The sequence below is a fragment of the Danio aesculapii genome, chromosome 3, assembly GCF_903798145.1.
Source record: "Danio aesculapii chromosome 3, fDanAes4.1, whole genome shotgun sequence".
Lineage (NCBI taxonomy): Eukaryota > Metazoa > Chordata > Actinopteri > Cypriniformes > Danionidae > Danio > Danio aesculapii.
In genome coordinates this window covers 33,138,687-33,210,775 of record NC_079437.1, presented here as the reverse complement: position 1 = coordinate 33,210,775, position 72,089 = coordinate 33,138,687, and the positions used below count along the sequence as shown (strand labels likewise).

Below are 72,089 nucleotides of genomic sequence, written 5' to 3'. Positions count from 1 at the left end.
AAGTCTGTACAAATTACTGCTTGTTCTGGTTGAACTTCTTCAATCCATTGTAGTGCTATAAGAATAGGTAACAATTCAGAAGTAAACACTGACACGTGATCTGATAATCTCTTTGCATTTTTTAAGTTAAATTGTGGAATATATACAGCAGCAGCAGTTCTTCCACCCTTTGGCTTCTTAGACCCGTCTGTAAAAAACTGTAATATAGAAAAATAATGTTGTTGCATATATTCTTGAACTATTAAATTAGTTGGAATAATTATCTCCTTGTTTTGAATTATTTCGTGAATTTGCAGATCTACTAATGGCATAGGAAACAACCATGGGGGAATTGTTGGTATAACACCAGAGGGAGCAACTTCCAGATCTTTCCATTCTAAACTGTTTATTTCCTTTCTTATTACCCAACCAAAACTAGTCACTTCTTTGTATTCATACTCCCAGCAATCTTTTAAAAGACGTTTAACTGGATGGTTTTCCAGATGTCCTTTTATTCCTATCCAATATCTCATTCTCAGCTGTGACATTCGATGTTCTAATGGCATCTCTCCCATTTCAACTTGTAATGATGCAACTGGAGATGATCTAAAAGCACCACAACATATTTTCAGAGCTTGATTTTGTATGACCTCTATCTTTTTAAGCAATGTTTTATTAGTAGAACTATAAACCATACACCCATAATCAATATTTGACCTTATCACAGCATTATAAATTCTTTTTATTGCTATACTTCTGGCTCCCCACTCAACTCCATCACAATCTTAAATCCATATGCACAAAGTTGATTTGTTAATATTTAAATGCAGTTCTACCCACAATACTAAAGTTTTACACTAAACTAAAATAAGCATTTGAAGCTAAAGCAATGCCAATTGTAAAGTTACTTAAATATTCCTACGTACTTACCTTTGTGAAAATGTCGAGAGCATAAATGGAGATATGCCAGCAAAAGATATATTTTGCGCCTCAATGCTGCAGGCCAGGGCACCCCATGCACTGCTACAGTCTGTCAATATCCTTTCTTCTGAGTGGGAAATTTAATATATCTGTCGTCGTGATAATTTGTTTACCTTTTCGATCGCGTGATTTGCTATTAACTTACAGCCCTTAACACAACAAGAACGTAACACTGTATTTACTCTGCGAAAGACGCTAAACCCAGGCAACAGCTCACGTTAACTCGGATACAACACAAATGGCGGCTATGTCCCACAATGCAATTCGGTGTTTACGAGGGTGACGTCACCTGACAAAGACCGATTGGGTATATATTAAACTACATGTACATAAAACTGTAAATACAGTCAACTCTAATAGAATATAGACAGGTACAAATGCATACAGACGTATATTAATGTATTTTAAAACGTGTTGTGCATTTGTGCCGTTCAGTCGCGACCACTTTTGGCCGGTGAGAACGTTGCATTCAGACCATCAGTACACCATTGGTGCAGTCGCGGTGCGACCCCTTTTGGCCGGGGAGAGCACGTCGTCGTCCGACCAATGTTTGCTGGGCTCCTACATATTACATATAGCAAAAAAAATAAAAAAAAATAATCTGTAATAAATATGACTAGTGCATGTCGACGGGAGAGCAAAGACACATTTAAAATAGACCATTTGGCATATTCTTAATGAATGAAAATATTGATCCGATTTTAAATTACATAACAAACATTAGGCCTCTGTGTTGCTTTAATAAACAACATTAAAATTAGACAATATTGGACACAATTATAATTGGACAATTGATAAATAACAATGTTACTTTTTTAGTTAATTTAATATTATTTGTGAAATTTATTAATTTATTTATTGGTTATTCATGAATGAATGAATGAATGAATGAATGAATGAATGAATGAATGAATGAACGAATAAAGTGTAGATCAGTGGTCTCGAACTCAATTCCTGGAGGGCAGCTCTGCATAGTTTAGCTTCAACCACCTTCAACTAACACCTGCTTACTAGTCTCTCGTAGTCTTGAACACCTTGATTAGTTGGATCAGCTGTGTATGATTAGGGTTGGAACAAAATTGTGCAGAGGCCCCTAAGAATCGAGTTTGAGACTGAGTTTTGATGATGTTCCTGCTTAATTTTGAACTAATACTCGTGCGCCATCTACTGGTGACAATTGCATTAGACGGGTCAGAGATAAGATTTAAGTTCTTTAAGTGATGTTGTGAAAAAGACGTTTGAAAGGCTTAACTGCAGGACACACGCAATTCACATTTAGGCTACTCTATTTTCTTTGGCTTAGTTCCTGATTTATCATAGGTTGCCACAGCGGAATGAACTGCCAATTACTCTGGCATATGTTTTATGCAGTGGATAACCTTCCAGGTGCAATTCACATTTAATAAAATGTTATTTATTTGTTTATTTTTGCATTGAGCTGAGTTTTGGAGTATTTGAAACTCATTTAGTGTGCATTTCTTTATAAAAAAAAAAAAAAAAAAACTTGTCCCAGATTTGGCCAAATTAGCAAATATTTAATGGAAACAAAATTATATAGAGTGAATTAAGGGTGGTTGGGACATACGGTTAAATGGGATATAACTAAAACTATACAGAAATATTTTTTATTGCCTGATGATAATTTTATTTATTTATTTACGAGTCCTAGCTGTGAGACTATTTAATTAAATTTTTATTTTATTTTTTATTAATGCAAGAACGACACATACAAAACAATGCCAGAAAAATGAAAAGCATAATACAATTATATAGAGGTACAAAAACTCAAAAGGTAAAATAAAATAAAATAACAAATAAAGGAAAATTATATTATAAATATTGCTAGGCATTGCTTACTCACAATAATTTAAAAGTGGTAAACAAATACACGGTTTTAACAGCTTTTTTTTGTTTGTACTCTCCTTAATGGTATTTATATAAATATTTAGTTCTTCAATTACCACTAAAAAAACGTTGAAGGATACGAAACTTGGTAGGTACAATCAAAAGATTTATAACATAAGCTTCATTTTCCAACTTCTTATCATAGTTTAAAAAACCAAAAGTAACATTCATACAATAAAAGAAAATTTGACCGCACTTTATCATTTATAAATTTAGACACCTTCCACCATAACCGTTTTGTATACAGACAATGCCAGAAAATATGAGTTACAGTTTCTGGTATAATGAAGAGAATGAACAATTGACATCCATGTCTTCAATAAATCTGGTTATAAAAATGCTTAGCAGGGTAAGAGAGACTATTTCATTAAAGATGCATCCCCTCATTGGTGTGACATCACCTCAGAGGCGGGGCAAGCGTCTAACAGGAAGTTGACCCAGCAGCACATAAGGTCAGGAAATTACAGAAGCAGCTAGTTGTCATAACAAAGCCATAAAATTGTCTAAAACGTATAAAAAGCTAAAATATATATTTAAAAAAATGATGGTAACATGAAAATGATGCACTACTGCAACAAAAGCAGTAAAAGTTGTTTTAATATAATTTTCATTCATTCATTTTCTTTTCGGCTTAGTCCCTTTATTAATCTGGGGTCGCTACAGCGGAATGAACCACCAACTTATCCAGCATATGTTTTACGTAGTGGATACCCTTCCAGCTGCAACCCATCTCTGGGAAACATCCATACACACTCATATACAACGGACAATTTAGCTTACCCAATTCACCTATATCACATGTCTTTGGACTGTGATATACCCAGCAGCAAAAATGAAATTGTTTGGCTACAATGATGCAGACATTTGGTGTGAAAAAAGGAGAAGCCTTCAACCCCAAAAACAGCATCCTCACTGTCAAACATGGTGATGGGAATCTAATGTTTCATTTCACTTCATTTCTGTGTTGATTATCAGACAAACCATGCAGAAAAAGCTGCGATTAGAAAATACCCATGTGTGTGTGGACAGCGGGGCCTAGGCTGTTACTATAGTTTTGTTTTTCTTCAGTGATTCTGCTTGTAAACAGCAGGAGTTCATCATTAATGTTCAGTCAGCATTTTAACTCTGCTGTAGTGTTATTTTGATTCTCTTTGTGGGAGTGGGACCAGCGAGAGAAGTTAAATTTACTCAAATGATTTTGCAGTGTATGAAAAAAGTCTTTAAAGGAAAGATATCAGTTAAAGCGTTATGTTATTTTATGAAAGCAAGGCTGCACAATGGCTCAGTGGTCAGCAGCAATGTCGACTCACAGCTAGAAGGTTGCTGCTTTGAATCCCGGCTGGGCCAGGAGGCATTTTCTGTATAGAGTTTAGATATTCTCCCGGTTGGGCTTCCACCGGAATGTGTTCTGGTTTTCCCCACAATCCAAAGACAAGCGCTGTAGGAGAATTGGGTAAACTAAATTGACCATATGTTTATGAGAGTGTGTGTGTGTGTGTGTGTAAATGTGAGAGTGACAGTAATATGCTGCGGCTGGAAGGACATCCATAACTGCGTATAACATATGCTGGAATAGTTGGTGGTTCATTCCGATTGTGGCGACCCCTGTTAAATAAAGGACTAAGCTGAAGGAAAATTAATGAATTATTGCTTAGGCTATTTATTAGTTATTTTTAGTCTGCTCACTAGACCTATAACCAGACATCTTAATCATTGAATAGATATAAAGTATTGAAAAGGACTGTTGCCAAGGCAACAACTCAACCGAATGCTAAAAAGCCCAATACTGTGAAGCACCAATAGGTGGAGATAAAAGACAGGATAGCCAGGGTTACCCTCTTCCTAACAGTCTACATTTTCAATTCACCTTTATTTGTGTAGCGCTTTTACAATGTAGATTGTGTCAAAGCAGCTTCACATAAAAGGTCATAGTAAATAGGAACAGTTTAGTTCATTTTCCAGAGTTTAAGTTCAGTTCAGTTGAGCTCAGTTCAGTGTGGTTTAATAATCACTACTGAGAGTCCAAATACTGAAGAGAAAATCCAACGATGCGCAGCTCTACAGATCCTGAACCATGCAAGCCAGTAGCGACAGCGGCAAGGAAAAAACTTTTGGCGAAAGTGAAGCATTAAAAAACCTCAAGAGATACCATGCTCAGTTGGGCACGATCATTTCTCCACTGGCCAAAACTCTTAATAAATATTAAAGATTTAGCAAACACTGGTTAAAAGAATTGTTTAGGCACACATAGCTTATATTTCTGTATTTATACTTTCGTTGAGAATTTTAATGCATCATAATTAAAGGTTTATTTTTTTACTGTTTGGATCACTAAATTTTCTCAATAGCTTCTCTTTTGCTGTAGCAATGCAAAAGCTAGAACAGTTTTTGTCTGGCTTCACACCACTGTGATAACAACTACCACAATGATTTGCACCTTTACATAAACATAATTCTCGGAATAGAGAGGAAAGGAAAAGGAGGACGTAAAATTACTACTAATAAAATAATGTTTACGCCACAGAATACAATTTTTTAATGACAAAAAAACTGTGTTGTTAGCTGTTTTTTGTGTTGTGAATAATATTTTCCCACATAATTAACTTTTTGTGCAATGCAAAGTCCAATAAAACTCTTTTTGAAGAGTGATAAATACAAACAAACCAACCAACCAATAGGTCAATTTTAACAAAAGTCATTTAAAACAATTTAAAAACTGCATCGCCTAGGTTTGTCCAAATTTGACCTGAATTGGTCAAACCAACATATTTAGTTAATTACTTTTAATTTAATTAAATCTTATCAATCTTATTTTTTATTTTTTTGAGTGCATTCCACGAGCAAATCCCAAGCAATTTTTTTACATTAGTTTTGGAAAGTTTAAAAGGCATCACTTTTTTTTTAATCAAATATCTTTGACTGTATCAGCACTCCGATTTGACTTTCAGGTTATTAGCCAAATGTTAGTCCAGAAAAAAACAAGCTATAGTGAAGACCTATGAAACATGGGTCTAACATGACCTATTTGTTATGGTTCGGATCATTGTGCAGTATAACAGCCACAGTGAAAATAGCTATGACAAAAACCTCGACCCAAATCTAAATCGGTTAATTGGCTTAATTGTAAAGATCCACAGCATACAGGCTAGGATAAACTTCAAGCTGAAATAAATATGTGATATAAAATAAAAACTTGCGCTGTTATAAACAGGCTATGGCATCAGCAGGAAGGATGCTGTGTCTGACACGGCATGAGTATTTGAGGTGACATGAACCACTGTGCATGGAGTGGCCACAGTGAAATGGTTCATTTCAAAAACCACTTAAGCCTAAAAAACAGTCCAACTTTTATGTTTGCATTTTTTATATATGTAAAAGAAAAAGATATAGCACTTTCCTTTTGAAGTAATCATGCACTTTCAGGCATATTATTAAAAATCTAACAAAATTTAGCAATCACTTTAATTTTATTTAGTTTAATCAGCTCCTCCTGGATTAAACCCATATACAGTATATGGAAAATAAGTAAATTAAGATTACAGTCTAAAAATAGTATAACCAAGTTAATTTGTTAGGAAAAAATATTAAATATATTTAATAAATGAGAAAATCAAGAGAAACATGATATAATTGTTGGCATTTTTTAGTTTGTAAATGTAATATTTTTGCAATAATCATTTGAATTGAAATGTATTATTGTTTTATTCCTAAAGATGTTCAGTGAACAAACTCTTCTTTAATGAATATAACTGTTTAATAAAAATGTTTTGTTTAAATTACCAAAATATTGGCTATATTTACAGAGAAATTGCCAAAAAACATTCACTTTTAAAACAGGATGTACTCATTAATTATAAGCACTGTATATGTATTTTTTCTCTAATCATTCTTCTATTTTATCTCTCTAATCTATGTCTCTTCTATATATAAATCTGAAATGGCCAAATATGCAATTAAACAGTATTTTTAATTCTAGCAGTTATTGTTAATAATAATCTCGAACAGGTGACACGGTGGTGCAGTAGGTAGTGCTGTCACCTCACAGCAGTAAATGAGTGTGTGTGGGTGTTTCCCAGAGATGGGTTGCAGCTGGAAGGGCATTCGCTGCGTAAAACATGTGCTGGATAAGTTGGCGGTTCATTCCGCAGTGGCCACCCCGGATTAATAAAAGTACTAAGCTGAAAAGAAAATGAATAAATGAATGAATAATCAAGAACATATATAGAATGACTTTAAAACATTAATTCCTAGTCGCATTGACAACATAATTAGCAGATAAATCACTAGGATTAATTGGGAGCAGGCTGCAGATTAAATAAATAAATCTTAATTTGGCTTAATTTAGCCTGCTTTTATGCAACTGAATCAAGGCTAAATTCAGGATAGTTTGCAAGTCCCAGCTGAATATCTTATCTTGGTTTTGTGCATTACCTCTCAGTTTTCTAGTGAGAGGTTTGTTTTTGTTATGGACTGTCTCTCCGTGTATAGCGGGGGCACAGTATTTCAGTCCACTACAAAAACATCACAAGAAAAGAGACCGCACACAGTCTAAACAGATTAATGTCATTATTATTAATTTCGTTTAACTCAAGACTTCATTGTAGCCTCAGTAAAAATAATAAAAATAACATTTTAATTGTTTATTTCTTTTTCATCATGTGATTACATGGCCATGTAGTCTATGCTACTGCAATGGACATTCTAGCAGTTTAAAAGAATATAGACATAAATTGATTAAATGTATTCAACATTTTCTCACCCTCAAGTCTCTTTCTTCTGAACAGTATCTGATATCCATAGCAGAAACACATTGTCTCAAGTGAAATAAGAAAATAAGAAAGAGAAACAGTTTTGTTAGGAAGAGGAATTTGAGTAAATGACGAAAATTTATTTTTGGGTGTACTAAAATTGTTTATATTCTATTATATATATATATATATATATATATATATATATATATATATATATATATATATATATATATATATATATATATATATATATATTGAAACAAAAAAATAAATATTAAATAGATTTTTAATGACAAAAAATTAACAAATTAAGTTAAAGTAAAATTACACATGAATCCAGATCTTCTAATAGTGTAGAAGGGCAGATCTGAATATGATGTTTTATAGAGATGTGCAATTCTCTGCCACACATTTCAATTTACAGCAAATCATGACAACTATTGTATGCAGTTTATATAAGCATTATTGGCATCATCACTACCAAATTAACTTTTTCACTTCCATACAATGTTTAGTTGAAAACAACAAAACACTGTTGAAAATCTGAGATCTGGTGTATATATTTAGGTTATATGCTTTTTGTGGCATCAGAGATATAATCGAACTGAAACTTTAATGGCTAACTGTGACTGTTTACGTAACATCTTTGAACATTGGATAGATTCTTCTAACCAGTATGAAGGTGTTTGTAATGATGTAACATTTCTCCTGCACATTTATACATAAGTGAAAGGACGACGAATTTTTTTAACTAGATTGGCTACAATTAACAAATTCAATGAATAAGAGCTGCTGTTTAAAAATTATTAATTTTGGTTGAAAACAATATGCTATACACTACATATAGGTTACATGACGTATACGGAAATCTTCAAATATGCAGTTTTGAAAAGTTATTTATCTAAACATAGGCTAATTAAAACATAAGTAAAATTAACATAATTTTAATTATGTAGAATTCTCTCAAAGCTTTTAGCAAAATTAATTTAAATTAATTATATAATTATAGCAAAAGTTGGCTGGAAGCATTGTTAGTAGCGTATTTCTATTTTTATTTTATTTTTTGCTGATAATATTAATGCTTCCGAATTAAATGTTTATATGTTTGTTTACGTGTTGTGTTTACTTTTATTATTATTTTCTTATCACTTTTATAATTATTTCCTCAGTGGTTTGAACACTTTCTCTTATGCAGCAATTATGCAACAGCTAGAACAGTTTTTGACTGCCTTCAAGTCACTGTGATAACTACGACCACAGTAATTTACACCAGTACATAAACATAATTCTCAAAGCAAAGAGGATTCAAAAAATTATTTGACGTAAAATTACTAAATTTCATAACAGTACTAAAATTACTAAACAGAGGAACCTTTTTAATTTCCCAAAGAACTTCCGTGAAACATTTTTAAAAAGTGTTTTTTAATATTAGCGTGAATAATTAAATTCTCAATATAAAGAACCTTTTGTGCAATGTAAAGGAACTGTCGATGTCAATAAAATATTTGATGATCCATTTAAATGAGCGAACCAATCGTTCGATTTTAACAAAAAATTATTTTAAAATAATAAAAAAAAATTAAAATCTAGCTACCGTGTCTATGCTGTAACTATTTAAAATTACTGTAATTTGTTACAGATAAATGTTTTATTCTTTTCTCAAAGTATAATATGACTTCCTTTCAAACTATAAAATTTAATTTGATTTAAATCAAAAATATTTATTGTGGTCAAGAAAAAAATATATTCACACAAAGTAAAAATATTGTTTAATATAGACTAGAGACACTAAATATATATTTTTTCACGTTAGTTTTTCACGCTATGAAATTGCTATAATATTGCTAAAAAATTACTGTAATTTGTTACAGATAACTTTATAAATTACCCTCAAATAAACCTTGAGCCCTAATCTAAAACTGTTTTATGGTTTAATTTTTTAAGGTTGTAAAAAGATTTTAGATTTATCTTTTTGAATGGACCCTTAGATCAAAGAATAATTTTGCTTTGGACCAAACTTTGCTACATAAAATAGATATCCCGTTTTGACTTGAAGCTGAAACGTGTAATTTAATATTATTCAAAATATTTATTCTGAAACAAAAAAAAAAAATACTTGCCTATAACCAAAAATGTAAAAGTTTTGAACTAAACTATGTTGAATAAATGGAACGTTAGCCTATGATATTATGTTTTATTCAATAATGAGGTAAATCTGCTGGTGCTTCCAGTATGGCTATCATGAAAGTAATTAAATTCGCATGAGAAAAACATAAAAACTAAACAGCACATGAGCAGAACCCTTTTTCATGTGGTCATATGACATGAAGTCTGCTGGTTTGAAGTAAAAACATTACATTGAGAAAACTTATTCTTTTTTTTTTTTTTGCTTTCAGACTAATTTAATAAAACTTTATCAAAAAGAAAAATGTACGTTGAATGAAAGATGCAGTAGTTTCAATTTTTCTTCAGTGTACAATGAGAGGTTTGTTTTTGGACTGTTTCTCTGTGTGGTGGGAGCACAGTTTTTTAGTCTACTGCAATAACATCAGAAGTAAATTAATGATTACTAGAAACTGCAACCTAAACAAACTTTTCACTGATTTCATCAATGTTGAACTTAAGATTTTATATGTAAAATATTAGTAAAATAATAAAAAAATATTTTAGCTGTTTAAAAGACAAAGTACGAGCATAAATTAAAATGTATTCAACATTTACTCATCCTCAAGTTGTTCTAAACCTGTAAAGTCTGTAAACTGTCTCTCTTTCTGCTGAACACTTTAAGCTGCGGTCACACCAGAGTTTGTGTATGCGAAATTCTGTCGTACGGCGCTGCGAAAAGGGGCTGGATTAAACAAGATGATTAGACATTAAAAAGCGAGCGATTGGTCCATGTTTTAAATTTCTGTTCAGAGAGGTCCTGTTTTGATCCTCGATTGGTCTCACGCAGTCAAGTGATGCGATTTCGCAGGTCAGAGTTCATCAAGCTTGAACTTTGCACCACAGCGAACTGCGAAACTTAATGCGTGACCCTGCGTTTCCGGTCTGACGCATTCGTGTGCGTATGAATGAAAGTCTATGGGAGGAAAAGCCCAGTGTGACCGCAGCTTTAGCCTGCCTTATCGTCAGTGATTGTTCTCTGCCTGCCTTGAACTCTTCCTGCTCAACGACTTGATTCTTGGTTTGTCCCTCTGTTTGTTCTACTATTGTGATTGTGCTAATAAAGCTTGCAAATGGATCCAATGGCTTCTGACTCACAACAATTTCCATAAATGGAAAGAGCTGGACACAAGTTTGGCCACTCAAAACACAATTGATGCGCACAACCATCATAAAATATTAAGCGAGACATTACACTGGCAGCAGGTGCTGGAAGCGTTTGGTGAGCATTGTGAGGGTAATGGCAATGCAAAACATGGCTTTCCGTGGCAGCACAGATAAGCTATTTGAACAACGGAAATTTTCTTAAACAATCACAGACGATAAGGCAGGCTAAGAGATCAGTTCACAGCACTGTAAAGAAACTTTATGGTTAAGGAGCATTTCTTAGAATTTGCGCATATAACAGATTCCACTGCACTGGCATGACAAAGGTTCTGTTTGAAAAACTGGGCGAGCTAGGAATTGATATAATGGATATGAGAGGTCAAGGATAGGACAACGGGTCAAATATGCACGGAAAACACAGTGTCCAAGGGCAGTATGCCGTGCAGCGCACACACTCTCAACTTAGTCTTGAATGATGCTACATGCTGCCTGCAGGCAGTTGTATTCTTTACAGTTGTACAAGAAGTGTACAACTTTTTCTCTGCTTCCACTTCTCGCTGGGAGGTCCTAAAACAACACATTCCTAGTGGTCTGATAGTTAAGCCACTATCCAATACTAGATGGGAAAGCAGAATCGACGCTCTCAAACTCATCCGACACCATTTAGGAGATTTGCATGAAGCACTTCCATCAATAGCAGAAGACAACACCCTGACAGGTGTTTCGGGTGTCAAAACTAGATGTGAAGCCAAAGGCATTGCTACTAAAATGAAATCGTGCCCATTCATGTACAGTATCATAACATGGTACGACATTTTGTATGAAATAAATATTGCCAGCAAGATGCTGCAGACAATGGACTTTGACATCACAAACGCAATAGCTCAGCTCAACACAACAAAGCAATATTCCTTGTGGACAGATAACTTTGAAAGAGTGCCATCCAGTGCAAGAGAATTAGCGAGAGGGGTCTGGATGCAGACCTGGTGCAGTGCAATCTGAGCTGCATCCAATGCTTTTTAATGCACTCACCTAACCCCAGCCGTAGCCGTCACAGTGACGTCACTCACTCCATTGGGTGCATTGTGCCTGAAATTGCATCACTGAGTGATGTAATCTCAGCTTGCATCATAAAGGCTGCATCCAGATACTATTGGAATTAGCGGATGAATTGCGAACAGAGGCCGTTTTCCCTCCACAAAGTGCAGTGCGACAACGAAAAAAAAAGAAAATGTTTACTTATGAAGCAGATGATCTTACACCTGTCATTGACACAAAACAAAACTACAACATGGGCTTCTTTAACCAAGTTCCTCCATTCCGTTGAAGAGTGCTGTTCCCTGCTTCGAGATCACGGGCACGTATTTGGATTCTTATATGACATCGCATCTCTAAAAGAAAAGGAGATTACGGAAATTCTTTAGCATTAAGACTGGAAAAGGCCCTGGCTCATGGAGACTCGCATGATGTTAATGGGCATGATTTGTGTGAGGAACTTACTGCTTTGGACAGACGCCTAGGTAGCTGGATCTAAATATGGATGCACTTAAATTCTTTTGCAAAAAAGAGATTGAATCAATTTTTCCAAATGTTTTTGTCGCGCTGAGAGTGCTTCTCACACTCCCAGTAACTGAGCTCTGGAGAACGCAGTTTCTCCATGCTTAAACTGATTAAAAACTATTTCCAAAGTACTATGTCACAGGTCACTATGACAGGTTTAATAGACAAGCAACAATTGCGATTGAGCACAAACTTGCGAAGAAGATGAATATTGAAGAAGCAATCCGTATGCCGGTATGAAAGCCAGACGCGCACATTTATCGGTAGGCTTGCGTGTATGTGTGTGTGTGCTAATCAAGCAACGCTGAAATATAGTTAATTCGCTTCCAGAAATGGTTGGTTATATTATGAATTATTAAACACAATTAGTATTTTCAGGCTGTTGTATAGTCATATTAATTTTTGTTACAATAAAAGAAAAATGGTTGGGAAATAATTAAAAAGGAAATAAAATAATGCATGTTTATTTTTACACACACACACACACACACACACACACACACACACACACACACACACACACACACACACACACACACACACACACACACACACACACACACACATATACAGTATATATTTCCGAATTAGAAGAATCTATCCGATCTGTTCTAAGATGTTACATAAACAGTCAGGGCATGATTGTGGTTTGCCTAGAGTGGCAGTTGAGCTTGCTCCGGCCCTGACTGTTTATGAAACATCTTAGAACAGATCGGATAGATTCTTCTAACCAGTATGCAGGTGTTTCCTGCTGAAGCGGTCAGAATGATGTAACATTCCTCCTGCACATTGTAAGTGAAAGGACCACAAAGAAGGCTGTGATGCATTTTTGAGAACTTTGTTACATGAACTCATTTTACTAAATTTTTAGAAAGTTGTGCATTCTGAGAGATAAAATTTACAATGTGAGATTCACTTAAAGTTTTTCTTTGCTCATTCTTTGCTATCAACACTAATCTGCAACCAAAAATATAAACAAAGGAGGGATTTCTAAATGTTCTTAGATTTTCTTTTTTTTTACTTAAACACTTAAAAGACGTTTAGGAATTCTAGACACCAAGTGATGAAGAGATTCCGGTGTAATTTTGTCCCATTCTTCCTGCAAACAAACCTTAAGTGTGCCCTATAATGAAAATCTAGAATAATGAAAGATCAGTATATGGAAATGAGCATACTGTGAGCCTCAGACACCACTGTTTTCCTTGGGAATTTTAATTCGAAAACGCGTGCCCCAAATTGTTTACTATGCGTTACTGGGCAACAACAGCACGAGGCATGTTCAAAATCACTTCAGAACGCAACATGCAAGATTTACAGATTACACATGTATTCATCTCCACTCTGAAGAGTAATGAGGTATGTTTAGTTACATCTTTTGACAATTTATTGTGTTTATTGTGAAATTTGATGTGTATGTTTCAACAAACACATGTAGACTGTTGAATCGTGTCAAACCACTCAGCTCAACTGTCATATGTTCATGCAGAGGTTGATTCTAAATCCTGGCTGTTTTCTTTGACGATATAGCGTGAAAATACAACGTAATATATCTCTATCCCTCTCTTTTGTCAAGTGTAATTATAATTTATCTGATAACACTTTATAATAACAGTACATGAAAAATGATGTATTAAACTACAGCCCCGTAGTGGGGTTTGGGTGGTTTGAAAGACCCACCCCTCACTGACAACGGTCCAGAATTTGTCCCATACATGAGCTCATTTGTCATACTTTGATTGCTATGCCATCATAAATTGTGAAAATAATCCATCGAAAAAGGCTTTAAGACCTAGTCCTTGTGGAATCCTCTGTTGGCTGTTGTGACTTCAGCTAATCAGTTTTGACCAGTTTTTAAAAAAATTTCACAATCAAGACTTTGTAATGAGTGCAGAATGTGGTTTTGCGTTGTCTTGTTTGAATAATTATGGTCATCCCTCAAAAATATGTCTTTTTGAAGAGAAGACTCACCGATGAAAAGAGAGCTCGAGATCAATTATTGTCACTCACCCAGAGAAGGTGCATGGCCTCAGAGTATGCTCTCACATTCTGCTCTTTGGCAGCACAGACACACTAGGCAGAGGATACCCTGAAACTACTCTTTCGCCAAGGATTAGCCCATGAATTATAATCTGAACTAGACTCTCAAGAGGAGGGAGGGAATTTGAATGATTTTAAATAAGTTACTTACCAGAAGCCATCACATTTCTTGTTCCCTATTCTTATGACCATCTGCCACACCAATTCCTTCTCTGAGTGAACCTGTCTGTATTGTGGCAAGTCGGGCCATATCAAATCTAACTGCCCCCTATTCCCACCTACTGTGTCTCATTCAATGAGTTAAGTTACTTATTCTAATGTATACAATCTGATGATATACAGGCCCTTCTTGACTACAGGCTACAGGAAAATTTATGTCCTGTGAATTTGCCAAACATAACAAGCTCACTTAGCTTCCACGTTACTCATTCCTTTCAATATAGGCGCTAGATGGTTGCCTTTTAGGAGAGGGAAGGATTCAACATATAACATCAGTCATCAGGTTATGCATTGGAGTCTTACATACAGACAAAAAAGTACATTGTAATACTCTTCAGCCTGGTCAATAGTTCTTCTGTATCCCAAGCCTTTTTGAATGATGTCTTGCCTGAAAATAATAATTAATAAAAATAATTAGAATAATAATTCCTTAAGTTTATATAGCACTTTTCTTGACACTCAAAGTGCTTTACACATTTTTGGGGAAATCCCCTCAACCAGCATCCACCTGGATGACACGACGGCAGCCATATTGCACCAGACCACACACCACACACCAGCTGATTGGTGGAGAGGAGACAGAGTGATGAAGCCAATTGTGGTATGAGGATGGTTAGGAGGCCATGATAGACAGAGGCCAATGGGCAGATTTGGCCAGGATGCTGGGGTTAAACCCCTACTCTTTATCGAAGGACATCCTGGGATTTTTAACGACCACAGAGAGTCAGGACCTTGGTTTAACATCTCATCCGAAAGACGAAATCACTGAACAGTGTAGAGTCCCCGTTACTACACTGGGGCATTAGGACCCACACAGACCACAGGTTGGGCACCCCCAGCTGGTCTCACTAACACCACTTCCAGCAGCAACCTAGCTTTCCCATGTGGTCACCCATCCAGGTACTGACCGGGCACAGCCCTGCTTAGCTTTAGTGGGTGATCATGTGATAGTTGCAGAGAGCTAGCTGCCGGGAATCTATATCAAGGTCGAAAAATGGGAGTTTCATCAAACAGTTGTTTACTTTCAGGGGTATCAGTACTGAGGGGGTCACTATGGTTGAGGGAAAGTAAGAAAGGTACAGAAATGGGCACTTGCTCAAACTGTGAAACAATTACAGCACTTGATGTGTCTGACACAGGAGTGGAGGCTGTTCTTTCCCAATGACAGGGAAAGCCTGAAAGGATGTACCCATGTGCTTTCTACTCCAATAAACTAACCACACTGAGCACAACTATGATGTCAGAAATAGGGAACTTCTTGCAATAAAACTTGTTCTGAAGGAGTGTTGACATTGCTTGGAGGGAGCTATACATCCACTCACTGTGTTAACAGATAGCAAAAATCTAAAATACCTTTAGCTAAACATCTCAACCCATGCCAAGCACACTGGGTGCTGTTCTTTACTAGCTTCCACTGTACAGTGACTTATTGACCAGGCAGCAAGAACACAAAGACTGACACTCTTTCCAGGTGGGCAGAGCAGGATTGTTATAATGCCACTAAGAAACAATCAACTACAGAAACAATCATCACTATACCAACTTGTTGCTCACTCCAGTGCAAAGGGACATAATCCCAGAGATTACTCAAGCTGATCTCAATGCTTTACTGTCTGCTTAATGCCCCCCAGAATTAACATTTGTGCTGCCTTTTTTTCTGCCAGGCACTAAACAAAGCATGTACACTCAACCCCCAGTTCAAGACATCTCGGGACCACCGCTATACACCTCTCAAATTGCTTCTGGTGGTCAACTTTAGCTACTGACATTATTAAGTTAGTGAAAGGCTGCGCCATCTGTCAAACCTCTAAATCCCAACATCAAGTAAAATACCTGCTGGACTGCTACAGCCTCACCCAGTTTCACAACTACTGTGGTAACATTTCATTCTGATTTTTATATCTGATTTTCACTGTTTACATGAAAACAATCCCATCTTATGCTAATCAATCGATTTTCCACGTCCTGATGCCTTATTCCCCTGCACAAGTGACAAATGTATGGCCAAACCTTGAAATTGCCAAAGTACTGTGTAACTGGGTATTTCCCCTTCATGGCCTACACAGACAATATCATTTCTGATGGAGGACCCCGATTCACATCGAGGGTTTGGAGGGGCATTAATGTGAATTTGACTTCCAGTTATCATCTACAATCTAATGGGCAAACAGAACAATGTAAGTAAGAAGTGGCTTACTTTCTACAATCAGCAACACCCCTCAGATTGTAGTCAATACCCCATGTGGGCAGAAAACGCCCAAAATTCACTCATCAAACCCGATACAGCCCTAACCCATTTCAAATGTGTTTTTGGCTATCAACCCATATTTCTCTGGTCAGGGGTTCCTTCTATCCTGGACATTACAATGTCGACTGGACATTTACCTGGACAAGACCCCATTTTAATTGGACTAAAACTCAACGTGACTGAGACAGAGACAGAGACTTTAAAAATTGAGGTTTTCCACAATTGCTCAATCACTTATATCCTTTTCTGATTCATCACATTTCTCTCATATGAACATTGCACAAATGGTAAACAAGTACCGATGCAGGCAAAATATACACTTACCCATTGAGCGTGAATGGTTGTGTATCATGAATTTTATACTAGTGCGGATGGGGTGTGGATTTTTCTGAGATGCAGTAAAATCGCTAATATGAACAAGGAGTTTTAGAACACAAATATAGGAAACAGTCATGATTAGCTGGTAGCTTATTCATCAGTATTACAACATAACAAACATAAGCCCTGGATGGCAACAGAACAGTGTTTATATTACATTACCAAACCTACAATATGCAAAACAACTACATGATACAAAACAAAAGATTGCTGAAAAAGATGAATACGTTTCTATATTATTAGTTTATACACTCTGAAAATCCATAAAATATTAGTATTAATTGATAAGAGTCCTGGCCAAAGCGTTTGCTTTTTTATTTTTTTGATATTGTGTATCAACCTTGATTGGTTAATTTAAGTAAATATTGTGTAAAATAAGTTTAAGGTAGTTAATTTAAACTTGTTTCGCTTTGTAATATCCATGATATTTCTGATGTACACATATGCACAGTTGAGGTAAAGATGAGAGTTTATCACTGCCTCCATTTACATAAGGGTTGTGATCAAAAGTTTAAATAACTGGTTCACAGGAAAAGAGTTTCTTGAGTTGTGTGGGTTTTTGGTCAGTAACTCAAAAGGCACAAGTCACTGTGACTACTACTTTGACTACTGGGGGAAAGGAACCAAAGTGACAGTTTCCTCAGGTAAGACATTGTTGATGTTTTCTGTTATTTCATTTTTATTTATTTCTGAAGATCAAATTTGTGCATTATAAAAATCTATATATTTTTATAGACAGCATAAAGGTATGCTCAGTAAACATAAGCAATAGGTTAACACTCTTCGATTAAACAGTGCACACTTAAATATATCAGAGGAGTCGGTTTAATAGTAAAAAGCCGAGGTAGGCTATAGCTATTATTGTGGTTAGGGTATGGCTCTTATCTTAAACCTAACTACTGTGACGGTGCCTTTGACTACTGGGGAAAGGGAACAATGGTCACTGTCACATCAGGTAAGATGTTAGATTTTTTTGCTTGTATACGAACCAAAAATATATATATTTCGATTACTGGTTGTAGTAATTTTTTTAGCTAGATCGTTGACAGCAGAAAAAAAGTCCTTTTAAAAATAAATAAATTGAGTTGTTACTCCGTGTTTGCCAATATTAAGGCAACAAGGTTTGTGTTATTGTGCACTGAATTATAAAAAAGGTTTCACTGTGACAATGCTGCCTTTGACTACTGGGGGAAAGGCACGATGGTCACAGTGACATCTGGTAAGACGTTTCCTCTTATAAATGTTGGCACATTTTGATGTTTTAAAATATATTATCAGTTTGTTTAGTTTGAAATGTAATTGGAGACTAAAGATGAATTTACAAACATTGGTTCGCACAATTAAATCTTAGACAATAAATTAAAGGGTTACATATTCAGTTTGTCGTTTATGAGGCTTGTCGAGCGCACTGTATATTTTTGTATAATATCCTGGGGTAAATCTCTCAGTGTGACAATGCTTTTGACTACTGGGGGAAAGGAACTAAGGTCACCGTCTCGTCAGGTAAGAAATATACCCAATACCAAATAATCAGATTAAAGTAATGATAAATTTGTCAACATTTTGTTTAAAGTAACAAAACATTTGAATTCAGTAAATCAATCATGAACTTTACATGAATCAGCGAATTCAAGTAGGACATCAGTCAACAGGTCATTTTTATATTGCTCTGTAATGTTAAAGATTATTGTGTAACTGGGCGTTCGACTACTGGGGAAGCGGCACCAAAGTCTCCGTAACAAACAGTAAGACTTTTAAAAAATAATTAATTGCAATTATTGTAATCAATTGTAATTACAGAGACAGTTCTATCATAAAACTAAACAAAATGTTTACATGTATACTTTATCATTTGCTCATTTTATACAACATGTGCTTATTGATAGTTTTATCAGCTGCAAACCATCTTGTTGTAAATGCTGGAAAATTAAAAGGCAATAATTTTAACACTATTATATTATTTGACTGCTAAAAACATCCGTCGTGAACGACTAATTTCATTGTTCATTCGTCAACCATGTATTGTCTTTTACCTCCTAAATTATTGGATGTTAAAAGCTTACAGAATATAAATTCAAGACTAATCAAAATGTGTCTGCTATGTTTTAAGTGGTATATTTTAAATGATTACTTATTTATTTATTATACATTGATATCTAACTAACAGTTAAAACCTTGATTATAGGTCATTGACCTGACGAAGAGTTGTCCATATGTTTAAAAAGTGCACTTTAAAATTTAAAGATGCTACAGTCCTGCTATGTATTTTAACATAAAAATATGTTTGTTAGTTTGAATTAAGATAATAATAATATATTATATAATAAATAATAATATATTTGTATGTATTTGTACATACAGTGCTCAGCATATATAAGTACACCCCTCACAAATCTCTCTTTTATAGTCATATTTTAAATAGGAAGCTATACAATATTATATTTGTGCACTTACATTAGATTAGTCAGTACTGAAGCCAAATCTGGAGCTTATCTAACAAAATAAATTACGATAACGATCCAAAAACTAGTAAACCCAAATTTATGTTATAGAAAAATATTAAATACAAATTTAAAAAGAGGAAAAATCAAGAGAAGCAAAAAAAAATTAATAATAATAAATAAATAAATAAGTTGAAATTTTGTAGGTTGTAATTTAGTTTTTGCAATATTTTGCTTGAATTTAATTGTATTATCTTTCAATTTCTAAATCTGTTTGGGGACTAAAATATTATTTTAATAAATACATTTTGCTTAATCTGTTTTGTTTGCAACAAAGTACATTGCCTATATTCACTGAGAAATGGATAAAAATATTAATTTTTTAAATGAGCTGTACTCAATTATGCTGAGCACTGTATACAATACATAGTCTGAACCAAAGTCAAAACTGAAGATAATCTAATTAAAAAAAATTTTTTGATTAAAATCCAAAAATTATTACACCCAAATTTATATTTTGGGGAAAAATATTAAATAAAATGTTAATAAACAGGAAAAAGACAAACACAAATATATATATATATAATTTAGCAAAATTTTGTAATTTGTTTTTTTTTTTTTTTGCAATAAATGTATTACACTGTAAAAATGTCCGTAACCTAGCAGTTTTCAACATTTTGTGATTCATGTTTTTCCCCCATCTATCTATCTATCTATCTATCTATCTATCTATCTATCTATCTATCTATCTATCTATCTATCTATCTATCTATCTATCTATCTATCTATCTATCTATCTATCTATCTATCTATCTATCTATCTATCTATCTATCTATCTATCTATCTATTTATCTACCCATTTGTTTGCGCTGAATTGAAACAAACAAATGAAGTTGAACTTTACTAAATTTAATTTGTTTGTTTTAATTCAACCCATATAAATAGTTTACAATAGCTTTGCAGAAATCTTTTTTTTCCAGTGTACAGCATTTATTACTTCAACATTTACTAATTTATTATAAAAATCGAACATTTGCTCTAATTTTGACATTTGCATTAATGAGTTAACAAAAACAAACAATTAACAACTTTATTCATTAACTAATGCTAAAAATATATTTTTAAAAACTGTAATAAATGTACTATTTGTTATGTGTTTAAAATACATTAACTACTGGACTAATATTTTGAAGCATTATTAGAGGTTTTTCTGCCAATGACACAAAATAGCTATTTTTGTTTTAACAATTATTAAAAGTTAGAATTTTTTTGTGTGAGAAAAAAAGTGTTTGATGATCTCTTTTGTTAAATGTAGCTAAATGTTCTGTGCGTGTTAAAGGTTCTTCGTGGATCAATCAATGCCAGAAAAGAACCTTAATTTTTAAGAGTTTGTTCTGCCTTTCCACAAGCAAGCTATTTCATTTCCATGTATACTGTATGATCTTTGTCAAAATAATGTACAGAGATAGTCATTACTGCAAAGCTGATAGAGATGGATGATCAGGCCTTTCTTGCAATGTAAAGTGCAGACTTTCTTCCTGTGTAAAGTGATCTAAATCAGAAGCATTTTATCAGTATTATATTATATTATATTATATTATATTAAATTATATTATATTATTATATTATACTATTATAATATATTATTATATTATATTATATTATATTATTAATTTGTTGTGTAGTGTTGCATTTGTTGTTGCATTTGTACTTTATTGTGGATACTGTCTGAGAAATGCGTATTGTCTCCACAGCTCAACCATCTGCGCCCCAGTCAGTCTTCGGTTTATCTCAGTGCAGTTCTGGTTCTGATGGGTTAATCACCATCGGCTGCTTGGCTAAAGGTTTCTCACCTGCAGACTCGCTTAATTTCAAATGGAAGGATCCTGCTGGTAATGAATTAAGCGATTTTGTGCAGTACCCAGCATTTGGGACGGATGGAGATTATACTAAAATCAGCCATATGCGAGTGAGAAAAAGCGATTGGGATACTAAAAAACCTTACACATGTGAAGCCTCCAATTCTGCTGGAGCACCAAAAACAGCTTCTCTAGCTCCACCGGGTAAGTCACATTTCTCAAGATTTACTCTAATGTTTCACACTACTTGTCTGTTGTATGTTACTGTTGGGTCATATTTGATTTTTTTTGTATGTGTGTGGAGACATATGGTTGACTAGAAATGGCAGTTTAATTATTTAACCAGTAAATTTTCTGTTACAGTATATCTTTGTGAATGTCAAACAAAATCAGACGTCAGTGAACATTTACCCTATATCAAGTCTAAAATGTTAAAACCAAGAAAAAACATAAAAGACTAAAATATTAAAACTTCTTTCATCAAACACAATCACAATAATCCCAAAAATGTGTTCAAACTCAACTACTAGAGCATCTAATCTGCTTGCTTAATAAAGTATGTTGCACTATTTTTTCTTGCTTTTCATGTCCCCTCTGCTTTCTCCTGTATGTTGCCAGCCCCACCGCCAGATCTGCGTGCAACTGTGTTCTTAACAGCACCTACAAAAATGGAATTAGAAAGTGGATCAGCAACCTTCATGTGTTTAGCCAAACGGTTTTCGCCTAAACAATACAAGTTTAAGTGGTATCAGAATGATAAGGAGGTAACAAATGCGATAGACAATTTTTTCAAAGATGAGAAGAACGGCTCAGTAACCGAATACAGTGCCACAAGCATTTTGAAAATCAACGCAGAAGTATGGAAGCAGCCAGAGAGAAAAGTTAAATGCGTGTTTGAGCACAATCAGCGAAATGATAGCAGGGAGATCCAATACAAAGGTATGTTGTCCCTTGGGCATTCAAATTGTTTTGAAAAGTCTACCTGTCTCTAAATGTGTTCTCATGCTTCTTTTTGTGCATAGATACAATGCAAGACTGCATTGACGACAATGTTCATATTGACATCATCCCCCCCACCCCTGAAGACATGCTGAAAAATAGAAAGGGAATTTTAAAGTGCAAAGCTTCAGGAAATCCAAAATTCCATTTCACCAAAATAGAGATAACAGCAAATAATTTAGTCATCGCAGAAAAAGAGGGAACTTTGAAAAACCAAGAGGAACTTGATGCTCCAATTAACTATAAAGAATGGAGCAATGGCACTGTGTTTAAATGCACAGCTGAAAACACAGGAAAAACATTGCCAGAGGAAAAAACTTTTGCCAGAGAAAATGGTATGTATTTTTTTCTTTTTACAAAACATCACACAGACCTTGTTTCCCAAATGTCTCTTGATTTATGTGTATCTTATTGCAAAAATGACATTGTTTGACAGTGTATAATAAGCAGATAATGCCTTTTCCATTGTTCTGATCCTATCTGTGATCTTGTATTTCAAGGTAAAACGAGACCGTCAGTTTACGTGTTCGCACCACCAGAGAAAAAAAATGAAATGATGACCCTGACATGTTTTGTGAAGAATTTCTCACCCAAGGAGGTGTTTGTGACTTGGCTTGTTGACGATGAACCTGCCATTGGGTACCAAAACAGCACTAGTGTGCCAGTTAAGAATGATGATTCCTTCTCCATGTATAGTCAGATCACAGTTGAAAATCCAGAGTGGAGGGGTGGTAAAGTGTACACGTGTGTCGTGTACCACGAAAGCATTGATGAAAAATTGCTTGTGCTGACAAGATCTATTACTGATAATATGGATAAGTCAAGTATAATTAATCTAAGTATGACCACCCCAGCACCCTGCAAGGCATAGGTCGTTGAGTATTTGGCGTCTTCCTGTCATGCCTGTTAAATGTTCGTTTTGTTTTTGAGTTGCATGTCCATTTTTGTAAGTGTGTTGTTCTTTAATGTTTGTGGCTTCTTGCTTTTTGAAGTTGTTTTCATGCACATCGCACTAGGAAAAGATTAATAAAAAAAGAAACAAAGCATATTTCCTGTGCAGTTAATTTATGTTATCATTATTCTTTTATTTACATATTTCTGTCACTCTTTCTAAGCATAATATGTAACAAAGGTATCATATCATAACATCATTCAACATACATTGTAATTGAACTATGTATATATATAGATAATATAATTTAGATAATATATAGATAATATGATTTATAATAATAAACCAAATCAACATATTTTCATGTTTCAACCATACATTTAAAATGCATATAGTAATATATATATATATATATATATATATATATATATATATGAAAATCTAATAAACATGAAATCAAGAATATATACATGTATATCAGTAAATGTATCTGTGTGTTTGTGTGTATTTGTGCATGCATATTGTATGTGTTCGTATTTGTTCTGTCTGATATTACAATTACCTAAAAACATACTCCTCGTGGTTCACACTGGTTCATCTACAGCAAGCCAAGACACATTCAAGCCATATATTTGAGACTGTCAGGGTCATCTTTCTTCACTCTAATTATTTAATGAGCATGTTAAGATTAAAACAGGGCAGATAATAATGATTACATCCAAATAAGTTTCTTTATCCTTCAATGTATTTATAATGGGTCTCATATCAATGCAAATCTTTGCCTTTCGTGCAAATGTAAATGGAAAAACAGGTCAATTGATTAAAACCATAACATATATAAAGGAACATGCTGTTTCTTTTGAAGAATGTCAGCATTGTCCTTTTAGGTCATGCAATTGTGCTCTTGTCTTTTTCCACAGCCTGGATTGTGTGGATAGAGCATCCTCTGTTTGAACCCATCGATGCAGATGACAGTGGCATTGCAAACACTGCTGTAACCTTCATTTTCCTGTTCCTCATCACCTTGTTTTACAGCATAGGTGCTACTTTTGTTAAGGTATGCTTTTTGGCTACTTCTAAATTGAGACTAGATTTTATAGGAGCATTTGTTGTTGGATCCACAACACTTAGAGTTGAATTATGCAAAAAATACAAATAAATAAATAAATAAATAAATAAACAAACGCTATTTTCACAATCTATTGAAAAAATATTTTCTAGTCTGATTGTTGTGAAATTATGCTTTCAGGTGAAATGAAAAAAGTATATATATTAAGGACATGGAATGCCTCTCAGATGAACAGCTTCAAGACTTTGTTATTCTTTTTACTTTTTTGTAAATATGTGATTGTGGTATTTGTTTTTTAGATTTTCAATAAAAGCAAAAAACTATTTGATGAATCTTGTTTTATCTTTCTTACCCTAAGTTCCCGACAATATTTGTGTTTCCATTTTAAGGAATTGTTTTGCATTCGAGACTAAAACTGCTCTAATTATTTGTTTCATAAAACAACATAAAGATTAAAAAAATATTTTAAAAACCTAAATTTCTGAACGTAATAAATAACACAGTTTTTTAAGTTCAAGCCCTAATTTTATCCATATCTGCAAAGCTTTGTATATTGTGCTACTGAACACAGCATTATCTAGCTCTGAATATTTGTGATGAACAAATATTTAATGATGCAAATTATATTAAATCATACATTGCACAACAGGATAGTTATTATGTAAATTATAAGGTGTTTTTCCTGTGCAGATGTGCTCAGCCTTGCTTCAGAAATGCAGGTGCTTTTCAGTTCTGCTTTTGGTGGCTATTTCTGCTTGACTGTTACTTAACACTTCCATCTGTTATTTGTTTTGCTCTCTGAAGCATGCTTCTGATTTCCTTTTCTACCCATCTTTGTTTCATTCCAGTATTCATTAATAATAATAATAATAATGATAAAAAAACACTTCCACTGAAAAATTAACAAAATTTTTGTGCAGCAATGCTTCTTTCATTTGCTTTAAAAATGCTATATTTCCCAATTTGTTTCCCAAATCATAATTTACAAGTTAGTCATGTTCAAGTGCAATGTTATTATAATGGTCATTTGTTGTCAAATATTTAACCAAGAGACAGAAAGGGGGAACTGGGAAAGGTGTCTAAAAGTTGAATACATTGAACGGGATTTTAAAAACTTGAGTAATTTAAGTATTTATGCAGTTTTTAAGCTTGAGCAATGTAAGTATTTAGGCACCTATTACTTCTCACAGTTTTATTTACACTCAACAGGTACTCGTCCCATTTTTATATTTTAATGTCCTCTGTGTTTTGCACATTATATCTGTTGATGCGCAAGAACCAATAAATTTAAATTTCACAAATAATGCATACGTTTCAGCTTTTTGACTTTCATCAGTCAAAACTGGCTTTAATAGGTCACTATAAAATGAACACCACATTTTTCTATTCTGTCTGGAATACTTAAAAATAAAGATTCTCTATTGACAGTTCTTTACAGTGGAAATATGTTCTTTTGATTACTAAAATGGTCTTATCTGTACTGATCGCTGAAAGGATTTTTAGGAAACTCAAAATAGTTCTTCTACTGTATGTTATCAATGCAAAATTTCTATTTCAGAACCTTTTTTATTTAAGAGTCGCCCTGCATCATGTTTCTCTTTGAAATGATACACCCTAAAAATATCAAATTTAGACAAAAATCACCACACACAAACTGAACTGAACAGTAAAGTTAAATTATTAGTGTCTGTTGTGTTCTCTTTCTTATCGTATAGACTTTGAATGTCCCATACCATTTAATTTGTTGGTATTTTTACATTTAATGTGCTGTTGTTTGAACTTGTTAAATATTTTTGAGCCAGGTCATTACATTGTTTTATTTTCTCTTTTTAACTTGATTTCACTTTGTTTTAGAAAAGAAGTCAATTTATTATTTATTTATTATATAAAAATTTAATTTTAAAAACACTATGTACTTTTTATATGTACTGTTGAAATAAACTAATGAAAAAAACTGATATCTCATCTCTACTTTAATAGTAATACGTGTCACTAAGCCCAGTATGGCTCTGCTGAGTAGAGAGGATGGTGATAGGATCGTGTTGGAGTGCCAGTTGAATGATTACTACCCAAAAGAACTTAGTGTACAATGGCTTCGTGATGGTCAGCCTGTCAGAGCTACAATTAGAATGCTGCAGAACAGAGAAGTGGAGAAAACTTTTACTTACATAAGTCAACTGAATATTAGTTCTTCATATGATTACAAGAATTACACTTGTAATGCCACTCACAACTCTGAAGTATACCAGCAAGAATATAACAGGTGCACAGGTAAGTTGAATGTAATGAAGAAATAAGGAACCTAAAGTCAGGCTGATAGAAATGGCTGGCCTAAATTAAACTAAATGTAAAGATAATGTTGTAAATTATTTGATCTTTACAGCAAAGCCATTGATCAAACCTTCAATCCAAATAAAGACAACCCCTCTCAGAGACATTATAGAAACGGGCAATGTCACATTGTCATGTGTTGTTAAAGCTCCAGACAGCACTGTAGTGTCATGGTCGGTAGATGGTCAAAGTGAACCACCCACCACACAAGACAAAGACCTCTCCAATAACACTGTGAGCTACTTGACTGTGCGCACAAAGGATTGGTTAAATAAAACCATAGTTTGTACAGCTCAACATCCTTGTTTCTCAAACGAGAGTGCTGAAATTCAGGCTGGTAAGAGGTTTCTTCTTTAACATTTGTTCAACTGAATAAAAACTATATTGATTCTGAACAACACATACATGATTAAAATGTACTTTTGCTCCTCAGATGATGTAAAGAAGGATCCTGAAGTGGAGATCAGGAGGTCTTTCATGAAATCAGCAGCAGAAAGTGTTGCTGTGCTTGAGTGTGTTGTGAGTGATCTTCCACCTGGCGAGGTCTGCATCACTTTCCAGGCCAATAATGTTAATATCTCAGATCTCGAGTGTGTGGATTCGGCCCCCTCTAATAACAGTTGGTCCTTGATTAGACCTTTTAAAATACCTGATGCACATCAGAAGACAGAAAATATCTTCACCTGTAAAGTTCAAAGACCCTTCAAACAGTGGACGTCAAAACCTACTGGACACATTTTTGGTAGGGAATGAACATTTCAGCAATACCAACTATACTGGGAACATGAATTCATGAACTGTGCTGAATTTTAATGATGATGCATGTTTTATTCACTAGACATCTGACACTTTCTTGTTCAACAGATGATGCTTCCTCAGAGCTTGTTGTTGGTCCTAGAGTGGTTCAGTCTAGTTCAGAGTACCAGAAGCTGCAGTGCTCTGCCACAGGGTTTTATCCCGAGATACAGTGGCTTCCACTATCAAGTGTAAAAGCTTGCAACTCAACCGTCACCCTGATGCAAGATGGCCACGTGAAAGTGTACAGTGAGATATTAGTGCCCCAGGATGAATGGAATAAAGGAGTCAATTACACCTGCCGAACTACAGATGGGCCCAGTAGAAACACTGTTGAGAAAAACACCAGTATTTGTTCAGGTAAACATGTCAAATGCAACAAGAAAAAGAAATAACATATGTAAAACCCTTCTTCCTGTATAGGTGATTGAATGTAACATCACAACAAATGCTTTTACTTTCCCCCAGTCATTGCACCATTCAGTCAGCAGGCAGACGTCTACTTGCTGGGTCCTCCGCTCAATTTTGCAAGCACTGACTTGAATTTGACCTGTATAGTTATTGGTCAGAATGTTAAATATTTCATCATTCAGTGGAAAGTGAATGGAAATACTAGTGATGGTGATGATCAAACTCCAGTACAGCATCCCAACGGCACTCAAAGCAAAGTAAATAAATTGAAAGTTTCAGTTAATACATGGAATTCACATGCCCTCTTTACCTGTGAGGTCAAGCATTTGTGCTCCGTAGACACACAACAGCAGAGCATCTTAAAAACCAGAGGTAAGCATTCACACCATCCTCAGTGCTGCCAGTGAAGAGTCTGGCATTTACTAATTGTCACTTTATTTTCATAGACCCAAAACAGCCTACTGTGAGAATCCTCAGACCCTCAGACAGTGATCTATCTGGAGCCAAAAATACTAGCCTTGTTTGCTTTATCAGTGATTTTTTCCCTTCTGATATCTTAGTGGAGTGGAAGCTAAATGGAAAGCAGCTTAGCAGGTCTCAGTTCACTAACAGCCCTGTGGTTGCACACTCTTCAGGAGGTTTTTCAATGCATAGTGCTCTAATTTTACCTGGAGAGCAGCAAAAGGATGGCATCTACTCTTGTGAAGTTTCTCACGAGTCTTCTCAAAGTCCAATCATTGCCACTTTGGAGAACTTGTATGGTGAGTACAAGAGATTTTCTACCTGTCAGTAGCCGTGTTTCAATTGCAGATTAATAAAGCTTTTTTGATATGTTTTTAATGGCGATTTACAAAATGACAGTGCTTTCGATAACCAGTGTTATGTGACTAAAACAGTTTTTTCCTTTTATGAGAAGTCCTCCCAAAAAAGAAGTCGCCAAATTAGCCATATTTCAGTCAGAGGAGGTGTGATATCCAAGTATTAATTAAAAGAAAAGCTCCTTATACTCTGGAATAGCTTATAAGTGTTTCTGGAGGTTATAGAGGTTTGCAGAGGAACTGTTGATTCAAACATTTTGGGTTATGCAATTCAGGCCTCATTTATAATCAATAAATGCACATCCATACCTTTAAAAAAACAATCAAGTGATGTGATCTTAAAGAACAAAATCATGCACAACCCTACACTTTATTATTTCAAGACAACAGAAAAGGGACACTTTTTTTTTACGACTTTAATATATTTTTGGCTTGTTTTTTTTCTGATGTCCTCACTGATAGTTTGTGCAGCTTTTTATTTTTCAACCATGCTGAAAGACATATGTGTCCATATATTTCACATAAATTCATTCATTCATTTTCTTTTTGGCTTAATCCCTTTATTAATCTGGGGTCGCCACAGCAGAATGAATCGCCAACTCGTCCAGCATATGTTTTACGCAGCGGATGCCCTTCCAGCCACAACCCATCTCTGGGAAACACCCATACATTCTTACATTCACACACATACACTATGGACAATTTAGTTTATTCAATTCACCTATAGCACATGTCTTTGGACTTGTGGGGGAAACCGGAGCACCCGGACAAAACCCACGTGAACACAGTGAGAACTCGCAAACTCCACACAGAAATGCCAACTGACCTAGCCAGGGCTCAAAACAGCGACCTTCTTGCTGTCAGGTGAACATGCTACCCACTGGGCCATCATGTCACATAAATATATGTCCATATTCCGTGATGATAATGCAAAAATTCATCAGTCCTAGATTGTAAATGAAAGCTTAATTTCCATATAACAATTGACAACCAGTTGACCAGAAACCCACTGAATAACTTCAAGTTGTACAGGAGTATTCACAACATCATTCTCCTCAGATTTAGATAGTGACCTTCATTATTTAATATGATGCATTTGATAAGGTAATGCTTTGACTTGCTTATGTTATATAACAAAGTTTATTTGTGTGCAAAAGGTTTGCTGCTTTGTGCTCTGCTTTGCATTCCATAAACAGTTAAAAGTTTCAAAGTTTAATTAAGTTTCAGTTGTACATTTAAGTGAATTATAACTGAAGTAAAAAGAATTATAGTTATTGCTTAAAGCTCACAGTACTTGTAGTTGGGGGTGGGAATGTACAGTTGAAGTCAGAATTATTACCCCCTTGAATTATTAGCCCCCATGTTAATTTGTTTCCCCAATTTCTGTTTAATGGAGAGATTTTTTCAACACATTTCTAAACATAATAGTTTTAATAACTCATCTCTAATAATTGATTTATTTTATCTTTGTCATGATGACAGTAAATAATATTTGACTAGATTTTTTTCAAGACACTTCTATACAGTTTAGTGACATTTAAAGGCTGAACTAGGTTAATTAGGTTAACTAGGCATGTTAGGGTAATTAGGCAAGTTATTGTATTACCATGGTTTGTTCTATAGACTATCGGAAAAAAAGCTCTTAAAGCGAATAATTTTTTACCTTAAAATGTTTTCTTTTATTAAAAACTGCTTCAATTCTAGCCGAAATAAAACAAATAAGAATTTCTCCAGAAGAAAAAATATTATCAGACATACTGTGAAAATTTCATTGCTCTGTTAAACATAATTTGGCAAATATTTAAAAAACAGAAAAAAAATTCAAAGGGGGGGCTAATAATTCTGACGTCAACTGTATATATAAAACATGATATATTTCACTCTGCTTTTTGTTTGTTTTGCAGCATCGTTGCTCCATTCCGCTCCATCTGCAGAGCTGCTACAGGGTGCTGATGGGCTACTGTGTCTGGTGTCTGGTTTCAGTCCACCTTCCATCAATATTACTTGGTTTATGGGAATGACTGAGATGTCTGACCAGAACAAGACCAAACTTGCAAAAGACCCTGATGGAAAATTTATCACCCAAAGTCACCTGCCTCTCAAGCCTTCAGAGTGGGCTCCTGGTGAGGTGTACACGTGCAGGGTCACTCATGTTACTGGCACTCAGTGGTTTAACATCTCGAAAAATTCAGGTACCCAAGATTTCATGTGCTAAAACCTTTTTTTTCTAAGGGAATAATAAGTCATATTTAAATGGGAACTTTTTTTTTCACAGTAATTTCCGAAGAGGCTATATTTATGAATGAAAATAAACCTGAATTTATTCCTCAAGATACAGTTGGAGAGGTCTGGAATATGGCTTGTGCCTTTCTCATCCTTTTCCTTCTCTCTCTTGTCTATGGATGCACAGTCACTTTGGTCAAAGTGAAGACTGAATGAACAACATTTTGTGTGTGTATGTGTGTTTCCTGAATTCTTTTTAAATTTTTTCTTTTGAAAATATGGTAAAAAAAGTCTTACTAGTTTTTACTAATTAAATATTTATAAAATATTAAAATATATTAAATAGTAAATATATATACTAACATTGACTAACAATGTATTCATATAACAGGGAATTTCTAATGTTTTTGTCTGGAAATTTTCTCCTATTCAAAGAGGCTATTTATTATGAATTATATTATTATGAATATATATTGCACAAGATACAGTTGGAAAGGTCTGGAATATGTGCAGTCTTTGTCGTTTCTACAAGCTGAAGCCTGAATGAGCAAATTTTTATGTGTGAGTTCTAAATTATTTAGCTTTTTGTTTAACATTTGATAGCTTTGCAAATGTCATATGGTTAGTATTAATTTTTGATCTTGTGAACATTTAAAAACATATATAAATAAATTTGTTCTAACACTTTTTTCTGTTTAACAATGTACTATACTAACAATGTCTAACTGTGTATACATATTTGTTTATTTTTCAGAAAGATTCTCACATGTTTAGGATCCTTCTGTAACCATTCTATCATGAAATGTGTCATTCTGATAAATCATTGTTGACATTTGAAATAAAATCGCCAGCATGGTGTTGACTAATTTACAGCTATAATTTTAGGTCATATCCTAAATGTTGTGTAATGATATCATGAGACTTTATTTGGTCAAATTTGAGTGGATTTTGCAGTAAATAAAAAAAGGTTTATTTTACATTTATGCATTTAACAGTCACTTTTATCAAAAGCGACTTACACCCAAGAACACACATGCAGAGCAGTGGGCTGCCCGTGGAGCAGTCGAGGGTTCAGTGCCTTGCTCAAGGGGATGACCTCAGCTGTGATACTGAGATGGATATTTATTCACTCTCCCCACCAGCAATCCCTGCTGCAACCTTTGGATCCCATGTCCAACTCTCTAATTGTTAGGCTACGGCTGCCCACTTAGGGCTTTTTATTGCACACTTTTGTTTAGACTGTCATTGTTTAAGAAAAACATTTTTACATAATGGATTTTTATAATTTTCATTTGGGATTTGGACAGAACAAAATAGAAAACAACAACAACAACAACAACAACAACAACAACAACAACAACAACAACAACAACAGAAGAACAAACAAATAAAAAAATCACTCTTGCAACTAAATGAAATGCCCATAAACCTAGTTTATTTATTGCAAAAATCTGATAATAGTAAAAAAATATGTTGGTCAAATATATATATAAACACACATAAAGACAGCTGGCAGTTAGCTCTCTCTCCACTGAAGCTAAGCAGGGCTGTGCCTGGTCAGTACCTGAATGGGAGACCACATGGGAAAACTAGAGCTCCATCCCAAATGGCACACTTTCCATTTACACAATCAACAGCAGAGTATATGCATGTTGTCCCAAATGGAACACTAGTGTTGCTTTACTAAGCAGAAATTCAAACAGTTTCCCTGATGACGTTTGACGGTTGCCAAATTTGTGAAATAAATGACCAAACTACCAAATAATACCTGCCATGAGTAAAACCGCATTCACCATCAGGGGGCATTATATTTTTTGAGAATTTTGCTTTCACAATCCAAAATAAATAAAGTTATCCAACATGTGCACCTGATAGCTTCGCCCCCTCCACTACGTGCTTTATAAATAAAAGGAATATAAATGTAAGAAATTATTTGTGACAACTGTATTTAGTTTAGATCAATAATAAAGAGGTAGCTTAAATAATAAGTTGTGATAATGATAAGTTATCTTGGAATTGACCCTTAAGACTCTTATGATGCATATAACGGTCATACTACTTACTTACTCCCAGGGCCCTTTATATTTAAGTTGATATTTAGCCGCACCATGTTGTTGTTTCGTGACATCTACGAGGTGGGTTGTTAGCCCAACGCTCAACCTGCAGGATTATGACATACACATAGACTACAGACAATTTAGTTTACCCAATTCACCTATAGCACATGTCTTGTGGGGGCACCCAGAGCACCCAGTGGAAACCCACGTGAACATGGGGAGAACATGCAAACTCCACACAGAAATGCCACCTGACCCAGCCAGGGCTCGAACCAGTGACCTTCTTGCTGTGAGGTAACATTGCTACCTACTGCACCACCGTGCCGTCATATAACGGTCATCAGCATTTTAAATCCTTATAAGTTAAAAAATAACGTACATACATTTATAAAGCTGTAATTTGTACTATATCATCTTTGCATTAAATTACTAAAAAGCTCATCATTACTTATGCAAGGTTTCTGTAACGCAGCATCTATGAACGGGACAGTAAATTAGAAGATGTTCTCTCTTTTGGCTGCTGTTATCAGTCTCACACAATTTTTTGTAGTAAAGTTTGATAGAAACAATGTAGTAAAATTATGTAAAAATGGATTTATCTTCAGGACCAAAGAAAGTAATGAAAGATGGAAGATGGCAAATAAACAAGACAACGATTTTGCAAGGAAAATAAGGAAATTGGTAAATGAAAGTGGCCTAGAAAAAGCTAGTTGCTCTCTAGTTGAAATTCCAACATTAACTCCAGAGACAGTACATTAGGAGTTCAGGAACCACCACTGCTGGGTCTATTTTTCTTCTTCTTTGTTTAATCAATGACTGTTGCCTAACCCACTTAAAAGGTGCATTTCTGCCACCTACTGGACTGGAGTGTGAAACTTGCTGGCTTTCACACTACGGGCTTTAGAAAGCCAACGATAAGCTTCCGGTGAAAGCTTAATGTGACTATTTTTTATACAGCATCAGTGTTGTAATGTAATTTCAATGCATTCAGTTAAACAGACTTAAGCATTTATTTAGTTGTTCAAGCGTAAGAAGAGATGAAAGAACGGTATAACCACTAGAGTCGTCAGTAGCAACAGGCTAGCGCAGAAATTCCATAGAAAATACTGGGATAAAAAAACTGGAGTGCAGTGCTTCTTGTCCGATCTGAGACCCACTTCATATCGTATATCTATCAAGCAGTGAAGATTGCTTTTTTTTTTTAAAGAAATCAAGTCTTAAACGTGACAATTCTGTAATGGAAAGACAGTTCACCGGAAGCCCTTGGGCTGCCTGGCTGATAGTTAAAAGTCCGTGTGCATATACCCCATTCCTTCACCACACTCCATTCCAGGTGTATATATACAGTATATATGCTTAAAAGTGCATTTCGGTCACCTGGAATAGAGTGTGATAAATGCTTGATTATCTTTATCCTATTATACTATATAACTTACCTATAATACACTTTATATGGTCCTGAACAATGTCATGTCCTATCATATTAGTCATTTATTTAATAGGCCTACAGTTAACACAATTTCCTGATTCACGTTTTCCAATGATGAATAATATTGAGATATCTGGTTAAGTGCTGTGTGACCAATTTCTAGGTCTAGATATCATTGTGTCCTCTTGCCATTTGTAATCATAGTTCTTAAACTTATTGTCTTAAATATTTCTTATTCATGCCTATTGATCTACATTGTAACCTTATTGTATTTAAAACGGCTAAATATTAATGCTCCATTTAATAAGATAAATAATTATTTAGGTATTATTAAATAATATTATAATAACACTCGAAAAATTGACGGTATATGCACTGTACGAAGTTAAATGTAGTCATTTTGCAGACGCCTTTATCCAACGTGAAGTAGAAACTGCCCGGCCTCAGTGCAGTGTTTTCTTCCGTACAGCAGGTGGCGGAAAGTCTCTGTAAAGTTGAAGACCAGCGTAGAGAAGAAGAAGATTCGTCGTTAATGGCTTGAGCTGCTTGTGTCTACTTGTAACTTTGTGTTTCGTTTTAATTCGTACAAGAAAGCATATATCAGCGAGCTTAGGCACTGTGAAATAAGGTAGAAAAGCGGATTGCCCCTACACAGATCAACATTGCCATAGCACAGCTAATGTTTAAGATTTACGGTGAGTTTAATCCTTGTTTCTGCCCTCAGGTAACGTTATGCTGTAGATGCTAACAGAGTTAACGTTAATTTGTCTTTATAGAGCATGTCCTGTGTGTTCCGGTGTCTTACGTTCTTACTTATTAAAAGTCTGTAAAAACCACTACGTGAAGAAACCAGACTATAATTAATATTTTCATGTTATTCCACACTTGCTGGTTGTGCACTATTCAGTTTATTAATATACATATTAACTTAGTACAATGTTTCTCAACCACATTCCTGGAAGACCACCAGCACTGCATGTTTAGAATGTCTCCTTTGTCACTCCCATTACAGGTCATTTAATCTCTGCTAATGAGCTGATGATCTGAATCAGGTGTGTTTGGATATGGAGACATGGAAAATGTGCAGGGCTAGTGGTCCTCCAGGACTATGTGGTTGAGAAACACTGTATTAGTGTATCCTGCAGAGTATTAGAATACATAGGGATGGGCAGTATTTATGATACATGTAATTGAAATACGTATTTTAAATACAAAATAGTATTTTGTAATTTGTATTTGATAGGGTTGATGAAAAAAGGTTAACGTCTTGTATCAAAATACTCTGTCATGTATTTTTAAAATACTTTGTAAGAAGTTTACATGATGACATCATAAAAATGTGGCCTTTAATAGTGGTTTTTACGCAGTTATTTGCCAAGACTTGAGATTAGACTAGAAAATTGATTAATATTGAAGAAGTTGATCAATGCTTGGAGTATGGATGGAAATTATGCATTACATATAAAATAACAGACAAATAGCAGGGGTAGATTTGGCAGCAAGTCAAAATAAGACAACATAAAATCTTACAGTGGCGATGCCTACAAAACTTCATTGTCTGTTTCAAATTCCAGTAGCTGATCTGCAGGTGCTCTTAATATGTAGTTAATTACAGAAGTTGACAGTTAATCAGTATGAGACAAAATCATGTAATAATACTCCAGTGTACAGACAGGTCTAAAACTTCCAACTCAGGTTTTATGGTAGCAAGAACAGATAGCTACATTTCTTTAAGATATAGTGTTTTATATTGTGTATTGAAGAGTACTATTGCAAAAAAAAAAACATGGTTTATGGAAATTACTAAAATTGGAGATTTTAGTTGTTATCAGAAATCGTGATTTTAGATTGAGAGTATTGAAGATTTCTCTTGCTATATATATATATATATATATATATATATATATATATATATATATATATATATATATATATAGATATATATATATATATATATATATATATATATATATAACAATTATGTAAACAAAAGTTTTAAATAACAGTTTTAAATAACCTTTTCATACATTACCCTTTTAAAATATCAGACTCTTAAGAGATGGTGTCAATTTTCACAATAGTTAGAGATATAGAGACATATTCCAACCCATTATCTGCATTAAATGGTATTACAGTGATTAAAGATCTCATCCTCAAGATGAAATTCTGTATGAAATTTGTATAAAATCTGTACTAAAATCAAAGAGAAACACAAGTTACATTTTTTTATTAATACCTCATATACAGTAGAGGTGAATGAGGTGCAGAGAAGAGATTGATTGAACAAGCGTGTTGATGGAAGGTTAGCGAAGCAATGTCATGCTCTCGTGTAAAAGTATTTTGTAGTATTTTCAAAATACAGTATTTTAATTTGATACATTTTGTGGCTGCTGTATTTTGTAGTTTATTTTGATGCATGTAAAACTGAGGTATTTTGTATTTTATTTTAAAATACATTTCCATGTGTTTTTGCCCAACCCTGACAATACACAATTTGGATTACGGAATCATTATTCAGTGAAACAATGTGTTGCATAGATATCACCAAGAGGAGTTCAAAATGTGAATAATTATTTAATATTTGAAATTATTTAAATGATTAGAATTTTCATTTGTAAATATTTTGTTCGCAATTATGAGTCACATCCGATGTTTTAAGACTTGGTGTGCTGTTCATTTAAATTAAACTAAACCAACAATGAAAACTAATTGTAAATCATGTATTAATTTTGTGCGAAGTTACTTTATTAGCTCATTATTATTAAAAGTCCTAACAGTTTATATAACGGAGCTAATACATAATACAGTTCAGTTATTGTGTTGTTTTAACTAATATTAATATTATATCAATTACAAATTTAGCCATTTCTCACTGTTAATATTATACATTATCTACCATTTGCTAATGAGACCTCAAGTGTCACTTACCATACTTTATAAACCTTTTGCCATTTACATTTACAGCACACATTATTGTCAGGATAAAACTTTAGAAAAGCCTTTAATAGGCCTAGTGTGAACAAGGTAGATATCATATTTGTATTACTATTAATTACTTTCTATTGTTTGCTTAAGAAAATATATTGAGGCCTTCAGTCATATAAAAGCTGTTTCATTTAAAAAAAGAAGAAAAGGTTTATTTTACATGATTATCTGAACAGATCCACACTATTGGTGTGAAAGTGTGCTTTCATTGGATTGTGTTGTAATTGTTTTAAATATCTTTTTCTTGCAGGTTATTAACAGTACTTCTTGATCTGCAGTAATGACGTCACTGGTAAGTTCCTCAGCTTCTACAGTTATCATCATATATGCCCTATTAGTGTCTGTTTCTGTAGAGAAAAAACAATTATAGTAGTGAAATCTTCATCTTTTAGAATCTAAAGGAATTATATTTGTGGCTGTAGAACCACGCTGGCAGAACAGTGTTTTACAAAGTAACCCGTGTCCTGGCCAAATTCCCTCCATCGGCCCTTACCCATCATGGCCTCCCAATCATCCCCATCCACCAAATTGGCTCTGTCACTGTCTTTCCACTCCACTTATAGCTGGTGAATGCACTGGCACCATTGTCATGTGCACACATGGATGCTGCACACTGGTGGTGGTGTGGAGAGACTCCCTCTCATGATTGAGAAGCACTTCGGGTGTATGGCCATACATGATAAATGTGCTATATAAATACACATTACATTACATAACCAACTTGCACCTTAGCAAATATTTTGTGGAGAATTAGAAAACAGCAATAAGTGTGGCCTGAAAAAAAGATTACAGCTAAAATATATGAAGGTTGCAGCAGTCAGTGAGTAGGAAGTTTACAGGTCTTTGTTTTGAATGACTTTAGGACATCAATAGTCTCACATATTGATAGTGCTTGTTTGTGATCAGCTTTTTTTCAGTCTCTCACAATTTTCTGACTGTGGGTAGGGCTGGGCGATTTGGCCTAAAACCAAAATCTCTATTAATTTTAACTCTTATTACGATTAATGAACGATTTTTAAAATTTATTTTAAAAATATATGTTTGCCCTCTCCGTGCCGCTTATTGGTCAGTGCTACCAAGCCGTCCAGAGTGGGGTCACGTGACTCCACAAGCAGTAGGGAAAGTAATTGGAAAAATCTGACCTAGAAAAGTTTGAACAGTTATAAATTCTGAATTTTATTTACATTTTAATTAATCGCTCAGCCCTAGTAGTGGGTTTTTCAGCCATAACATTGTTTTCAAGAATTTTGGTTTAGATCAGGACTGGGCTGCCAGCATGCAAAAGCAAAATTTTCTGCTTCAAGGAACTGCTTCACCTGTTTGCGCTGAGACAGAGGATATTGTATAGAAGTTTAATTGCTGATTTGATGATGAACACAAGAAAGGAAGCACCTAGGACGTGTTGCCGAAGGAGCTTCTGATAAACATTTGCATTCACTTTGAAATCTAGCCACATCAGAAGCTAAACTGCATGCATGCATAAAACACAAACTACCACAATGTTTTCACATGGGAATGGTTACACCGTTTCATTTGGAATTCTATAAACAATGTTTTTGTTTTGTGACTAAGGATACGTTTACTATTGCAAGATAATGCACATTTCAAATGGTCAGGAGCAGTGAAATGTGGCACCTACAAAAACAAATTTGTTTATGATTTCTAGTTGGGTTTGGCTGAATATAGTTGTAATTTTAGTCATTTATATATGAAGTATTATTTTTTCTCATCACTAAGGGTTCACAGGGGAGCAGCAGTTCATCCTCAACGGAGTATGTAGTACGGGTTCCAAAGTAAGATTTTATTTTTTTTTATTTAATTTAGCTTCACTTGCAATCATTTCAACTAGAGTGCCTTCAGAGCTTTGTCAAATAAATTGGTTGATTTTTTTTTTTTATTTCTGTTTTTTGCTCAACAGAAACACCAATAAGAAATACAGCATAATGGCCTTTAATGCTGGTGATAAAGTCAGTTGTTCCACATGGACTCAGGTAAACGTCCGTTACAGAAGGCCACTTCTTTATTCAATGCCAATATTCCTGTCATTTTCTATTTCAGGGGTGCCCAAACCTTTTCTTATAAAGGGCCAAAAACCAAACTTGATTGAGAGCTATGGGCCAAAGTTCAATATACTAAACTGTATTACATTAAATTTGCCATGTGTAATTTCCTAATTTGTTTGCTAATATTTAAAAATAAAACGTTGCTTTAAAACATTTTAATTAATGATGCAGTATAATTTTTAATGTTTTATAAGAAACTTATTATTGTGAAAACAAACAATTACATTTATAACACAATGGAGATCAATGCTGAATACACTAGTCGAATTGCTCCTGCCTTTATCTTGATTTGCTCACTGATGTCTTGTGCATTGTCCTGTATCTGTCAGCTGACAGTATTTACATTCTGATTCATTTACAACATTTACTAAGAAAAACTAAGATGAGATTAGTTTCAATCAACTCCCCATCATTCTCCCTCTCTTTTCAGATGGGATGGTGGGCCAAACCACCAGTTGTTTGGTTTGGGCACCTCTATTTTATTTTATAATGATGTTTATGTCATGTTTAGGCTCGTATGGAGCGGGACATGAGTAATAGACGTATATATGGTGAGGAGGAGACTCAAGAGGGGGCAGCAGGGAGTGAGTTTGGGAAAAAACAGAGAGAAGAATCAAGGAGGAAGAAGTACGGCATCATTACAAAAGAGTTCAAGGTGGAGGACCAGCCGTGGATCCTTAAGGTTAACGGCAAGGCAGGAAGAAGGTACACTTTATGCTTTTATCTTTTGCATTTATATATTTATTGTTGCAATGATTGTTGTTGTGTCACTATGTTTGGGGCTTATGATTTGGGCAGAATAAAAATACATTTGAATTGAAATCCAGCATGTCATAGAATGTCAAACTTTGTATTAATCAAAAGTGGGCTGTTTATTCGTAATGAGTTTATGGAATAGATTCTGTGAACCATAAATAGGCTTATTTTTCGATGTAAAGTCTGCAAAGATCCGCACAAGTGGTGCAGTTACTACAGTACATACATACTTCGTTACTTGTAATGCTTTGTTTTTTTTTGTTTATCTGCTGTCTCAATAAATGAGGCCATGAACACGTAAACTACTATTTCAAATAAAGCTCTGATAGTGGCTATGTGCATTTTAACATTTATCAAGTGATAAAACTTGAATGAAATTAATAGTACAGTTTATTATTATTTATATATTTATTTATTATATATTTCTCTATTTATATTTTTATATTCTAATATTTTTTTCCATGCCTTATTTGCCATTTGATTAAAATAATAGATTGACCAAACCATTGAAATGGATAAAGTAAAACTTTTTAAAATCATTAATTAAAACAATGAATAATTAAAAAAAAAAACTCTTCAAGAAGAATTTTAAGTTGTGTGTCATATATTGAAGTTAAAAATCAATATTAATATTGCCATGAAAAGCCATCCACTTCTAAGGTGACAATAAACAAAGAAAAAGAACTGAATAAAATGTGCTCATGACTAATTAAAACGTTTGTAACCAGTCGTGCTGATACAATGAGCTGGTTTTGGATTTGCAGTTGGTGTTTTATTGCATGTATAGTGTTTTATTATTTGTTTACATGTTTTATGTTTTACTGCTCTTTTCTTTCTGTCTGCCACTCAGATTCAAGGGTATAAAAAAAGGGGGCGTCACAGAGAATGCGTCCTACTACATCTTCACACAGAGTGCTGATGGTGCTTTTGAGGCATTTCCCGTGCACGCCTGGTACAACTTCACACCGCAGGCCAAGCATCGCACGCTCACAGCTGAGGAAGCAGAAGAAGAGTGGGGCAGGTGAGGGCAAACCTGACTTCTCTTCTGCATTACATGCTTGCAGTTGGATGTTTGCAGCTCATTATTTTTCATTTAGGAGAAACAAAGTGGTGAACCACTTCAGTATTATGCTCCAGCGGCGTTTGCGAGAACAGGAGCGAGGAGGAGGAGGAGATGAGGATGAGGAGGAAGGAGAAAAAGGGGCAAAGAAAAAGAAGAAGGGAGGCAGAGGAGGTGACCTGCGAATTCATGACCTCGAGGAAGATTTGGAAATGAGCAGCGATGAAAGTGATGGCAGCAATGGAGACGGTGAGGGTGAGCTAAAGGGTCAGAGAGAAACATAAGTGTGCCCTATCATGCTTTTTAATTAAAGATCAAAGTACATGATGAATATACAGTAGTCAACATTTGATTTTGAATGGGTGTTGTTGAATAGTTTTAGCACAACTTTGACGAAAGGTTTTGATGCGTTTCAAATGTTAACAAAAGAGTGAATTCTGAACCACTAATTCCAATTTAATTTCTCTTATGAATCCACCTAAATATGTAACATGCTTGTGTTACCAGTGCATCCTTTTTATGGGCTGCCTGCCAACAGCATCTATTGTGACCCTCCAACACAGTGGCTTGTTCGTATCAACATCATGTCTAGAAGAAGCGTTTGTCATTTTCACCAAAACGGCTAAATCTACTGTTTGCTTCATATTCATTCTTTGTTGTTTTTTTTGAGAGAAATTATGAGTATGAGGTGCAATGTAGGGCTTAAGTCAATTTTCACACAATCATAAGTGAAGAAGCTGAATACACAAGGTGTTCACAGATTTTAAAAAGTCTTAAATTCGATAGTACAGATAAGGCCTTAATTAGTATTAAAAATGTCTTAAATCTGCATCTGCATGCAATCGTACCAACCCCATAAAGAAGACATTGTTTCTGTTTTCTGTCTATTTTTCGCCCAGAACGAAATGGGCAGAACACAAAGTAAATGTTCATGGGGATGCAAATTTTGTGGGGATTTTACTCTATTATAGCTTTCTATTAGGACTGTGCAATAAGGGCAAAAGAAACCTATCACGATTTTCTTGGAACTATTGAGATTTCGATTTTGAACTCGATTTTGACACACACAGACGTTTTACAGTGTGAATCTGAAACATATTTCCAAAGGAACACGATTAGATCTTTTTTTTATCAAAGACTGTAACATGTCTCTAAAACAGACATAAAGCAAAAAAATTTAAATCACCCACTGAATGTGTAATAAATTGTCTCTAAAACAGGCAAAACAAGTAAATAGACTACTGTGTTTGCAATGTTCTGTTTGACCACATATCAGAAGTAGTTGTGTGTACTTTTGTATGTGTCCGCAGATTTTGTTTTCATAGACCTCTTTGTGACGCTGCCGTGAAATGGGCCGTTGCTTCTTTTGCATAAGTTCATTATTTCCAATGGAGGCGCCCGGCTTGCACATATATTGGGAGTGACGTGTGTATTTCATGCGCACCTATTTGAAAACATCTCTACTTTTCAGAATGCTGCATCGCGAGTCACGTAACAAGAACTGAGCAGTCAGCTTCATACTTTGTATGGGATATATACATTTCAGTTACCTAAGACAAACACAAGACACTCAAACCAAGTGCTTTTTACATACATGCATAAAACTTGCATCGGAACTGCAGCAATGTTTTGTTAGTTTATCATCCTCTGCGCAAAGCGCATTGAATGCTGAAAAAAGCGACATGCCTTCCCCTTTCCACATGCTTTTAGATGCAATATGTGACTGAGAGGCGACGCAGTGGCGCAGTACGTAGTGCTGTCGCCTCACAGCAAGAATGTCGCTGGTACGAGGCTCGGCTGGGTCAGTTGGCGTTTCTGTGTGGAGTTGGCATGTTCTCCCTGCGTTTCCTCCGGGTGCTCCGGTTTCCCCCACACAGTCCAAAGACATGCGGTACAGGTGAATTGGCAAGGCTAAATTGTCCATAGTGTGACTGTGAATGGATGTTTCCGAGTGATGGGTTGCGGCTGGAAGGGCATTCACTGCGTAAAATCATGCCGGATAAGTTGGCGGTTCATTCCGCTGTGGCGACCCCAGATTAATAAAGGGACTAAGCCGAAAAGAAAATGAATGTGATCGAGGTCTTTTGTATTACCTGATTCTGCGATACATCAGCCTTCCTCTATCCAAAGTAATCCCACACCACAGATGTTGACTTTTTTTAAGGCACCAAGTCCTCCTGTGCTGTACTCATCATCCATGTTTATGCAGGTTATTTGTCATTAACCTCAGTCTCCTGTTCTCGCACTCTGTTTAGGCGTGCTGCATTATGATTGGTTCAAACAGCATACTGTGGGGAAAATCGAGCTGTAAAGCGATTTAGAAATCATCACAATTTCAATACAATTTCAATTAATCCCACAGCCCTACTTTGTATATGTAATAAAGAGTGTTTAGGATCGTAATTAGTTAGTTGTGTTGTATGTTTTTTTTTTTTTTTGTGCAATTAAAATATTGTACTATACCAGGTGTTTTAAATTTCATTCTGTGTGGTATTAAAAATGTCTTAAATTTAACCCTTAGAAACCTGCAGATACCCTGATACAGATGTGCCAAGTAGTCGCAGGTTTACTACTATATGCTTAAAGAAATGTTCATTGATCTCTGAAATGATTGCACATACAAACAAACCTCACTTACCATGTTGATGAAATGTCTTGCTTGTGACGGTGGATCAACTAGTTCTACCTATGTTTTATAATTAAATTCTGGCTCAATACTATCAGGAAAATCTATCAGCATAGTCTGCTGTATATAGTTTTCAACATTCTGTTAAATGTGTTATCTGTGCAAGTAGTAGCCTGTCACAAGATACTAAACCATCTGACCAATCAAGAAGAGGCTCTTGAAAGGAGAGGTTTAGAAACGATGAATCAAATAAATGATTTGAGCTCTGTGAGAAATTAGGTGAATTTAAATTCAAGGATATTTTGAGAAAATGGAGGCCTTTTGTGAGTGTTTTTGAATGTGGATGCATGTAAACCAATTGTAGGAGACCTCCAAATCAATGTGAAACACATTTTATATGGCATAATGGGGGCAGTTTAATAAAATATCTTCTTTTATTGCAGATGATGAAGCCAAGGCGAAAGCTAAAAAGGAAAAAGGTGCCAAAGGCAAGGGAAAGAAGAAAAAGAAAAAGGGCAGCGACTTAGAAGGATTTGAGGACAGTGATGATGGTGACTTTGAGGGTTTGGAGGTGGACTACATGTCTGATGAGAGCAGGTGATTTAAGTGACACAAATATTCATATAGTTATTGTTATGCAGTCTTAATCATCATCATCGTCATCATCCTTTTTGCCTCCAGTTCTGAAGAAGAAGAGCCAGAGAAGACCAAGCCCAATAAGGCAGAGGATGTTCCTAAAGGTTAGTGATACTAAGGTGTTATTCTTTTTGCAGGAATGAACTTTATCTAGTCCTGATATATGATTTGAGAAGGCTTTGTGAAGCTCTGATGGTTTTCTTTCAGGGATTGATGAAATGTCTGAAAGTGAGGAAGAGAGTGAGGAAGAGACCAAGAATGAGGAAGAGAATAAGGAAGAGGAAGAGGAGGAAGATGGGAAGAAGACGCCAGTGCAGGTGGAAAAGAAGAAAAAGAAAGGTACGAGGCAGCCTCGATATGATATATGATATGATATAATATGAGGCAGCCTCATATTATAGTTGTATGTGATGGTGTTTTGTTCAAATCAAGGCATCAGTTAAAATCTGACTAAAATGAAGAAAGGCTTGTTTATTTTTAAAATGTGTAATCTTTAAATGACAAAAGACTTTTCGTTTATGTTTGAAATATTAATGATTCTGTAAAATTACAAAAATATGAAAACCCCTTAAATGGGCAAATAAAAGACTTAATTTATGACTAAGTACTTTTTAAAATGCTTAAAAAATGGTTAAAAAGCGTATCTAAATTGCTTTTCTGAATGATTTATATCTGTTTTAGGATTTGAGCATTTCCTAGAAAATATGAACCTACAATATAAGTTGCACCACATCAGAATTGTATTGTCAGGAGAAATAAAACACACAGATTAGCTGTGTTTGTGCTCAAGTGACATATTACAATTTAATTCAGAAATAACGTAAAATTGGCAACTACTTGTCCTGAATAAAACTAATTGTTTACAAAATGTATTTCAGTTCCTTTAACTCCAAAGAAAGGTCATTTAATGTAACTGTATTCAAAAGAGAAAAATATATATAAGTAAAAAATGAAAAATAATGAGTATATTATTAATTATTAATAACACTAAGTATAAAAATTGTGTTTTTGGGAATTCAATAAAGTATGTTTGTGATTTTATTCAAGCCTAAATAAATTTACTTGAGGAAATGCTTATCAATGCTAATGTGCCTTTATCATTTGAGACAAATCCAAATATGTGCATACTTTGAGCAAATTTAGCTTGTTTGATGCTATTCGCATTAAGTAAGTTACTGTATAATATAAACTGCAGCTTGTTTCAGATAATAAATACATGTTCTACAAAACAATTTATTATTTTTATGATAAAAGGTACTTTTTGACATTAAAATCCTTATATGTATTTCAGACAGCAGTGGCGAGTCCGACAGCTCCGAGGACAGTGATATTGAAGGAGAGGCAGCGTCAGCACTGTTTATGGTGGTAATGGTCTATATTTGTGTGTGTGTGTGTGTATGTGTGTGTGTGTGTGTGTGTGTGTGTGTGTTTGGGAAAGAGAGATAGGAGTTGTGTTTTGATGAAGTTTCATGTGAATATGGTACAGTGCTTTTTTCTTGTCGTCTCTGTCACAGAAGAAGCGCACACCTCCTAAGCGAGGAGGTGGCCGTGGCTCAGCAGGAAGTTCAAGAACAGGTAGTCGACCAGGCACACCATCTATTGATAACGCTGCCACTTCCAACACTCTCCGCGCTGCTGCCAGCAAACTGGAGCAAGGTACACTCAACAAAACTCAGTTATTAAAACTGATATTCAACTTTTCATTTTTATGATGTTGTTGTGAAAGATATAATAAAAATAAATACTAAGGCTGCCTTTCTACTGCACACGACAATTGACATAACTGTCAAAATACGCCCCCTTGTGGCAGTCGCACAGAATATTCAGTTTTGTTGTGCACCATGGGAAGTTGATTCTTGCAGTGGTGTCCAAAATAAAGGAGTGCAAAGGCAAGCGTTCAACATGGTTGAATAAATGAATGAATAAATGAATACTAGAAATTCATCATAGACTGCTAACAATTTTGGAGGGAATGTGGAGACTAATTAAAAATAACATTGTTTTATTACTCATTTATGAATAGAATTTTTTTTTAAATATAGACTTTTTTTTTTTTCATATAAAAAAAATTACGAAAAACTCCTATTTCACTTCTAGCGCGCGTGGACAGCACTGAAATACGCCACATCTGGTCAACCAGTGGCATACAGTCTAGTCGCAGAAGTTCAAATATTTTAATGGATCCACAGCTCAGATCGGATAAAGTTTTCCGCATGCGGAGATGATAGGAACTCCACACAACTCCCGGACTACTCTCTATTGAAAATAAATGACTTCCAGTCTGTTGCTTGTTTGTGCCCAGTGGCTTAAGAATAAAAATATGAGTAGTACTTTTTACTTTAAAATTTGAATTTTGAATCACACTTTGCAGTTAAAACAACCCCCAAAAATGTTAGTTTTCTCATTTAGTCTCCCTTATATCAGCTTTGATTAATACAAATAGATTTTAAATTTTTTTTTTAATCGTTCAGGACCTTTAATAATATTAATAATGATAATAATAAAAGAATAGAGACAAAGTAAACATGACTAGGGAAAAATATTATTGTTATTATTTTTATTTATTTTTTTTTTATTATATTGTTTTATTTTTATCTATAAAATATTGCTTCCAAATCATTGTCATTTGAGATTTGATGCTCTGTAACAATCATGTGACAAGTTTTTGGTGAAACTTCATATCATATTTATTGTAATGTCAATTAAAGTAATGGTTATAGTTTCAACAAAATGCATTTTCTTACATCTGCTGGGGTTATAAGGATTACTGTCATGCTCACTTTGTGTGGTTCATTATATGCTTCCATCATTCTCTGTTTCTAAAATGTAAATTTGTGTTCTTATTAAGTAAGGTTTAACTATGATGCTGTGTATATGACTAATTGATAACCGTGTTCAGTTTTGGTTTGATTGCCACTTTTAACACGTTATTAAATTAAAAGCTTATGCTAACTGCCTAGTATCTCCTTATTTAAATGTGTCTTTCTTTTTAGTTCATAAGTTGAGGCAAGATTTAAACTCTCAGATATAAACATGTTTCTGCCCTTCTATCACAGGTAAGCGACAAACGACTGTGCCAAGCTCAGAGACTCCAGCAGCCAAGAGATTAAAGATGGAGCCCAGTCCTCAGAGCTCCTCAGGGAAAAGCACACCGCAGCCAGCGTCAGGGAAATCCACCCCCAGCGCCAGGTACTTCCTCCCCAGAGCCATACAATCATCATCTTGCTCTCAGTTCCATCTTTAAGGCTTGTGCACACTGGGACTGTTTTTGCTCGTGCTTATCGTCAGCATTTTTCAGCATTTATACCCAAGTGATTTCACTGGCGACAAGCATAGTGAATGAGCAAAATCACTCCTTGACGTTAGATAGAGCCTAATGGAAAACAGAAATACCCTAGTACACAAGATGGCGCAGTGCAACTTTGTGTGTTTGACACTTGCTTGACACATAGAAGAAGAAAGACGGCATTTATGCACTTGTTAAAACAGTATTTGTTAACTGGCAAACAAAATAAGGATGTTTTAAGAATGAAATCCTATTTGATCTGCAAATCCTCTCCATAACAACTCCCTCTGGTGACATTTTTGGACTCAACAAACAGCTCCACATTCAACTTGCCTTCATGAGGGTATATGGACAGCTAGTGTTCCTTCACATACTGAAACTTCCGGTGAACGGTTAATGTGACTTTTTTCGTTTTTATACGGTTCCTTTTACAGCCTTGATGTTGTAAAGTAATTAAAATACAATCAGTTAAATAGACTCGGCATCCATTTAGTTGTTCAAGTGTAAAACAAGATGAAAAGCCTTTTACACGCACGCGCTCATCAGGATTTGCAGGCGAGCGCAGTAGCTCCATTAAATATACTGGTGTATAATAAATGTTCATATTTTAAATACCTGACACGTAAAAATTTTATTAATGCAGTGCTTCATGTACATCCTATGCCCATTTTATATCGTATATCACTCAGCCAGTGGAGATCCTTTTTTAAAGAAAACAGCCCTTAAACATGGCGATTTTGTTACTGCATACAGTTCACTGGAAGTGCTTGAGCTAGGTTACTGAAAAATAAGTCCTTCCGCATACTTCTGCATACACCCTAGTGGTGTTTCCAGTAACTATAGCAGCTCCAGACAAAAGTGGCGTCTTATCGGGTGACTTGTTCTAATGTGGCACATTAAACAAAAACAAAAAAACAAAGCAAGAGTACATTTTTTTTTAATTATATGACGATTTTTAAATCTGCCATTTTGTGAATTTGTGTGCCGTTTGTTTAGTCATGAAACGTTACACGTCAGCATAAGCATAAGTGAAAATTATACCATTTGCACAGGCCTTTAGCTTTCAAATGCTTGTTCTATTCTATCCTTCCATCTCTGAGAATTTTACCTACATATACTTGCATTAAGCTATAGAGTGCAGAATTAAAGACTGTGAAGTGGCATGATGTATTCAACTAAATCAGGATGAGGTTGTTTCAGGTTTTTTAAACAGCTTGCCAAATTAACTTTCTAGAACACATCACTTCGGCTAGTACATTTTAGAGCAGCTTCAGTAGAAACTAAAGTAATCAGCAACACATTCTCTAAGTGTTAATATTAAGAGTTGTTTGGAGAAAATTGTGAACCTAGGAGGAAAAATAACAGGGAGAAAACAGATGACTATGGCTCAGTTTTACCATAGACAAGTTTTGAGTAAAGCTCAGAGTATTCTGTCAGATGATTCCCATCCTTGGTTCATTTATTCATTTTCTTTTTGGCTTAGTCCCTTTATTAATCCGGGGTTGTCATAGCGGAATGAACCGCCAACTTATCCAGCACGTTTTACGCAGCGGATGCCCTTCCAGCCGCAACCCATCTCTGGCAAACACCCATACACACTCATACACTATGGACAATTTAGCTTACCCAATTTACCTGTATCGCATGTCTTTGGACTGTGGGGGAAACCGGAGCACCCGGAGGAAACCCACGCGAACGCAGGGAGAACATGCAAACTCCACACAGAAACGCCAACTGACCCAGCTCGAACCAGCGACCTTCTTGCTGTGAGGCGATAGGACTACCTACTGCGCCACTGCATCGCCCATCCTTAGGGTTCATACACATTTTTACTAAAATTCCATGACTTTTCCAAGACTTTCAAGTACATTTTCATGACCTAATGTTTCATGCAATATCTACATATGCATGATAAAAGAAAAACAATGCATGTTCAAATTTATTACAGCATATCGTAAAACACGCAGCAATCTATTTAGTTTCAATTTATATTTATAGTATGTAAAATTGATCTAGATAATGCTTACACCGCACTACTAATGTGAGAGTATGTGATTGGCCAAGGGCCGAATAGAAGTCAAGACAACTGACCTAGATCCACATATACAGATATTTGTTTTCCATGACTTTTCCAAAAACTGGGTTTTTCTGTTTTTCCAAAACTTTTCCATGCCTGGAAAATGCCTTGACTTTTCCAGGTTTTTCATGACTGTAGGAACTCTGCATGTTATGCACCACTAGTTTTATCCTCTCCCTTCTGGTATTCAATACAGAACTCCTATTAGAAAACAAATCGGTTCGAACTTATTTATCCCCTCAGCTGTAAAGTTTTCAAATTTAGGGTGGATTTGTATTGTACAATGCATTTTGGTGTATTATGTGTGATATGCTTGTATGCTGCAACCAAATTGCCTTCGGGAAATGAATAAAGACTGACTGAACACTGACACATTTATTTCAGCCAGTACTGTAAAGCTGCTAGCAATATCTTTTATCAAGGGCTAAATAAATGTGAGCTGACCAGAGTGTCAGATTTATATTGCTATGATCATATTTCTATGTTTTGTTTGCAGAGTATATTGTTGAATGAAAAAGCAAAGAAGGAAATACTTAGCTTTGATTATATCAAGTCTTTAACAGTATGTCACTGTGTATTAGACCTACTCAATATAGCAACACATCACACCAATTTTTTTCCTTTCAAATTTTAAAAAGCTCTGCCAAAGTCACTGACAATTTTAGCTCTTGCTTATTTCAATATCGTAAATAAAATCCATTTCTCTGTCCCTTTCAGTGATGTGATGCTGACAGAGGATGCGGTGCGCAGGTATCTCATCAGGAAGCCTATGACCACTAAAGACCTGCTAAAGAAGTTCCAGACTAAACGCACAGGCCTCAGCAGTGAGCAGACAGTCAATGTGCTCGCGCAGATCTTGAAGAGGCTCAACCCAGAGAGGAAGAACATCAATGACAAGATGCACTTCTACCTCACTGAGTGAAACTCTGAGCATCCATCACCAGCAGCCTGTCCTTCAGGAATGCAGCTCATTTTGGTGAACACCTGCTTTGTTTTGCTGTCATTTTGCTTTTGACAGTCCAGTGTTTAATCACAGTAGTTTTCAAACTGCAACTCATTGAGTTAAAGCGGAAAATACCGGAGGTCAAGAGTAAAATGACAAAGAAAATGTTGAAAAGAAAGATAGCACAGTAAGTTTTTGTATATTGTAGACATAGGAAATGTGTGTTTGTAAATTTCACATTTATGCATCTTAATGAGAGGCTGGTTAATGCTTTTCCAAGAAAGAAATTTAATAAGGACTTTACTCAGAAAATGAATGCACAGATGTGGCTTTTATTACACACTCATTTGTTCTCATAGATTTTTTTTAACTGGTTTAACATTGTGCTGATTAAAAAAACTGTAAAAGGTACCACATTTGCTGGCGTTTCCCCTTTGTAGTACATTAAATTTGTTCTGAAATAAATACCTGTTTGTTTTTATCTAAAATTCGATGCCCTCTATGCAATAATGATTTATTATTTGAGAGGAAAGTCAATAATGGATGCCAAAATTGACGTTGTACATAGTAGTTGACTCCTCATCTTTTTTCATACTCCATTTATATGATAAATTACATGAATCTAATCTCTTCCCTTCATAAATTCTCCAGAGGCATTAGTTCTCCCCCAGACAGTCTTCTTTTGTGGTTATTCCAGGAAAAATGCATCTGACTGACGGAAGAATGAATCAACAGAAGTCTCTTCAGTTTTCAAAACAGGTGCTATGATCAGTCCAGCCTCGGTTGTTTTACACGGGCAGGTTTCGGCATATCACAGAGATGCGGCGATGACGTGGAACCTTCTGTCCAGAGAAAAAAGACTCTTCCTCTTTCAGGATTTCATGGGTGAATTTAAATCTTGCATCATCCCTGTTGAATTAAAGTAGTAGTGTTTTAGAGGTAAAATTACTTCATATTCTATGATAACAGAAATTTTATATAGTTGTTCTCTTATCATATGAGAAATTAGGAAGGAAGAATAAATATGTAAATATTTACCGTAATATATAAAGTGAGCGCCGACTCAGAAGCAAATCCACCCAATCTGTGGAATTGTTTTCTGGAACCAGTCGCATAATACTATCAGACAACAAGCTCAGCCCTGCAATGGTGCTTCCACAGAACTGACAGGACAAATGACATGGAATAATGAACATGTAGGTATGAAGAACACCAGTGTTACACAAATATCTGAGAGACAGACCTTCACACTGTCGATATGGGGTTTTATGTAGCCCTCTTTGTCCAAGTCCAGAACATGAACTGGCCCAAGCAGTGGACTGCCTTCAGGAAACGCAACTGTTCTCACTCGCCTTAAAATGCTTTCAGATGTAGCTCCCCATTGCAGACGCTCTGTTTCCCTGTAGCCGTGGATAGCCTGAGTTGGGAAAAAAGTGATGCAAATTAGAGATGCAATACATATCGAAAAATTACAGTTATCAGGATAATAGTATATATATATATATATCCATATTGCAGAGAAGTGCAATAAATTAAGTTAATTTTATGTGCCAAGCATTTGTGTGCTACAGAAAATAGGTTGTTTATCAATAGGTTATACAAATCTGACCAATCTGAAGGAGTCTTTACTATCTTTATCACCACCTTTCTAGTAGGTGCTGTTAGGTTACCGTATAGCTGAAAATAAATACTAATGCTGGAAGACAAGAGAGAAAAATGACAACAGCAAAAAAGAACCAGAATATCTAAGGAGGTTTTCAGTCATTTGTGAGGTTTTAAAGTCGAAATGTTTGCACCTTGGTATATTTTTTTATTTGATTTTTTCATGTAGCTTATAAAAAATATATTACCTGTTTATTTTAGTATGATCATTGCAAAAATAAAATATTTAAAAATAAATTGTTGATAAAGTATAGTGTTCTGCAAGTTAGTTATATAATAAGAAATATCGTTATTGCAATACTCGACAACAATAGCCCATATTTTTCCCAGTAGCCTATCGTGCAGCCCTGATGCAAATAACAGCCTGATGCATAATCCACATTCCTAACTTTCGTTCAAACATGTATGGTTGACAGTCGTGAATGTAATTAACATAAGTTAACTGTAATTAACAACAGAAAAAAGTACAAATATTCTTAACAACATTAATTATAAAAATATTTTGAAGTCAGGTCATGCTAATTCATTCAAGTATCATTTAATGTATATTTAAGATAATTTCAGCCGTTGAGCAGATAATTTTTTTTTAAATGTGTTGTGGTCGTTCATTTACACTACGATGGCACTTTTGGGCACCTGAATGTGTAAACCTTTGAACATTTGTTTCAAAGTGCAAATTTTTGAAAACAATGCCATGACTCTGTGAAAAGGGTGGGATAATGAGTTAAGGCTACTATTAATTGACATTTTCTCTTTTATCTGTGTGAATTGTGTTATTTTGACATTTTAATCTATACACAAACATTTAAAAATGCAAAGACTAATTTCTATCACAAATTAGGCTTATGACAGTATGTTTTCGTTCTTTTATTGTGATATATCACAATATTGACAAAAAGTTATTTAACAGGTATAAGATCTAGCTTTTGGCAACCCAGTGGCGCAGTAGGTAGTGCTGCCGCCTCACAGCAAGAAAGCCACTGGTTCGAGCCTCGGCTGGGTTAGTTGGCGTTTCTGTGTGGATTTTGCATGTTTTCCCAGCATTTGAGTAGGTTTCCTCTGGGTGCTCTGGTTTCCCCCACAGTCTAAAGACATGCAGTACAGGTGAATTGGGTAGGCTAAATTTTCTGTAGTGTATGAGTGTGAATGAGTATGTATGGATGTCATCCCAGAGATGGGTTGTGGCTGGAAGGGCATCCGCTGAATAAAACATATGCTGGATAAGTTGGAGGTTCATTCCGCTGTGGCAACCCCAGATTAATAAAGGGACTAAGCCGAAAAGAAAATGAATGAATAAATGAATGAATGAAGATCTTGCTTTTTGTGGGCACAGCACAAAAGTTTCAAATGAATTGCAAAAGTATTACAAAGTAGACTAGGTAACACTTTACAATAAGATCTCATTACTAAATGTAGTCTTCATAGTCAGTTTAGTTCAATGTTAATGAATAATAGGCCTGCAAATACAACAATGTGAATTATTCTTAAAACACAATAAAAGTAAAAATAGTAATAAAGTCATTCATGTTCATTATCACTTTACACTTTATTGCTAATATCTGCTTCTAGCTGTCATGTAAATATAAAAAACACTTCAGTTCAATTAAGATTCAAATGTCCAAACACTTTAAACGTGATTGGAGGAAAACCGCCCAAAAATTTCTGATTGGCTAACGCAGGTTGTTCCCGCTCAAATACGTTATTTTGGCGTTCAATGCTTTTTTCAAGAAACGTGGTACGTGCACACACCTATTTATTTTAACTGACAGTAGATATAGATGTTTTAAAGAAGCCACTTGGAAAGTGCAGTTTTGTTGGAACTAAACTCCAGAAATGGCACCAGTCAACTATTAACATATATCGTTAAAAGTGAAAATCAACGGTTACACGAGTTTGTTTTACGAAATGACGCTGGGTTGCTGCGTTAACTGCAGGTAAAACTCTTCTTTTACTTACATCGTCCCAGTGGTCAAATTCATACCGCTTTTTCCTAAGTCCTGCCTCTACTTCTTTAAACAGGGCGTTCTCCTCTTCTTCGCTGATGAAGTTCTGTCTGACTTCGACCTGTCCGCGCACTGCCGACAAAATTTCTTCGGACGATCCACACAACCATTTACACTCATCTGTACACTCGGGGCCTTTTCGTAGAGCTGAACTATCCGAGAAAAGCCTGTTCAGTGAGGTACTTTGCAGAGATTTCCTCTGAATTTGTCTGGATACTCTAATTAATAGTGTCATGCTGTCGAGTCCATATGTTGGGGGTTTAAAATAGGCTATACGCGCAATTTTCTGTGTACCAGTGTCAGTACTGTCATTGACAACCCGCCATTTTGATTTCGCTATGATTTCTGGGACTTGAAGTTTGAGTCTAGCAGTCCAGCATTATATTAAGTTATTGACAAAATACGATTAATTGCAAAATAATGAGGGTGAGCAGCAATGTTAATTCAACAAATATTTTAATCAAACTTAAAAAAAAAAAAAAAAAAAGGTAAACAGATTTAAGACCAGACACTGCAGGTAAAAATTTTTTTACAGATGAAAAGAAAGATAGAGAGATTTTGTTCAGACTTATGAAAATAAAAACATCCAAATTACACTTCAAGTGCTTCTTTTATTGCACTTGATCAACTTGTGTCTGTAAAATCTAGTTACAAGGCATATGAGCAATTCCAGCGTTATGGATGTGACATTTGCAATAAAAATTCCAAACATAAACTGACATAGAAAGTATATGTTAAAATTATATTAAAACATTTATTTTCTTTTTGGCTTAGTGCCTTTATTAATCAAGGGTCGCCACAGCGGAATGAACCGGCAACTTATTTAGCATATATTTTATGCAGTGGATGCCCTTCCAGCTGCAACCCATCACTGGGAAACACCCATACACTACGGACAATTTAGTTTATAGTTTAGCCTATAGTCCAATTTAGCTTACCCAATTCACCTGTACTGCATGTCTTTAACTTACGGGGGAAACCGGAGCACCCGGAGGAAACCCATGTGAACACGGGGAGAACATGCAAACTCCACACAGAAATGCCAACTGACCCGGCCGAGGCTCGAACCAGCGACCTTCTTGCTGTGAGGCGAGAGCGCTACCCACTGCACCACCGTGCTGCCCACATCTGTTTATATTTTCCAAAAAAACTAACCAGTTATTGGATCAGAAAAATATCAATCATGTTTTCTGTTTTAAATGAGCAAAATAATTATGCGTTACGGATGTGACCAAAAAGTCTGCGAGTTTACAATATACAACATACTTTGTAAAAATTCTGTCAATTAAACTGCACAATCCAAAAGAAATGATGCTAATCAAAAGGATAAGAGTTGGCTCACTAGAACAAAAATCATTGGTTTTATTTAATTTAACATTTTTGCATTTATGAGGAAAAAGCTTTGTTATGGATGTGACCGATGCGAAATTGGCACTTGTGTGACTTTGGTTAATCAAATATAATTGTTTGAAGAACATTGACACAGACATTTTTGAGTACTTTTAAAGTACTGTAAAATACTTGCTTTCACAAAAAAACGTAGAAACAGAGTCGCCATTTTGGTGAGCTTTTTTCATGTCAAGGTTGATATTTGCATGGAATTGCTCATATTTTAAAGGCTGTTTTCTCAAAATTTTCTCAAAAAGATTTTCTTTTTAACCTGCACTAATCCATGAATCTTCACCTCAGCAACACTTTCGCCAAACTTCAGATTTATCTATCTTCTAAAGGTCTTTACAAAGCTTTTTGTTTTACATAATTTGCCTGATTATACTCGTAACATTTTGATCTACAAAATGTGATGTTTGCAGTAATTTTCTAAATTAAGGAATGATAAATAGACAAAACAAAACCCCAGGTGTCTAAAAAAGCATTTTGAGTCTAATTTCAACCATTTCGATAAACAAGCAGTTGCATATTTAAGCATAATATTTGTCAAAACATAATTCTTTGCAATTTTTAATGTAATGAAACAACAGCTTCCAGTGATCGAAGACAACATTATATTTCCGCACAAAATTATATTTCCGCACAACTGCAATTCCTCTTCTTAACACCAGAGAGCGACACATGATTATTGCTTAGTGTGATCGAAAGAGGAAATTAATATTTCTGGCTCCTAAAAACGGCATCCTCCACTTCAGTGTTTTCTTTCTGACATAATGTATGCACAATATTTCAACCTTTTTCCTGTCTTTTTTTTGCCCCTAAAACCTCATAGCCTCATGTCTGAAATCTTTATTGTAATCAGACGCAGTTTTTGTACTGGCATGTTTTTGAATAAGCCCTATAGCTCCTCTACCCCTGCTGAGTTTTTAGCATTTATGGGATTTCGTGATATAATTTAAAAGACTGCATTTTTTCACCTAGGATTAGGTCACTGTTTTTAAGACATAAATATAGACGTTAATTATTTTTTATGAATTTCTTTAATTATTGAAAAATCTCTCTCCCTCTCCCCCCTCCCCCTCTGTGTCCCTATTCTCTCTCCCCACACACACACACACACACACACACACCACACACACAAACCACATTGACTGGTTTCTCTCATCAATTAGCCCGCAAGACCGTAATGATGGTAATTATTTGTAATTGTAATGGTCAGGCAGTGCTGTTTGTGGCAGTAAGAGGGCATTAAACAGTCTGTAAGTAAGTGAGATTTACAGGCAGTAAGATGTTGAGTGCTGATACATGGCTCTGGGGAATGTGCAGTATATCCACGCTGTATCCACTACGGCAAAGATTAGAAGATTGCAAAGCCTGAGGTAACCTAGAACAGATCCTCGCCGAACAGTTTATTTGTGTTCCTGGGTGTCAACTATTACTATATTTTTGCTTTTTATTTTTCTAGACTAGAGCATACTTTAGCTTAATGTTTGGCACTATATGTACTTGTGTGTGTGCATGTACAAGATTATTCATTTATTTGAAAACCCTTTAAACATGTTAAAGAAACACTTTACATTTTTATATACATTTTACAAGTCTATTGGAGTTAAAGTCCCTATGAACCGGAAGCTATGACCCTTATTTTTTTGGGATCGTGACACAGTTCATATTAAATGACACAACAGTGGGCGTGGCTTGTTTTTTTTACTGCGTGCTGAATGGATGTAGTAAGGTTCGCATTTTATTCAGAAAGATTTGGAAAAGGGTTTGGGGAGAGTTATTACAACCTAACAGACACCTCCTGCTCACCGTTTCTGTTTGCTGTCAAAACTGACAGTTGCAGCAGCGTGGGTAAATATGTTAGCTACGCCCATTTCCACGCCCAAAATATACGTAATCTAACAAATTAACTGAAAAAACAGGAAGTGCATCTTCAGATTTCAATTAAAGATTTGAAGGGCAAACTTTTTTTTCCTTAATGACATGCACAGGTGAGTTTTTCAACACAAAACTAGCAATGTGAGCTATACAAAATCATATAGTTAGTTTTGATTTCTTGGGGACTTTAAACAGTTGACTTGAACCATTTTTAAATCTGTTTAATTGACTTCTTGTTTTGGCGGGGCTTAATTAATTGAATTGGATTTGACCATTAGCATTTCGTTCAAAAAATGTAAATGTTTTTTGATAGTTTTCTTCATTTAAGCTTGTGTCTTCTGTTCTGTTTGGCTTTAAGATGTATCACTGCATTCAGAAAGCATCGATTCTCATGCACTGTATAATATCATTCCACCTGGTGCAGCCGTAGAACAGCAACAGAATTATATCATGAATATTATGCCAGAATGAGAGTATAGCACCTATAAATATTGTCCTATAAAATATTAACTTTTTATTTTCCATTGGTCTTATTACACAATGTAACTACAGAAGACTTCATATTTAAATAGGAAAATTGTCAACTTTTTATTTTTATTTATTTATTTTTTAGTGAAGTGAAGTTTTACATTAATTTCGAAAGAGCACGTGATATGATTGATAGTGACTGGCCTCTCATTCTTAATCAGAAATAATCCAATCAGATTGATTAACGCGTACAATAAATAGACCCCCTTCCACCTCATCTCCTCCTTTTCATCCCTTTACCAGTGGGAGCTCTCGAGACCCACCTGATCTCAGACCCCATTTTATGCTTTTTGACCAGGCGGGAGAAATTTTCTAAATGGACAACTGTTTAACTTTATAAGTCTTGTAAAATGAGCCTTTTTTTAAGAAAAAGTGGATTGTTTCTTTAGGACTTTTTTGTCTTTTTTGGGCTTTTGTAATTTATTATTAATTATATTTCGATAATACTGATAGTAGTAAAAAATTTTCAATTGGGCCATGAATTTTGACACTGTCACATGCTTATATAGAAATTTCCATTTAGTTGTCTAAAAGTTCATATCACTTTTAGAGGCAACTTTGATGTGCATTAATAAACACATAGTAATAAAACTGACCCTTAGCTAAGCTTCGTCCCCTTTTGTGACTGGTGCAGTGCTATTGTTTGTGAAATGGGACCATGATGTCATAGGAAATTACTCTTTCATTGAATTAAATATAGCGTGACTTTTAAATGAATTTTTTTGTCTGCTGTTTTTATTCAAAGAAAATGAAATTTATCAATGACATCATAAACAGAGACTGCTATATTTGATGCTGCAACTTCGGTCACATGACAAAAACAAAGCCTCATGTGAGCTTACAGAAGGCTCAATTCTCAAGGAGAAATTAACACTAAAGCTAAACATTAACATGCATACACATGCAGAGCAACACAGCAACTCACTTCAAGGCCTCTGTCTGGCTGCCCTCCAAACCTGTCCTGCTCCAAAAGCTTTTCTCAGTTGGTTTGATGACTGACAGTAGCTGATCTAAAGAACACAGGAAATCATTTAAGCCTCCATGAGCATTTGTCAAGTGACTCTATATTGCTCAATTGATTTTAATGTAAATACTGACTCGCAAATGAATTAAATTCCTTGCTGGACCACAGGGAGATAAGAGAGGTTTCCACTGACTTTCATTTTGTGAACAAAAAACATGAGACATTTATCTAAATATTTTGTACATTTTACAGAACATATACTGTGCTCAGCATATATGAGTATACCCCTCATAAATCACAAAGCTTTACAATATTATATTTGTGTACATACATTAGCCAGTACTGAAGCCAAATCTGGAGCTTATCTAACAAAATAACTTATGATAACGGTCCAAAAACTAGTACAATCAAATTGATATGTTATAGAAAATATTAAATACAAATGTAAAAAATGAGAAAGAACCAAGAGAAACAAATTAAGTTGAAATTGTGTAGGTTGTAATTGTTTTTTGCAATATTTTGCTTGAATTTAATTGTATTATATTTCAATTTCTAAAAATGTTTGGTGACTAAAATATTATTTTAATAAATATATTTTTATGTATTTAATAAATCTGTTTTGTTTAAATGCACCAATATTCACTGAGAAATGGATAACATACAGTATTCATTTTCAAAATGAGGTGTACTCAATTATGCTGAGCACTGTATCTTTGAACAACAAGAGTGCGTAAATGGCAGAATTTTCATCTTGAAGGGATTCACTGATGTGGCAGACATGTTTAGATTTAAGTTGAAGACATCCTGAGCTTGGCAGACAAGCATGGGACGTGGAGAGAAAAGAAATGCATGACAGATAAGTGAAAGCATATAGTCTGATAACTTCAGTTCTGTCCTCTTGACAAGATCAAAGTCTTCTTCCACTTAAAGATGCTTGAAGCAGTTTGCAGGCACTAAATTATTGTTCTATGAATGGATCTCCATATGCTTTTAATTTTCATTCATTTTGGTAGATTTACTGTTTATTTCTTTCAACACTGACATGTTATGTGCACAGTAGGTCCAGATATATTGTGAAAACATTGTGTTAACTTGATAATGGGGTATATGCACTCAGACTTAATTTTCAGACAACCAGCCCAACAGCTTCTGGTGAATTGTCTTTCCATTACAAAATTGCCATGTTTAAGATCTGTTTTCTTTAAAAATCTTCATTTATCTTCATTTCCTGATAGATATACGATATAGAGTGGTCTCAGACCAGACAAGAAGCACTGCGTTAAATTCCATTTTCCCCTGCCATCTGTTTAAAAATGAACATTTATTTTACCCCAGTATTTTTAATGGAATTTCTGAGCTACCCTGCTGATCCTGACGGCGCTAGAGTTTACATGGTCTATCATTATGTTTTATGCTTGAACAACTAAATAAATGCTTAAGTTTATTTAACTGATTGTATTTTAATTACATTACAAAGTCGATGCTGTTAAAGGAATATTATAAAATTTAAAATAGTCACATTAACCTTTCACCGGAAGTTTACCATTGGCTGAAAAACACTTCCTGTGCATGGAGCCCATTCAGTCCTGTTGTTGTCAGGTAATGAGTATATTAGCAGAATGGTTAAATGCAAGGAAGAGAGAGATGAACGGATGTTTTGTCAGGCATTGGGGATTTTAATAATTCTACACTGTTTAAAAATGTATTGTACCTACATCAGGCTCCTCCCCAAATAAAACACTCCGCTCAAAGGACAGTGACCCATTTTATGCTTCTATAGTCTCAGTATCACTACATGGCAGTATTTTTATTTTTAACTCTTTCCTACACCAAAAAGTATACATTATATTTTGAGTGTAAAAGATACTATGTAAAGCAAATCTGGAAAAAGCCCATAGTCAGTCTAAGGTTAAGATGTTGTGTTGTCTCAAGTTCCACTAACCAGCAGGATTTATATCTGGTAAATAAAGGTTAAATAAGGAGTGGAGAACCTGACATACATGCTGTTTATGAATTATTCAGCTTTATGAGTCACTGAGTTTAGCTTCTTCCGCAAATACACAGCAGCATTACTTCAGAATTTATGATCAGCCCTGTGTGTCTGTTCACATTTTTAACGTCAATTTGTCATCATTATATGCATGCACACATTTAGACCGATGCATATGGACATTTCTGACTTGTTCTGCTGTGTTGTGACATTTTATTGTAAGAGCACTTTATTGAATCTTCATTGGTTTGATAGCAACTCACACCACATTTTGTCTGAATTTGAGCACCGGTGAACCAATGTCGTCTGAATTGATTTTGGTTAAAATGTTAAGTTTATTTGGCATTTTAGAGCAATGTTGTGAGATGTCTTATTCTTATTGACTTCTCTTTCTTTCTTTGAGTGACTGTGTGCTGCTGGGTTAGATTAGTGTGGCGTGCTTTAATAATGCACTAAGGGAGGGGTGTTTCTGCTTGGCAGCAGGAGAGAGGCTCTGGCATTCAAAAGCACAAGCCTTGTGAGCCCCAGCTGTGTGACAAGGCTGACACAACAGGACTACGGCACACATCACAGCATACAGACCGACCACAGTGACCGCTTCCATAATCAATACACATATGCGCATATATTAGCAAATTCTTTTTTAATATTAAGTGTTGGTATTAGACATATGCCCGCAATTCAATTATTCAATATATCGTGATAATGAACTTTCACAATATTGGTATTGTGGGCACTTCAAAATACAGTGAATAATTATTTAGTATTTAAACTTTTAGAGTGCTTTTGAAGAATATTCAGATTGTGTTTGCAGTGGTGATCATAACAGTGCCAAAAGCTTGACGATTTGTTAATTAGCTTAATAGTTTATGTAGCTTAGTTTAATAGCTTTAACATTTTCATGTGTTAATCTGGACTACTACTTGCTGAAATATTGATTGAACTCTCTGTGACTATTTATAGGGATATTGTACATTAACATGAAATGATGAAAACTCCATAAATGATCTTAAGGGATGTTAATTTCTTAGTGAATGCCTAAAAATGTGTTAGTCTTATTCGTAATTACAAATCATAATTGTTTTTTTGAATGTAGTTAATAACTTATAAAATGATATATATTTTTAAATATATTATTAACATGGTAACTAATAAACCTGGCTTTTTCACACTTGATTTTAAACTGTTAACAAACATTTGCTAATTTGATATTATTGTAAAGTGTATAATATTGTACTTGATCATCCGTTTGTGTTTTAATTAGTTTGAAACATTTGTTTGCTTTGAACAATAAAGCAGTAAACTACGTTTTTGTTATAGTACTATAGTAATTACATGTTAAAGCAACCTTTTTTACAGCTTAGGTCAATATCGTGATAAAAGCTTCAGCAATTAATTAAAGCAAGAAACTTTAATGCTCTTATAAACCTAGTTGGCATACAAATTAACTTGCTATATACTTTTTACATTGTTGTTTTTGTCTAAATGCTAAAAAAGTTTGTGGCCCATTAATGTTGGTGTTTTTAGTTTTTAGACTCAGCAAGCATTCTGTGTCACTAAATTTGCTTTGATTTAAGAAGATATTGAGTCTTTTTGATCCTGAAGGGCCAGCCTGTACACTAGCCGGTAACCTCTCCCATCTGCAGCTTCTCCATGATAGACGTCCAGCGTTCTCCAGCCTCCGGCGCATAGACTGCAGCTCTGCACAAGACATCTGTCTATAGGAGAAATGGTCGTGCCCAACTGAGCCTGGTTTATCTCAAGGTTTTTTATCCTTCACTTTCACCAATTGGTGAAGTTTTTACCTTGCTGCTGTCGCCACTGGCTTGCATGGTTCGGGACTTGTGGAGCTGCGCATAGATGGATTTGCTCTTCAGTGTTTGAACTCTCAGCAGTGGAAATAAACCACACTGAACTGAACTGAACTTTAACTCTGAAAACTGGACTGACACTTTCAATTTACTATAATCTTCTATGTGAAGCTGCTTTGACGCAATCTACATTGTAAAAGCGCTATACAAATAAAGATGTATTGAAATTGAAATAAACACATCATGTTTAAGCATCATGGCTTTTAAGGGTTCCTTCCCTCATTGCGTTATTATGACTAATGAATATAGAGGAGGTCAAACCAACAACGTGTCAGCTACCGTTTATTTTCTTAGGTAAGTGTTTGGTTACATGCAAATAAGGGACTGATTAAAACTTCAGATTTCTTGTAGCACTTGAGATATTAGAGGGCATTTGACTGATCAGAAGATCAAATGAGGTGAAAGTCCACTATGATGTCATAAAAATCGTTGATCATGCTGACAAAAGTATGCAACTGCAACAAGGTTTGAATTTCAATGTTTTCTATATGCACATATTGTATTTGTTTTGTAGCACACTGGCTTAAGACTAACGTGTTGATAACACCTTGAAACATAAATTTAGGGAGAGTTTCATTCATTCATCCATTTTCTTTTTTGGCTTAGGCCCTTTATTATTCAGGGGTCGCCACAGGGGAATGAACCACCAACTTATCCAGAATATGTTTTACGCAGCGGATGCCCTTCCAGCTGCAACCCATCACTGGGAAACACCCATTTACTCTCATTCACACAAATATACTATGGATATTTTAGCTTACCCAATTCACCTATAGAGCAAGTTTTTGGACTGATGGGGGAAACTGGAGCACACAGAGGAGACCTACGCTAACACAGGGAGAACATGCAAACTCTACACAGAAATGGCAACTGATGCAGCCGAGGCTCGAACCAGCAACCTTCTTGCTGTGAGGTGACATTGCTACCCACTGCTCTACCGCGCCACCCTAGGGAGAGTTTATATTGGTATATTTATTATGAAGTAATAAGATCCAGTAATATTCTGCTTACAGTGGTTCAGAACCACGGACAGCTACCTTGTCAAGGCAACTGGAGGTGCTTTTGTCAAGATTGCTGGTCTTCCCTGACTGACCATAGTGAAAGATTAAACCATAGAGCAAATTTTGTTTGTGTTCATTAACCAGTTCCCTCTTTACTTACAGAACTATATGGAAATTAGCCTACTCAGGCCTGCATGGGGAAGCATATGTTGCATATGTCTTAAGAGGTACTCGGTACACAGCAGTTAAGAGTCCATCCTGACAAAATGTGCTATGACAAAATCATTTGTATAAACAAATGTATACATACAAAGCTTTTGAAAGCTGTGTGACGGAGCGCTCAATGGAATACATTTGGAAAATGACCTATTTTAGCTATTAATGCCATTGCATATTTCACATATCACACACACTGTGTCAGTCCTCTACACTGCCTGTTCAGAGATACACAAGAAACTGTTCTGTCAGCCGCTGTTGATCTGTTGGCTGAAGCCTAGAGGCTGGAGGCTGGTGCTGCTCGAGCTCTTGACCCCGGGCTTTTCCAGACTGACGCTAAACGCATCACATACGGTTGATCACACGCGTGCTGGTGGAGACAGTGAACAGCTTACTGCACAAGATCAAGAGATGAGCACAGATCTGGAGGATATTCTCTCTCATCAGTTCACATGGCTATTTCTTTTACTGCAGATAGCAGGCTGTGGTATTGTGATATTTCTTGATTTATGCTGAGTTTTTAACACTAAGGTTAAAAGGGATATAACTGACTCAGACAACTCGAATGAGAGAAGCTTTCCATTGTACCATGACTGTGCCCAAATGTTAGGGATGAGTGTTTAGGAGGACCAGTACAGTAAATCTTCCTTTGCCTACTGCTTCCTGTGATATCCGATAGGTGGGCACTGTTAAGGTCGCACGGGTCTATTGATTTTTGCCACAAGCAAAACAACTGTGTCCTAAAGCATGGCCTATTGCTGTTGAAGCAACACTCACTCTCAGCTCGCTATACCTTCATGGCGATAAATGATCTGCACTGTAACAAATGGGCACGCTTCAGTAAATAGCTATTAATTGGTTACTACATTTCATTATGTTGTAGTTTAAACCATTTACTGTACTAAAAATGCACGCCTATGTTTTAATGCAAGTCAACAGTAGGCACACTTATGCTCAAGAATTTTAAATTAATTAACTACATTCCCTGTTTAGGGCGGCGTGGTCATGGAGTGGGTAGCACTGTCACCTCACAGCAAGAAGGTCACTGGTTCGAGCCTCGGCTGGGGCAGTTGGCATTTCTGTGTGGAGTTTGCATGTTCTCCCCGTGTTCGAGTGGGTTTCCTCCTGGTGCTCTGGTTTCAACAAATCCAAAGACTAAGCTACATTTTCCTTAGTGTATGTGTGTATTGGTGTTTCCCAGTACTGGGTTGCAGCTGGAAGGGCATCCGCTGTGTAAAACATATGCTGGATAAGTTTGTGGTTCCTTCTGCTGTGGGACTAAGCTGGAAAGAAAATGAATGAATGAATTCCCTGTTTAGTAGTAAAGTCAGTATAAGTTTTTACAGATTTATCCATAATTATTTGAATGTTGCATTGCTCCTGTGCTTAATTATTGGTATGATTGTTGTAGTGTAATGTCCTGTGTTTGTTTTGTGTGTGTGTTCTCTATGTGTGTCTTTATGTATTGGCTTTCTAATGGGCTAAACTGTGATATTATTGGTAACACTTTACAATTAGGTTGTATTAGTTAATGTTAGTTAATTTATTTAATAACATACAAGCAATGAACAACACATTTATTACAGTATTAAACTTTGTTAGCGTAGGTTAATGGAAGTTGGAAAGTGAACGTTTTTCATTGTTCATGTTAACCAACAGTGCTTTAACAAACGTTACCTAGCATGAATTTGTATTTTAATAATGCTTTAGTAAATGTTAAACTATGATAAAAGATGTACACATGTTGTCATTATGGGTTTATGTTAGTTAATACATAAACATCAATTAATTAAATCTTATTGACAGTCTATATTAGCAATACAGTGATATATTAGCATTATAATATATAGTCATATAGCAGGCAGCAGTTTGAACACATCAAAAATCACCTAAATTCCATTCCACATGCCTGTAAGACTGTATTTTTGCTATATTGTCTGTAAGTCATGTACATTTCACAGCTGCCATTTTTAAAGAATTTTTTTATTTTTATTTTTTGCTCTCTCGTGTGTCAGAGGGTGGGTGCATGGGTTGGTGAAGAGGGAGAGTTGTCAGTTGTACTGATGGGAAATCTCCGTCTATTAATTCTGAAATGTCTGCGTCTAAGAATAGCCTGTCGCTCCTCGCCCTGCGTGCCCTCGCAAAGCGGAGCCGTTCCCAAGAGACGCACGTTTGAATGCGCATCTGTATCTCCCAGCGCTCGCCTCCCGACCACTGGCACAAACAGTCCTTAACCTGACAACGCTGTCACTTTTGTTACGTCCCGTTATCTCGAAAAGCGCACGAGCCCTCTGTCGTATAAGCAAGCGTGCGGCGTATTTTCATGCGGTAAAGGCAGGTGAGGCGAGGCTGAGAACACATTGAGTAGTGGCTGAAGGTAGCGGCACTGGATGGGTAAATTAGTCGTCGGGGTGCGTGTGCGTGCGTCATGTGCTACAAGAACTGGCCAGAGTGCTGAAATGATCAGTGGCTCATTATAGCATAGCTCGCCAGCTGATCGGAGCTAACTGTTTCGTTTGGCTTGCGTTTCACTAGCTGATATTCCTGCGAGCCCCCACCCCACGTTCGTCCTCAACAGCCTCCTCCCCCTCTTTTTTCCTCAGGGGCGCTTGACGGAGAGTAACGAGGCTAACAGACAGCTCAACATTGGCAGAAATAAGGAATAGAGGGATCCGAGTGTTCTTACGATCGGATTGCCCTCACTCGGAGAAGATGAGAAGATCGCACGCGGCCCAGAGTCCAATGCAGGGGAGCGAGAGCGACTATGGGAACCCGGAGATGTCGCCAATGTCCCCGCGCGATTGATGCTTCTGCTTTCTGTCACTGTGCGTCCCTTCATTGGATTTTATGACGCTTGGATTGGTTCTTTTTGCACTGAGATGTCAGTAATGGCTCTGGCGAAAAGGATGACACCTTGCCAGTAAGCACAGAAAAAAATCAGTCGATACTTGTGATGATCTATTTTTGCATTCGAATAAATTACCTGTGTGGTAAAAAGGAAGAAAACAGAATTAACATCGGGTTTCTATCTGTAGCTGAGCCGCAAATACATGCGAGTAAACGTGAGCGCGAGGTGACCGAAGGCAGATTATAGCTACACCGTGCCAAATATTGCGGATGTTGCGAAATAAATAAATAATATTTTTTTTAAATCGTGTTTTTTTCTTCTGATTTAAATAGATGTTGACACTACACTCATCGGAATGTACAGTTAAACGGAACTCAAATGATTGATTTAAATTGTTTAATTTTTGCTCACTTGGTTATCACACCTAGATCGTACAAATGATTGTAGCTATGATCATTACAACCTGATTTTTCAAGGAAAAGCACAGGAGAGAGACAGTTCTAGAAAAAACAAGGATGGAGGCACAGAAAACGAGAGATTTACTCAAGAACTGCACGGCAGTGGAAATATGTTGATTTTGGACATAAAATGAGGTGATGATGATGGACCATTTTGTGTGTTGAATTGGACAACGAACCTGTGAACTGCCCGTTTTTTATTTTTATTTTTTTGGTTACATTTTGTTTGTCTTTCGTTCGGTTTATTTTTGCTTTTCCTAAAATTGAACCATCAGCTCCTGAAGCCCAACGTCACATTTAAAAGCCATGAAGACAAATGTGTACTCCAGTTATACACGTATTAAGTTTTGAAGCAGATGGGATGTAATGTGGTGTGGTCGCGTTGAATATTCGCCCCTTTTTTTCCTGCTTCGTGAAGACTGGCATTTGGTGTCGATAGAATGGCTCGGTTCGGAGATGAGGTGCCGTCCAGGTATGGCGGAGGACCGGGACACGCTCAAGGGGGCCCCGGCCGCGGCGGCAGCAGGCAGGGCGGCCCGCCGGGGACTCAGCAAAGAATGTACAAGCAGTCAATGGCCCAGCGAGCCAGAACTATGGCCCTGTACAACCCTATACCGGTGCGACAAAACTGCTTTACTGTCAACCGATCTCTGTTTATCTTCAGTGAGGACAACTTCGTGAGAAAATACGCCAAAAAGATCACCGAATGGCCATATCCTTATAAACTCACTTAGTGAGTAGCCTAACCCTGGGGCCTCCAGTTGCAGGTATCGTGTAATTGAGTGTGGCATATGTAAGGTCATCTGAACATGTCTCAAAACTCGATGAATCACATTACCGCTGGTTTAATGATGGCTGTGTGGGGCATACAAATAAGCGGGGAGCAATGTTTGATCGAAGACATTTCAGTCGAATATTTTCAGCCATTTATTTCTCATTGTATTACGGTGGCAAGACGCACGAAGCCTATTTGTGGTGTGTGTTTGGTGTGTTACGTACGGGCGTGAGGTGAGCTGTGCTGTGTGACGAGAGCGGGCGGCGCTGTGGCTCGCGGAGGCTTGCTGATGTCAGCATGTGCAGTCTCTCAGCTTGGTCTCATTCGAGAGAAAGCGATGGTGAATAGGGGAAGGCGAGGGGAGGGGGAAAGCCACCATTTCCCATATTCTAAGAGCTCCTGGAGAATACGAGATATATATGTACTTGTCTTTTTCACAGTGCACATTTTGAGCCAAACTGTTTTTGTCTGCTGTTATACAAGCACACAGCGGTGCTAAGGTACAGTACAACACGGTTATAATACAATATTGTTTTTACAGAGATCAGTTAATATACAAGTTTCACATAGGTTATATTAGGTAGGCTATACTTAACAAAGAACTTGATTTTCAGGGAAAATTTCATAGTACCCAAACAGAATGTCTCTAGAGAAAAGAAATATATGTGTAATCACATGTTAGAAACGCATGTGAAATATGTGGAACACATATGAATGTGTTTTTCTAACATTTTCATGTGAAACCAACTTAATCATGGGTGACGCAATGGCTCAGTGGCTAGCACTGTTGCCTTACAGCAAGAAGGTCACTGGTTCAAGCCCGCCTGGGTCAGTTGGCATTTCTGTGTGGAGTTTGCATGTTCTCCCCATGTTCGTGTAGGTTTCCTCCTGGTGTTCTTTCCCCCACAGTCCAAGAACATGCGGTATAGGTGAATTTAAATAAACTAAATTGGCTGTAGTGTATGAGTGTATGGATGTTTTTCAGTACTGGGTTGCATCTGAAAGGGCATCTGTTGTGTAAAACATATGCTGGATAAGTTGGTGGTTCGTTTCGCTGTGGCGACCTATGATCAATAAAGGGACAAAGCCGAAGGAAAATGAATGGATGAACCATTGTGATTATGTTTTGATGTGATTTTAACATGTGATTGCAGTATTAAGCAATATGAAGCTGGCTTTTCTTTAAAGAGGTGGATCAGTTTCATGGTTTGTGTCTTTACCATTAAAAAATAAATTTTTATTCTAATGCTACTCTGTCATGTCCAACTAGCTGGCAAGCTAAGGTCAAATCCACTGAATCATGTATTTTATCCTTAATATATTCTGAAGAGGTCATGTTTCAGCCCTAATATTTCACACAAGCTTCCAGTGAAGAGGTTCAGCTTTATTCTTATATTTGATTAGATGGCTCCGTGTAATGGCAGAGCAACCCCAAAGAAACTAGCGTTTTATTTAGACCAATCAAATGCAGGAAAAGAGACTCCAGAAGAGTTGCATTCCTTGCCTTTTCTAATCGACCTTTTAGTATCTGAAATCATTAAATGTGCACAGAACTGCACCCACACACACACTTCTCTGGCAGATCAAAATGCAGTGTCAAAACAGATTTTGTTGACCTTTAACATCGCACTCGAACCTCAACAAAACTCTTTCTATAAGCCTCATTTGTTCTGATTTATCTCATAGAAACATCTAATGAGCCCTTGTGATCCCAAGTCCTTAACCTCTGTCCACAGAAGTATTTTTTAGATGCTCACATTATAGCCACCATTTTAATCATTCTTTAATCATGTCTCTGATTAGAAGTATATGTATTGCAGAGGTACTAAATAGCATGGCATGTAAACGTGGATTAGCTTATGGTTGGTAAATGTTGGATACATTTTTTTTTTCGCAAAGTTAAAGTAACTCTAAAAATACATATGATACAATGATATCTACTGTACACCGTCTCAGTCTATTTGTCTGCAGGCTGCCTTTCTGCACTGTAAATGGAATGTAACCTTATAGCTGCATTTACTAATTTTAGTTTCATTGATGACTTTGAAACCTCAGCCATCTGGAGTGCAGAGAAGTGTACACATTTATCTGAAGATACAAAAATATCAGAAGTCATAGAGCTACTAGTAATCATATTTTAGTACGAGTAATGAATAGCAATAAAGAAGTTTAGTGGATCTTTGAAACTTATAATCAAATCATCAGATCTATTTTCCCATCAAAGAATGACAGATGGAAAATAATGAGAGGTAAATTATATAAAAGACTTTTGTAGAAATAATTGAGTTGGAGAAGGCAGAACGAGTGGACACCAGAGGGAGACAGACTGATGTAAAGACGTTGTCATGAGTCGTGAGCTTTTGCAGTTTTCTTCCATGTGTTGAGGCAGTGATCTACATTCAGTCTGCAGAATTTAAATAATTTACTCTGCTTTTCTTTCCCTGTCTTTCTCTATTCCTCATCCTCCCTCATTTTCAAGCAAACTGTTTGCTTTATGAGTGACCTACACTTTTTCTCAATGGCGATGGAGACCAGCATTAAAAATCGAGATAGTTTTGTGATAGCTGGTGCTGTCATAACCAGCTCTACCATATGTGTTTCAGAGAATCGTGGTGCGGTCTAGATTGTACACACATTTTATGACATATCGACCTTCTGTTTACTTTATCACAAGCATGTCTTTTGCTCTCTCCTGTTTCGAGGTTCCCGTCAGGCTAAAAATAACAGCGGTGAGTGTACTGAAAGAGCAGTTCGCAATGGCATGTTCTCTTTCTCTCCAGCCTTTCTGCCTCCTTGGAGTCAATCCTCTTTTGTATGCATACAGATGGTCTGCAGACATGGCAGGCATCACTGTTTAACCACATTCTCGAATGCCGGTTTGGTGGAGAAATGGAGACTAGTTTTATAGAGGCAGGGTGACTTTAGCTGTAGGTGTGCTAGAGAAGAGGAGGGGCTGCTTCCATACTGTTTAGTTTAACGTCCCAGTGTTATCTGGATAAATATTTTTCTTCTCTTTTCTGTTTGGCAGAACCTGAATTATTATAAGCCACTAATGCAAAGTGGTTGTGGATTATGTGTAATAGGATTGTATTGATATATTCCAGTAGTTCTTGTTTACATTGTTCATGTCTTTTTAATATATTCTATATGATGGGTTTTCATATTTAAGCATTTGTACAGTTGTTTTGATACAGCTGCCAACTGATGGAGAGAATTAACCTGAAAATTTATCCTCAGCCCATCCAAAATATAGGTGACTTTTTATTATTTGTTTTTTAGTAGAATATAAAAACATTAGGTTGAAACTGTGGTCTCTGGTGATTCATGTAGTGCAAGTCAAGGCACTATGAGAGTCTAATATTATTTACATCATTATGTGACATAGAGCATCTCTTTAGCATGCTCAGGATTTTTCGCA

The 72,089-nt window shown here is 35.6% G+C and overlaps 4 protein-coding genes and 1 long non-coding RNA gene across 8 annotated transcripts in view; 3 read left to right on the top strand and 2 right to left on the bottom strand.

The window, feature by feature from the left end:
* The window catches only part of LOC130221343 (uncharacterized), a 7,932-nt gene extending 6,755 nt beyond the window's left edge, over positions 1-1,177 (bottom strand). Inside the window, exon 1 of the long non-coding RNA XR_008836278.1 lies at positions 910-1,177. This is a non-coding gene — a long non-coding RNA (uncharacterized LOC130221343). The remainder of the gene's footprint in view (positions 1-909) is intronic.
* Positions 1,178-18,232: 17,055 nt separating this feature from the next.
* ighd (immunoglobulin heavy constant delta) lies at positions 18,233-31,397 on the top strand. Its single transcript, XM_056452747.1, has 14 exons — positions 18,233-18,283; positions 21,525-21,833; positions 22,248-22,568; positions 22,652-22,963; positions 23,129-23,493; positions 24,386-24,560; positions 26,570-26,860; positions 26,973-27,257; positions 27,354-27,662; positions 27,785-28,075; positions 28,184-28,498; positions 28,573-28,887; positions 30,849-31,136; positions 31,220-31,397. The coding sequence occupies exons 1-14, from the start codon at positions 18,265-18,267 to the stop codon at positions 31,381-31,383; spliced, it is 3,759 nt and encodes a 1,252-aa protein (XP_056308722.1). The 5' UTR covers positions 18,233-18,264; the 3' UTR covers positions 31,384-31,397.
* A 3,770-nt stretch (positions 31,398-35,167) lies between these two features.
* gtf2f1 (general transcription factor IIF, polypeptide 1) lies at positions 35,168-51,550 on the top strand. 4 transcript variants are annotated; one of them, XM_056453764.1, is made up of 14 exons: positions 35,168-35,348; positions 37,889-37,930; positions 39,376-39,431; positions 39,557-39,629; positions 40,213-40,406; positions 41,308-41,478; positions 41,555-41,766; positions 44,587-44,740; positions 44,825-44,883; positions 44,987-45,118; positions 46,071-46,141; positions 46,294-46,435; positions 47,836-47,968; positions 50,860-51,550. In XM_056453764.1, the coding sequence occupies exons 2-14, from the start codon at positions 37,919-37,921 to the stop codon at positions 51,062-51,064; spliced, it is 1,614 nt and encodes a 537-aa protein (XP_056309739.1). In that variant the 5' UTR covers positions 35,168-35,348; positions 37,889-37,918; the 3' UTR covers positions 51,065-51,550. The 4 variants fall into 4 exon arrangements, with proteins under 4 accessions (XP_056309739.1, XP_056309738.1, XP_056309737.1 ...); XM_056453763.1 differs by having other exon boundaries at positions 46,071-46,144; XM_056453762.1 differs by having other exon boundaries at positions 41,555-41,772.
* On the bottom strand, positions 51,425-55,089 carry alkbh7 (alkB homolog 7). The gene is made up of 4 exons (XM_056453765.1): positions 54,704-55,089; positions 52,329-52,502; positions 52,124-52,248; positions 51,425-51,994 (listed from the first exon to the last, which is right to left on the bottom strand). The coding sequence occupies exons 1-4, from the start codon at positions 54,983-54,985 to the stop codon at positions 51,874-51,876; spliced, it is 702 nt and encodes a 233-aa protein (XP_056309740.1). The 5' UTR covers positions 54,986-55,089; the 3' UTR covers positions 51,425-51,873.
* Positions 55,090-67,138: 12,049 nt separating this feature from the next.
* cacna1aa (calcium channel, voltage-dependent, P/Q type, alpha 1A subunit, a) overlaps positions 67,139-72,089 on the top strand; it is a 139,837-nt gene continuing 134,886 nt past the window's right edge. The window contains exon 1 of the mRNA XM_056453760.1: positions 67,139-68,608. Within this exon, the coding sequence (XP_056309735.1) occupies positions 68,337-68,608 (272 nt within the window). The 5' untranslated portion in view covers positions 67,139-68,336. The remainder of the gene's footprint in view (positions 68,609-72,089) is intronic.

What these genes read in the sequence shown, in the direction of transcription:
- ighd (XM_056452747.1), top strand. An exon ending in GAGTGCTGAAATTCAGGCTG is followed by an intron (nt 27,258 to 27,353) that starts GTAAGAGGTTTC and finishes TTTGCTCCTCAG; the next exon opens with ATGATGTAAAGAAGGATCCT. An exon ending in ACCTACTGGACACATTTTTG is followed by an intron (nt 27,663 to 27,784) that starts GTAGGGAATGAA and finishes CTTGTTCAACAG; the next exon opens with ATGATGCTTCCTCAGAGCTT.
- gtf2f1 (XM_056453761.1), top strand. An exon ending in GTTGTTCCACATGGACTCAG is followed by an intron (nt 39,630 to 40,212) that starts GTAAACGTCCGT and finishes TGTCATGTTTAG; the next exon opens with GCTCGTATGGAGCGGGACAT. An exon ending in AAATCCACCCCCAGCGCCAG is followed by an intron (nt 47,969 to 50,859) that starts GTACTTCCTCCC and finishes TGTCCCTTTCAG; the next exon opens with TGATGTGATGCTGACAGAGG.
- alkbh7 (XM_056453765.1), bottom strand. Translation starts at nt 54,985, where the DNA reads ATGACACTATTAATTAGAGTATCCAGACAAATTCAGAGGAAATCTCTG. An exon ending in AATTTGACCACTGGGACGAT is followed by an intron (nt 52,503 to 54,703) that starts GTAAGTAAAAGA and finishes TTCCCAACTCAG; the next exon opens with GCTATCCACGGCTACAGGGA. An exon ending in CGCTCACTTTATATATTACG is followed by an intron (nt 51,995 to 52,123) that starts GTAAATATTTAC and finishes TTAATTCAACAG; the next exon opens with GGATGATGCAAGATTTAAAT.